The sequence below is a fragment of the Phalacrocorax aristotelis genome, unplaced genomic scaffold (assembly GCF_949628215.1).
Source record: "Phalacrocorax aristotelis unplaced genomic scaffold, bGulAri2.1 scaffold_34, whole genome shotgun sequence".
NCBI lineage: Eukaryota > Metazoa > Chordata > Aves > Suliformes > Phalacrocoracidae > Phalacrocorax > Phalacrocorax aristotelis.
The window spans coordinates 1321390-1391526 of record NW_027441361.1 but is presented as its reverse complement, the minus strand read 5'-3'; positions in this window follow the sequence as shown (position 1 = coordinate 1391526).

Genomic DNA, 70137 nt, shown 5'->3' with positions numbered 1-70137 from the left:
TCCGGCCTCCGAAACGGCGTGCGGCGGAAAAACCGGGCCGGATCTGGCCTCCGAAATGGCGTGCCGCGGAAAAACCGGGCCGGATCCGGCCTCCGAAACGGCGTGCTGCGGAAAAACCGGACCCGGTCTGGCCTCCGAAACGGCGTGCCGCGCAAAAACCGGACCCGATCCGCCCTCCGAAACGGCGTGCGGCGGAAAAACCGGACCGGATCCGGCCTCCGAAACGGCGTGCCGCCCAAAAACCGGACCGGATCAGGCGTCCGAAACGGCGTGCGGCGGAAAAACCGGGCCGGATCCGGCCTCCGAAACGGCGTGCGGCGGAAAAACCGGGCCCGATCCGGCCTCCGGAACGGCGTGCCGCGCAAAAACCGGGCCGGATCCAGCCTCCGAAACGGCGTGCCGCGGAAAAAACCGGGCCGGAAACGGCGTGCCGCGGAAAATCCGGGCCGGATCCGGCCTCCGAAACGGCCTGCCGCGGAAAAACCGGGCCGGATCCGGCCTCCGAAACGGCGTGCCGCGGAAAAAACCGGGCTGGAAACGGCGTGCCGCGGAAAAACCGGTCCGGATCCGGCCTCCGAAACGGCGTGCCGCGGAAAACCCGGGCCGGAAACGGCGTGCCGCGGAAAAACCGGGCAGGATCCGGCCTCCGAAACGGCGTGCCGCGGAAAAACCGGGCCGGATCCGGCCTCCGAAACGGCGTGCCGCGGAAAAAACCGGGCCGGAAACGGCGTGCCGCGGAAAAACCGGGCCGGATCCGGCCTCCGAAACGGCGTGCGGCGGAAAAACCGGGCCGGAAACGGCGTGCGGCGGAAAAACCGGGCCGGATCCGGCCTCCGAAACGGCGTGCCGCGGAAAAACCGGGCCGGATCCGGCCTCCGAAACGGCGTGCCGCGGAAAAACCGGGCCGGAAACGGCGTGCCGCGGAAAAACCGGGCCGGATCCGGCCTCCGAAACGGCGTGCCGCGGAAAAACCGGGCCGGATCCGGCCTCCGAAACGGCGTGCCGCGGAAAAAACCGGGCCGGAAACGGCGTGCCGCGGAAAAACCGGGCCGGATCCGGCCTCCGAAACGGCGTGCCGCGGAAAAAACCGGGCTGGAAACGGCGTGCCGCGGAAAAAACCGGTCCGGATCCGGCCTCCGAAACGGCGTGCCGCGGAAAACCCGGGCCGGAAACGGCGTGCCGCGGAAAAACCGGGCCGGATCCGGCCTCCGAAACGGCGTGCCGCGGAAAAACCGGGCCGGATCCGGCCTCCGAAACGGCGTGCCGCGGAAAAACCGGGCCGGATCCGGCCTCCGAAACGGCGTGCCGCGGAAAAAACGGGCCGGATCCGGCCTCCGAAACGGCGTGCGGCAGAAAAACCGGGCCGGATCCGGCCTCCGAAACGGCGTGCGGCGGAAAAACCGGGCCGGATCCGGCCTCCGAAACGGCGTGCGGCGGAAAAAACGGGCCGGATCCGGCCTCCGAAACGGCGTGCGGCGGAAAAACCGGGCCGGATCTGGCCTCCGAAATGGCGTGCCGCGGAAAAACCGGGCCGGATCCGGCCTCCGAAACGGCGTGCTGCGGAAAAACCGGACCCGGTCCGGCCTCCGAAACGGCGTGCCGCGCAAAAACCGGACCCGATCCGCCCTCCGAAACGGCGTGCGGCGGAAAAACCGGACCGGATCCGGCCTCCGAAACGGCGTGCCGCCCAAAAACCGGACCGGATCAGGCGTCCGAAACGGCGTGCGGCGGAAAAACCGGGCCGGATCCGGCCTCCGAAACGGCGTGCGGCGGAAAAACCGGGCCCGATCCGGCCTCCGGAACGGCGTGCCGCGCAAAAACCGGGCCGGATCCAGCCTCCGAAACGGCGTGCCGCGGAAAAACCGGGCCGGAAACGGCGTGCCGCGGAAAATCCGGGCCGGATCCGGCCTCCGAAACGGCCTGCCGCGGAAAAACCGGGCCGGATCCGGCCTCCGAAAAGGCGTGCCACGCAAAAACCGGACCGGATCCGGCCCCCGAAACGGCGGTGCGGCGGAAAAAAACGGGCCGGATCCGGCCTCCGAAACGGCCTGCCGCGGAAAAACCGGGCCGGATCTGGCCTCCAAAACGGCGTGCCGCGGAAAAAACCGGGCCGGATCCAGCCTCCGAAACGGCGTGCCGCGGAAAAACCGGGCCGGAAACGGCGTGCCGCGGAAAATCCGGGCCGGATCCGGCCTCCGAAACGGCGTGCGGCGGAAAAACCGGACCGGATCCGGCCTCCGAAACGGCGTGCGGCGGAAAAACCGGGCCGGATCCGGCCTCCGAAACGGCGTGCGGTGGAAAAACCGGGCCGGATCCGGCCTCCGAAACGGCGTGCGGCGGAAAGACCGGGCCGGATCCGGCCTCCGAAATGGCGTGCGGCGGAAAAACCGGGCCGGATCCGGCCTCCGAAACGGCGTGCGGCGGAAAAACCGGGCCGGATCCGGCCTCCGAAACGGCGTGCGGCGGGAAAAACCGGGCCGGATCCAGCCTCCGAAAAGGCGTGCCGCGGAAAAACCGGGCCGGATCCAGCCTCCGAAACGGCGTGCGGCGGAAAAACCGGGCCGGATCCGGCCTCCGAAACGGCGTGCGGCGGAAAAACCGGGCCGGATCCGGCCCCCGAAACGGCGTGCGGCGGAAAAACCAGGGCCGGATCCGGCCTCCGAAACGGCGTGCGGCGGAAAAACCGGGCCGGATCCGGCCTCCGAAACGGCGTGCCGCAGAAAAACCGGGCCGGATCCGGCCTCCGAAACGGCCTGCCGCGGAAAAACCGGGCCGGATCCGGCCTCCGAAACGGCGTGCCGCGGAAAAACCGGGCCGGATCCGGCCTCCGAAACGGCCTGCCGCGGAAAAACCGGGCCGGATCCGGCCTCCGAAACGGCGTGCCGCGGAAAGACTGGGCCGGATCCGGCCTCCGAAACGGCGTGCGGCGGAAAAAACCGGGCCGGATCCGGCCTCCGAAACGGCGTGCGGCGGAAAAACCGGGCCGGATCCGGCCTCCGAAACGGCGTGCCGCGGAAAAACCGGGCCGGATCCGGCCTCCGAAACGGCGTGCCGCGGAAAAAAACCGGGCCGGAAACGGCGTGCCGCGGAAAAACCGGGGCGGATCCTGCCTCCGAAACGGCGTCCGCGGAAAAACCGGGCCAGATCCGGCCTCCGAAACGGCGTGCCGCGGAAAAACCGGGCCGGAAACGGCGTGCCGCGGAAAAACCGGGCCGGATCCGGCCTCCGAAACGGCGTGCCGCGGAAAAACCGGGCCGGAAACGGCGTGCCGCGGAAAAACCGGGCCGGATCCGGCCTCCGAAACGGCGTGCCGCGGAAAAACCGGACCGGATCCGGCCTCCGAAAACGGGCGTGCCGCGGAAAAAACCGGGCGGGAAACGGCGTGCCGCGGAAAAACCGGGCCGGATCCGGCCTCCGAAACGGCGTGCGGCGGAAAAAACCGGGCAGGATCCGGCCTCCGAAACGGCATGCGGCGGAAAAAACCGGGCTGGAAACGGCGTGCCGCGGAAAAAACCGGGCCGGATCCGGCCTCCGAAACGGCGTGCCGCGGAAAAAACCGGGCCGGAAACGGCGTGCCGCGGAAAAACCGGGCCGGATCCGGCCTCCGAAACGGCGTGCGGCGGAAAAACCGGGCCGGAAACGGCGTGCGGCGGAAAAACCGGGCCGGATCCGGCCTCCGAAACGGCGTGCCGCGGAAAAAAACCGGGCCGGAAACGGCGTGCCGCGGAAAAACCGGGCCGGATCCGGCCTCCGAAACGGCGTGCCGCGGAAAAACCGGCCGGATCCGGCCTCCGAAACGGCGTGCCGCGGAAAAACCGGGCCGGAAACGGCGTGCCGCGGAAAAAACCGGGCCGGATCCGGCCTCCGAAACGGCGTGCCGCGGAAAAACCGGGCTGGAAACGGCGTGCCGCGGAAAAACCGGTCCGGATCCGGCCTCCGAAACGGCGTGCCGCGGAAAACCCGGGCCGGAAACGGGCGTGCCGCGGAAAAAACCGGGCAGGATCCGGCCTCCGAAACGGCATGCGGCGGAAAAACCGGGCCGGAAACGGCGTGCCGCGGAAAAACCGGGCCGGATCCGGCCTCCGAAACGGCGTGCCGCGGAAAACCGGGCCCGGGAAACGGCGTGCCGCGGAAAAACCGGGCCGGATCCGGCCTCCGAAACGGCGTGCGGCGGAAAAACCGGGCCGGAAACGGCGTGCGGCGGAAAAACCGGGCCGGATCCGGCCTCCGAAACGGCGTGCCGCGGAAAAACCGGGCCGGAAACGGCGTGCCGCGGAAAAACCGGGCCGGATCCGGCCTCCGAAACGGCGTGCCGCGGAAAAACCGGGCCGGATCCGGCCTCCGAAACGGCGTGCCGCGGAAAAACCGGGCCGGAAACGGCGTGCCGCGGGAAAAACCGGGCCGGATCCGGCCTCCGAAACGGCGTGCCGCGGAAAAAACCGGGCTGGAAACGGCGTGCCGCGGAAAAAACCGGTCCGGATCCGGCCTCCGAAACGGCGTGCCGCGGAAAACCCGGGCCGGAAACGGCGTGCCGCGGAAAAACCGGGCCGGATCCGGCCCTCCGAAACGGCGTGCCGCGGAAAAACCGGGCCGGATCCGGCCTCCGAAACGGCGTGCCGCGGAAAAAACCGGGCCGGAAACGGCGTGCCGCGGAAAAACCGGGCCGGATCCGGCCTCCGAAACGGCGTGCCGCGGAAAAACCGGGCCGGAAGGGCCGGAAACGGCGTGCGGCGGAAAAAACTGGGCCGGATCCGGCCTCCGAAACGGCGTGCCGCGGAAAAACCGGGCCGGAAACGGCGTGCCGCGGAAAAACCGGGCCGGATCCAGCCTCCGAAACGGCGTGCCGCGGAAAAACCGGGCCGGAAACGGCGTGCCGCGGAAAATCCGGGCCGGATCCGGCCTCCGAAACGGCCTGCCGCGGAAAAACCGGGCCGGATCCGGCCTCCGAAAAGGCGTGCCACGCAAAAACCGGACCGGATCCGGCCCCCGAAACGGCGTGCGGCGGAAAAAACGGGCCGGATCCGGCCTCCGAAACGGCCTGCCGCGGAAAAACCGGGCCGGATCTGGCCTCCGAAACGGCGTGCCGCGGAAAAACCGGGCCGGATCCGGCCCCCGAAACGGCGTGCGGCGGAAAAACCGGGCCGGATCCGGCCTCCGAAACGGCGTGCGGCGGAAAAACCGGGCCGGATCCGGCCTCCGAAACGGCGTGCCGCAGAAAAACCGGGCCGGATCCGGCCTCCGAAACGGCGTGCGGCGGAAAAACCGGACCGGATCCGGCCTCCGAAACGGCGTGCGGCGGAAAAACCGGGACGGATCCGGCCTCCGAAACGGCGTGCGGCGGAAAAACCGGGCCGGATCCGGCCTCCGAAACGGCGTGCGGCGGAAAAACCGGGCCGGATCCGGCCTCCGAAACGGCGTGCGGCGGAAAATCCGGGCCGGATCCGGCCTCCGAAACGGCGTGCGGCGGAAAAACCGGGCCGGATCCGGCCTCCGAAACGGCGTGCCGCGGAAAAACCGGGCCGGATCCGGCCTCCGAAACGGCGTGCCGCGGAAAAACCGGGCCGGAAACGGCGTGCCGCGGAAAAACCGGGCCGGATCCTGCCTCCGAAACGGCGTCCGCGGAAAAACCGGGCCAGATCCGGCCTCCGAAACGGCGTGCCGCGGAAAAACCGGGCCGGAAACGGCGTGCCGCGGAAAAACCGGGCCGGATCCGGCCTCCGAAACGGCGTGCCGCGGAAAAACCGGGCCGGATCCGGCCTCCGAAACGGCGTGCCGCGGAAAAACCGGGCGGGAAACGGCGTGCCGCGGAAAAACCGGGCCGGATCCGGCCTCCGAAACGGCGTGCCGCGGAAAAACCGGGCGGGAAACGGCGTGCCGCGGAAAAACCGGGCCGGATCCGGCCTCCGAAACGGCGTGCCGCGGAAAAACCGGGCAGGATCCGGCCTCCGAAACGGGTCGTGCCGCGGAAAAACCGGGCGGGAAACGGCGTGCCGCGGAAAAAACCGGGCCGGATCCGGCCTCCGAAACGGCGTGCGGCGGAAAAACCGGGCCGGATCCGGCCTCCGAAACGGCGTGCGGCGGAAAAAACCAGGCCGGAAACGGCGTGCCGCGGAAAAACCGGGCCGGATCCGGCCTCCGAAACGGTCGTGCCGCGGAAAAACCGGGCCGGAAACGGCGTGCGGCGGAAAAACCGGGCCGGAAACGGCGTGCGGCGGAAAAACCGGGCCGGATCCGGCCTCCGAAACGGCGTGCCGCGGAAAAACCGGGCCGGAAACGGCGTGCCGCGGAAAAACCGGGCCGGATCCGGCCTCCGAAACGGCGTGCCGCGGAAAAACCGGGCCGGATCCGGCCTCCGAAATGGCGTGCCGCGGAAAAACCGGGCCGGAAACGGCGTGCCGCGGAAAAACCGGGCCGGATCCGGCCTCCGAAACGGCGTGCCGCGGAAAAACCGGGCTGGAAACGGCGTGCCGCGGAAAAACCGGTCCGGATCCGGCCTCCGAAACGGCGTGCCGCGGAAAACCCGAGCCGGAAACGGCGTGCCGCGGAAAAACCGGGCCGGATCCGGCCTCCGAAACGGCGTGCCGCGGAAAAACCGGGCCGGATCCGGCCTCCGAAACGGCGTGCCGCGGAAAAACCGGGCCGGAAACGGCGTGCCGCGGAAAAACCGGGCCGGATCCGGCCTCCGAAACGGCGTGCCGCGGAAAAACCGGGCCGGATCCGGCCTCCGAAACGGCGTGCCGCGGAAAAACCGGGCCGGAAACGGCGTGCCGCGGAAAACCGGGCCGGATCCGGCCTCCGAAACGGCGTGCCGCGGAAAAACCGGGCCAGAAACGGCGTGCCGCGGAAAAACCGGGCTGGATCCAGCCTCCGAAACGGCGTGCCGCGGAAAAACCGGGCCGGAAACGGCGTGCCGCGGAAAATCCGGGCCGGATCCGGCCTCCGAAACGGCCTGCCGCGGAAAAACCGGGCCGGATCCGGCCTCCGAAAAGGCGTGCCACGCAAAAACCGGACCGGATCCGGCCTCCGAAACGGCGTGAGGCGGAAAAACCGGGCCGGATCCGGCCTCCGAAACGGCGTGCCGCGGAAAAACCGGACCGGATCCGGCCTCCGAAACGGCGTGCGGCGGAAAAACCGGGCCGGATCCGGCCTCCGAAACGGCCTGCCGCGGAAAAACCGGGCCGGATCCGGCCTCCGAAACGGCGTGCCGCGGAAAGACCGGGCCGGATCCAGCCTCCGAAACGGCGTGCGGCGGAAAAACCGGGCCGTATCCGGCCTCCGAAACGGCGTGCGGCGGAAAAACCGGGCCGGATCCGGCCTCCGAAACGGCGTGCGGCGGAAAAACCGGGCCGGATCCGGCCTCCGAAACGGCCTGCCGCGGAAAAACCGGGCCGGATCCGGCCTCCGAAACGGCGTGCGGCGGAAAAACCGGGCCGGATCCGGCCTCCGAAACGGCGTGCGGCGGAAAAACCGGGCCGGATCCGGCCCCCGAAACGGCGTGCGGCGGAAAAAACGGGCCGGATCCGGCCTCCGAAACGGCGTGCGGCGGAAAAACCGGGCCGGATCCGGCCTCCGAAACGGCGTGCCGCGGAAAAACCGGGCCGGATCCGGCCTCCGAAACGGCGTGCGGCGGAAAAACCGGGCCGGATCCGGCCTCCGAAACGGCCTGCCGCGGAAAAACCGGGCCGGATCCGGCCTCCGAAACGGCGTGCCGCGGAAAAACCGGGCCGGATCCAGCCTCCGAATCGGCGTGCGGCGGAAAAACCGGGCCGGATCCGGCCTCCAAAACGGCCTGCCGCGGAAAAACCGGGCCGGATCCGGCCTCCGAAACGGCGTGCCGCGGAAAAACCGGGCCGGATCCGGCCTCTGAAATGGCGTGCGGCGGAAAAACCGGGCCGGATCCGGCCTCCAAAACGGCGTGCGGAGGAAAAACCGGGCCGGATCCGGCCTCCGAAACGGCGTGCCGCGGAAAAACCGGGACGGATCCGGCCTCCGAAATGGCGTGCGGCGGAAAAACCGGGCCGGATCCGGCCTCCGAAACGGCGTGCGGCGGAAAAACCGGGCCGGATCCGGCCTCCGAAACGGCCTGCCGCAGAAAAACCGGGCCGGATCCGGCCTCCGAAACGGCGTGCGGCGGAAAAACCGGGCCAGATCCGGCCTCCGAAACGGCGTGCGGCGGAAAAACCGGGCCGGATCCGGCCCCCGAAACGGCGTGCCGCGGAAAGACCGGACCGGATCCGGCCTCCGAAACGGCGTGCGGCGGAAAAACCGGGCCGGATCCGGCCTCCGAAACGGCGTGCCGCGGAAATACCGGACCGGATCAGGCCTCTGAAATGGCGTGCCGCGCAAAAACCGGACCGGATCCGGCCTACGGAATGGCGTGCCACGCAAAAACCGGACCCGGTCCGGCCTCCGAAACGGCGTGCGGCGGAAAAACCGGGCCGGATCCGGCCTCCGAAACGGCGTGCCGCGGAAATACCAGACCGGATAAGGCCTCTGAAATGGCGTGCCGCGCAAAAACCGGACCGGATCCGGCCTACGGAATGGCGTGCCACGCAAAAACCGGACCGGATCCGGCCTCCGAAACGGCGTGCGGCGGAAAAACCGGGCCGGATCCGGCCTCCGAAACGGCGTGCGGCGGAAAAACCGGGCCGGATCCGGCCTCCGAAACGGCGTGCGGCGGAAAAACCGGGCCGGATCCGGCCTCCGAAACGGCGTGCGGCGGAAAAACCGGGCCGGATCCGGCCTCCGAAACGGCGTGCTGCGGAAAAACCGGGCCGGATCCGGCCTCCGAAACGGCGTGCGGCGGAAAAACCGGGCCGGATCCGGCCTCCGAAACGGCGTGCGGCGGAAAAACCGGGCCGGATCCGGCCTCCGAAACGGCCTGCCGCGGAAAAACCGGGCCGGATCCGGCCTCCGAAACGGCGTGCGACGGAAAAACCGGGCCGGAAACGGCCTCCGAAACGGCGTGCGGCGGAAAAACCGGGCCGGATCCGGCCTCCGAAACGGCGTGCCGCGGAAATACCGGACCGGATCAGGCCTCTGAAATGGCGTGCCGCGCAAAAACCGGACCGGATCCGGCCTACGGAATGGCGTGCCACGCAAAAACCGGACCCGGTCCGGCCTCGAAACGGCGTGCGGCGGAAAAACCGGGCTGGATCCGGCCTCCGAAACGGCGTGCAGCGGAAAAACCGGGCCGGATCCGGCCTCCGAAACGGCGTGCGGTGGAAAAACCGGGCCGGATCCGGCCTCCGAAACGGCGTGCGGCGGAAAAACCGGACCGGATCCGGCCTCCGAAACGGCGTGCGGCGGAAAAACCGGGCCGGATCCGGCCTCCGAAACGGCCTGCCGCGGAAAAACCGGGCCGGATCCGGCCTCCGAAACGGCGTGCCGCGGAAAGACCGGGCCGGATCCGGCCTCCGAAACGGCGTGCGGCGGAAAAACCGGGCCGGATCCGGCCTCCGAAACGGCGTGCGGCGGAAAAACCGGGCCGGATCCGGCCTCCGAAACGGCGTGCCGCGGAAAGACCGGACCGGATCCGGCCTCCGAAACGGCGTGCCGCACAAAAACCGGACCGGATCCGGCCTCCGAAACGGCGTGCCGCGGAAAGACCGGGCCGGATCCGGCCTCCGAAACGCCCTGCCGCGGAAAAACCGGGCCGGATCCGGCCTCCGAAACGGCGTGCAGCGGAAAAACCGGGCCGGATCCGGCCTCCAAAACGGTGCGCCGCGGAAAGACCGGGCCGGATCCGGCCTCCGAAACGGCGTGCGGCGGAAAAACCGGACCGGATCCGGCCTCCGAAACGGCGTGCGGCGGAAAAACCGGGCCGGATCCGGCCTCCGAAACGGCGTGCCGCGGAAAAACCGGACCGGATCCGGCCTCCGAAACGGCGTGCGGCGGAAAAACCGGGCCGGATCCGGCCTCCGAAACGGCGTGCGGCGGAAAAACCGGGCCGTATCCGGCCTCCGAAACGGCGTGCGGCGGAAAAACCGGGCCGGATCCGGCCTCCGAAACGGCCTGCCGCGGAAAAACCGGGCCGGATCCGGCCTCCGAAACGGCGTGCCGCGGAAAAACCGGGCCGGATCCGGCCTCCGAAACGGCGTGCGGCGGAAAAACCGGGCCGGATCCGGCCTCCGAAACGGCGTGCCGCGGAAAAACCGGGCCGGATCCGGCCTCCGAAACGGCCTGCCGCGGAAAAACCGGGCCGGATCCGGCCTCCGAAATGGCGTGCGGCGGAAAAACCGGGCCGGATTCGGCCTCCGAAACGGCGTGCCGCACAAAAACCGGACCGGATCAGGCCTCTGAAATGGCGTGCCGCGCAAAAACCGGACCGGATCCGGCCTACAGAATGGCGTGCCACGCAAAAACCGGACCCGGTCCGGCCTCCGAAACGGCGTGCGGCGGAAAAACCGGGCCGGATCCGGCCTCCGAAACGGCGTGCCGCGGAAAAACCGGGCCGGATCCGGCCTCCAAAACGGCGCGCCGCGCAAAAACCGGACCGGATCCGGCCTCCGAAACGGCGTGCGGCGGAAAAACCGGGCCGGATCCGGCCTCCGAAACGGCATGCTGCGGAAAAACCGGGCCGGATCCGGCCTCCGAAACGGCGTGCGGCGGAAAAAACGGGCCGGATCCGGCCTCCGAAACGGCGTGCGGCGGAAAAAACGGGCCGGATCCGGCCTCCGAAACGGCCTGCCGCGGAAAAACCGGGCCGGATCCGGCCTCCGAAACGGCGTGCGACGGAAAAACCGGGCCGGATCCGGCCTCCGAAACGGCGTGCGGCGGAAAAACCGGGCCGGATCCGGCCTCCGAAACGGCGTGCCGCGGAAATACCGGACCGGATCAGGCCTCTGAAATGGCGTGCCGCGCAAAAACCGGACCGGATCCGGCCTACGGAATGGCGTGCCACGCAAAAACCGGACCCGGTCCGGCCTCCGAAACGGCGTGCGGCGGAAAAACCGGGCCGGATCCGGCCTCCGAAACGGCGTGCGGCGGAAAAACCGGGCCGGATCCGGCCTCCGAAACGGCGTGCGGCGGAAAAACCGGGCCGGATCCGGCCTCCGAAACGGCGTGCGGCGGAAAAACCGGACCGGATCCGGCCTCCGAAACGGCGTGCGGCGGAAAAACCGGGCCGGATCCGGCCTCCGAAACGGCGTGCGGCGGAAAGACCGGGCCGGATCCGGCCTCCGAAACGGCGTGCGGCGGAAAAACCGGGCCGGATCCGGCCTCCGAAACGGCGTGCCGCGGAAAAACCGGGCCGGATCCGGCCTCCGAAACGGCGTGCGGCGGAAAAACCGGGCCGGATCCGGCCTCCGAAACGGCGTGCGGCAGAAAAACCGGGCCGGATCCGGCCTCCGAAACGGCGTGCGGCAGAAAAACCGGGCCGGATCCGGCCTCCGAAACGGCGTGCGGCGGAAAAACCGGGCCAGATCCGGCCTCCGAAACGGCATGCGGCGGAAAAACCGGACCGGATCCGGCCTCCGAAATGGCGTGCGGCGGAAAAACCGGGCCGGATCCGGCCTCCGAAACGGCGTGCGGCGGAAAAACCGGGCCGGATCCGGCCTCCGAAACGGCGTGCCGCGGAAAAACGGGGCCGGATCCGGCCTCCGAAACGGCGTGCCGCGGAAAAACCGGGCCGGATCCGGCCTCCGAAACGGCGTGCCGCGCAAAAACCGGGCCGGATCCGGCCTCCGAAACGGCGTGCCGCGCAAAAACCGGGCCGGATCCGGCCTCCGAAACGCCCTGCCGCGGAAAAACCGGGCCGGATCCGGCCTCCGAAACGGCGTGCAGCGGAAAAACCGGGCCGGATCCGGCCTCCAAAACGGTGCGCCGCGGGAAGACTGGACCGGATCCGGCCTCCGAAACGGCGTGCCGCACAAAAACCGGACCGGATCAGGCCTCCGAAACGGCGTGCCGCGGAAAGACCGGACCGGATCCGGCCTCCGAAACGGCGTGCCGCACAAAAACCGGACCGGATCCGGCCTCCGAAACGGCGTGCCGCGGAAAAACCGGGCCGGATCCGGCCTCCGAAACGGCGTGCCGCGGAAAAACCGGGCCGGATCCGGCCTCCGAAACGGCGTGCGGCGGAACGACCGGGCCGGATCCGGCCTCCGAAACGGCGTGCGGTGGAAAAACCGGGCCGGATCCGGCCTCCGAAATGGCCTGCCGCGGAAAAACCGGGCCGGATCCGGCCTCCGAAACGGCGTGCCGCGGAAAAACCGGGCCGGATCCGGCCTCCGAAACGGCCTGCCGCGGAAAAACCGGGCCGGATCCGGCCTCCGAAATGGCGTGCCGCGGAAAAACCGGGCCGGATCCGGCCTCCGAAACGGCGTGCCGCGGAAAAACCGGACCCGGTCCGGCCTCCGAAACGGCGTGCCGCGCAAAAACCGGACCCGATCCGGCCTCCGAAACGGCGTGCGGCGGAAAAACCGGACCGGATCCGGCCTCCGAAATGGCGTGCGGCGGAAAAACCGGGCCGGATCAGGCGTCCGAAACGGCGTGCGGCGGAAAAACCGGACGGAATCCGGCCTCCGAAACGGCGTGCGGCGGAAAAACCGGGCCGGATCCGGCCTCCGGAACGGCGTGCCACGCAAAAACCGGACCGGATCCGGCCTCCGAAACGGCGTGTCTCGGAAAAACCGGGCCGGATCCGGCCTCCGAAACGGCGTGCGGCGGAAAAACCGGGCCGGATCCGGCCTCCGAAACGGCGTGCGGCGGAAAAACCGGGCCGGATCCGGCCTCCGAAACGGCGTGCCGCGGAAAAACGGGGCCGGATCCGGCCTCCGAAACGGCGTGCCGCGGAAAAACCGGGCCGGATCCGGCCTCCGAAACGGCGTGCCGCGCAAAAACCGGGCCGGATCCGGCCTCCGAAACGGCGTGCCGCGCAAAAACCGGGCCGGATCCGGCCTCCGAAACGCCCTGCCGCGGAAAAATCGGGCCGGATCCGGCCTCCGAAACGGCGTGCAGCGGAAAAACCGGGCCGGATCCGGCCTCCAAAACGGTGCGCCGCGGGAAGACTGGACCGGATCCGGCCTCCGAAACGGCGTGCCGCACAAAAACCGGACCGGATCAGGCCTCCGAAACGGCCTGCCGCGGAAAGACCGGACCGGATCCAGCCTCCGAAACGGCGTGCCGCACAAAAACCGGACCGGATCCGGCCTCCGAAACGGCGTGCCGCGGAAAAACCGGGCCGGATCCGGCCTCCGAAACGGCGTGCCGCGGAAAAACCGGGCCGGATCCGGCCTCCGAAACGGCGTGCGGCGGAACGACCGGGCCGGATCCGGCCTCCGAAACGGCGTGCGGCGGAAAAACCGGGCCGGATCCGGCCTCCGAAATGGCCTGCCGCGGAAAAACCGGGCCGGATCCGGCCTCCGAAACGGCGTGCCGCGGAAAAACCGGGCCGGATCCGGCCTCCGAAACGGCCTGCCGCGGAAAAACCGGGCCGGATCCGGCCTCCGAAATGGCGTGCCGCGGAAAAACCGGGCCGGATCCGGCCTCCGAAACGGCGTGCCGCGGAAAAACCGGACCCGGTCCGGCCTCCGAAACGGCGTGCCGCGCAAAAACCGGACCCGATCCGGCCTCCGAAACGGCGTGCGGCGGAAAAACCGGACCGGATCCGGCCTCCGAAATGGCGTGCGGCGGAAAAACCGGGCCGGATCAGGCGTCCGAAACGGCGTGCGGCGGAAAAACCGGACGGAATCCGGCCTCCGAAACGGCGTGCGGCGGAAAAACCGGGCCGGATCCGGCCTCCGGAACGGCGTGCCACGCAAAAACCGGACCGGATCCGGCCTCCGAAACGGCGCTCCGCGGAACGACCGGACCGGATCCGGCCTCCGAAACGGCGTGCGGCGGAAAAACCGGGCCGGATCCGGCCTCCGAAACGGCGTGCGGCGGAAAAACCGGGCCGGATCCGGCCCCCGAAACGGCGTGCGGCGGAAAAACCGGGCCGGATCCGGCCTCCGAAATGGCGTGCGGCGGAAAAACCGGGCTGGATCCGGCATTCGAAACGGCGTGCGGCGGAAAAAACGGGCCGGATCCGGCCTCCGAAACGGCGTGCCGCGGAAAAACCGGGACGGATCCGGCCTCAGAAACGGCGTGCCGCGGAAAAACCGGGCCGGATCCGGCCTCCGAAACGGCGTGCCGCGGAAAAACCGGGCCGGATCCGGCCTCCGAAACGGCGTGCCGCGGAAAAACCGGGCCGGATCCGGCCTCCGAAACGGCGTGCCGCGGAAAAAACGGGCCGGATCCGGCCTCCGAAACGGCGTGCGGCAGAAAAACCGGGCCGGATCCGGCCTCCGAAACGGCGTGCGGCGGAAAAACCGGGCCGGATCCGGCCTCCGAAACGGCGTGCGGCGGAAAAAACGGGCCGGATCCGGCCTCCGAAACGGCGTGCGGCGGAAAAACCGGGCCGGATCTGGCCTCCGAAATGGCGTGCCGCGGAAAAACCGGGCCGGATCCGGCCTCCGAAACGGCGTGCTGCGGAAAAACCGGACCCGGTCCGGCCTCCGAAACGGCGTGCCGCGCAAAAACCGGACCCGATCCGCCCTCCGAAACGGCGTGCGGCGGAAAAACCGGACCGGATCCGGCCTCCGAAACGGCGTGCCGCGCAAAAACCGGACCGGATCAGGCGTCCGAAACGGCGTGCGGCGGAAAAACCGGGCCGGATCCGGCCTCCGAAACGGCGTGCGGCGGAAAAACCGGGCCCGATCCGGCCTCCGGAACGGCGTGCCGCGCAAAAACCGGACCGGATCCGGCCTCCGAAACGGCGCTCCGCGGAACGACCGGGCCGGATCCGGCCTCCGAAACGGCGTGCCGCCGTAAAACCGGACCGGATCCGGCCTCCGAAACGGCGTGCCGCGCAAAAACCGGGCCGGATCAGGCGTCCGAAACGGCGTGCCGTAGATATACCGGACCGGATCCGGCCTCCGAAACGGCGTGCGGCAGAAAAACCGGGCCGGATCCGGCCTCCGAAACGGCGTGCCGCGCAAAAACCGGACCGGATCCGGCCTCCGGAATGGCGTGCCGCAGATAAACCGGACCGGATCCGACCTCCGAAACGGCGTGCCGCGGAAAAACCGGGCCGGATCCGGCCTCCGAAACGGCGTGCCGCCGTAAAACCGGGCAGGATCCGGCCTCCGAAACGGCGTGCGGCGGAAAAACCGGGCCGCATCCGGCCTCCGAAACGGCGTGCGGCGGAAAAACCGGGCCAGATCCGGCCTCCGAAACGGCCTGCCGCAGAAAAAACGGGCCGGATCCGGCCTCCGAAACGGCGTGCGGCGGAAAAACCGGGCCGGATCCGGCCTCCGAAACGGCGTGCGGCGGAAAAACCGGGCCGGATCCGGCCTCCGAAACGGCGTGCGGCGGAAAAACCGGGCCGGATCCGGCCTCCAAAACGGCGTGCGGCGGAAAAACCGGGCCGGATCCGGCCTCCGAAACGGCGTGCCGCCGTAAAACCGGACCGGATCCGGCCTCCGAAACGGCGTGCCGCGGAAAAACCGGGCCGGATCCGGCCTCCGAATCGGCCTGCCGCAGAAAAACCGGGCCGGATCCGGCCTCCGAAACGGCCTGCCGCGGAAAAACCGGGCCGGATCCGGCCTCCGAAACGGCATGCGGCGGAAAAACCGGGCCGGATCCGGCCTCCGAAACGGCGTGCGGCGGAAAAACCGGGCCGGATCCGGCCTCCGAAACAGCGTGCGGCGGAAAAACCGGGCCGGATCCGGCCCCCGAAACGGCGTGCGGCGGAAAAAACCGGGCCGGATCCGGCCTCCGAAATGGCGTGCGGCGGAAAAACCGGGCTGGATCCGGCCTCCGAAACGGCGTGCGGCGGAAAAAACGGGCCGGATCCGGCCTCCGAAACGGCGTGCGGCAGAAAAACCGGGCCGGATCCGGCCTCCGAAACGGCGTGCCGCGGAAAAACCGGGCCGGATCCGGCCTCCGAAACGGCGTGCCGCGGAAAAACCGGGCCGGATCCGGCCTCCGAAACGGCGTGCGGCGGAAAAACCGGGCCGGATCCGGCCTCCGAAACGGCGTTCGGCGGAAAAACCGGGCCGGATCCGGCCTCCGAAACGGCCTGCCGCAGAAAAACCGGACCGGATCCGGCCTCCGAAACGGCGCTCCGCGGAACGACCGGACCGGATCCGGCCTCCGAAACGGCGTGCGGCGGAAAAACCGGGCCGGATCCGGCCTCCGAAACGGCGTGCCGCGGAAAAACCGGGCCGGATCCGGCCTCCGAAACGGCGTGCGGCGGAAAAACCGGTCCGGATCCGGCCTCCGAAACGGCGTGCGGCGGAAAAACCGGGCCGGATCCGGCCTCCGAAACGGCGTGCCGCGGAAAAACCGGGACGGATCCGGCCTCAGAAACGGCGTGCCGCGGAAAAACCGGGCCGGATCCGGCCTCCGAAACGGCGTGCGGCGGAAAAACCGGGCCGGATCCGGCCTCCGAAACGGCCTGCCGCGGAAAAACCGGGCCGGATCCGGCCTCCGAAACGGCGTGCCGCGGAAAAACCGGGCCGGATCCAGCCTCCGAATCGGCGTGCGGCGGAAAAACCGGGCCGGATCCGGCCTCCGAAACGGCGTGTCGCGGAAAAACCGGGACGGATCCGGCCTCCGAAATGGCGTGTGGCGGAAAAACCGGGCCGGATCCGGCCTCCGAAACGGCGTGCCGCGGAAAAACCGGGCCGGATCCGGCCTCCGAAACGGCGTGCAGGGAAAAACCGGGCCGGATCCGGCCTCCGAAACGGCGTGCAGGGAAAAACCGGGCCAGATCCGGCCTCCGAAACGGCGTGCGGCGGAAAAACCGGGCCGGATCCGGCCCCCGAAACGGCGTGCCGCGGAAAGACCGGACCGGATCCGGCCTCCGAAACGGCGTGCCGCACAAAAACCGGACCGGATCCGGCCTCCGAAACGGCGTGCCGCGGAAATACCGGACCGGATCAGGCCTCTGAAATGGCGTGCCGCGCAAAAACCGGACCGGATCCGGCCTACGGAATGGCGTGCCACGCAAAAACCGAACCCGGTCCGGCCCCCGAAACGGCGTGCCGCGGAAAAACCGGGCCGGATCCGGCCTCCGAAAAGGCGTGCCACGCAAAAACCAGACCGTATCCGGCCCCCGAAACGGCGTGCGGCGGAAAAACGGGCCGGATCCGGCCTCCGAAACGGCGTGCGGCGGAAAAACCGGGCCGGATCCGGCCTCCGAAACGGCGTGCCGCGGAAATACCGGACCGGTTCAGGCCTCTGAAATGGCGTGCCGCGCAAAAACCGGACCGGATCCGGCCTACGGAATGGCGTGCGGCGGAAAAACCGGACCGGATCCGGCCTCCGAAACGGCGTGCGGCGGAAAAACCGGGCCGGATCCGGCCTCCGAAACGGCGTGCGGCGGAAAAACCGGGCCGGATCCGGCCTCCGAAACGGCGTGCGGCGGAAAAACCGGGCCGGATCCGGCCTCCGAAACGGCGTGCCGCGGAAAAACCGGACCGGATCCGGCCTCCGAAACGGCGTGCCGCACAAAAACCGGACCGGATCAGGCCTACGAAACGGCGTGCCACCGAAAGACCGGGCCGGATCCGGCCTCCGAAACGGCGTGCCGCGGAAAAACCGGGCCGGATCCGGCCTCCGAAACGGCGTGCCGCGGAAAAACCGGGCCGGATCCGGCCTCCGAAACGGCGTGCGGCGGAAAAACCGGGCCGGATCCGGCCTCCGAAACGGCGTGCGGCGGAAAAACCGGGCCGGATCCGGCCTCCGAAACGGCGTGCGGCGGAAAAAACGGGCCGGATCCGGCCTCCGAAATGGCGTGCGGCGGAAAAACCGGGCCGGATCTGGCCTCCGAAATGGCGTGCCGCGGAAAAACCGGGCCGGATCCGGCCTCCGAAACGGCGTGCTGCGGAAAAACCGGACCCGGTCCGGCCTCCGAAACGGCGTGCCGCGCAAAAACCGGACCCGATCCGGCCTCCGAAACGGCGTGCGGCGGAAAAACCGGACCGGATCCGGCCTCCGAAACGGCGTGCCGCGCAAAAACCGGACCGGATCAGGCGTCCGAAACGGCGTGCGGCGGAAAAACCGGACCGGATCCGGCCTCCGAAACGGCGTGCGGCGGAAAAACCGGGCCGGATCCGGCCTCCGGAACGGCGTGCCGCGCAAAAACCGGACCGGATCCGGCCTCCGAAACGGCGCTCCGCGGAACGACCGGGCTGGATCCGGCCTCCGAAACGGCGTGCCGCCGTAAAACCGGACCGGATCCGGCCTCCGAAACGGCGTGCCGCGCAAAAACCGGGCCGGATCAGGCGTCCGAAACGGCGTGCCGTAGATATACCGGACCGGATCCGGCCTCCGAAACGGCGTGCCGCGCAAAAACCGGGCCGGATCCGGCCTCCGAAACGGCGTGCCGCGCAAAAACCGGACCGGATCCGGCCTCCGGAATGGCGTGCCGCAGATAAACCGGACCGGATCCGACCTCCGAAACGGCGTGCCGCGGAAAAACCGGGCCGGATCCGGCCTCCGAAAAGGCGTGCCGCCGTAAAACCGGGCCGGATCCGGCCTCCGAAACGGCGTGCGGCGGAAAAACCGGGCCGGATCCGGCCTCCGAAACGGCGTGCCGCGGAAAGAATGGGTCGGATCCGGCCTCCGAAACGGCGTGCGGCGGAAAAACCGGGCCGGATCCGGCCTCCGAAACGGCGTGCGGCGGAAAAACCGGGCCGGATCCGGCCTCCGAAACGGCGTGCGGCGGAAAAACCGGGCCGTATCCAGCCTCCGAAACGGCGTGCGGCGGAAAAACCGGGCCGGATCCGGCCTCCGAAACGGCGTGCCGCGGAAAAACCGGGCCGGATCCGGCCTCCGAATCGGCCTGCCGCAGAAAAACCGGGCCGGATCCGGCCTCCGAAACGGCCTGCCGCGGAAAAACCGGGCCGGATCCGGCCTCCGAAACGGCGTGCCGCGGAAAAAACGGGCCGGATCCGGCCTCCGAAACGGCGTGCGGCAGAAAAACCGGGCCGGATCCGGCCTCCGGAATGGCGTGCCGCAGATAAACCGGACCGGATCCGACCTCCGAAACGGCGTGCCGCGGAAAAACCGGGCCGGATCCGGCCTCCGAAACGGCGTGCCGCCGTAAAACCGGGCAGGATCCGGCCTCCGAAACGGCGTGCGGCGGAAAAACCGGGCCGCATCCGGCCTCCGAAACGGCGTGCGGCGGAAAAACCGGGCCAGATCCGGCCTCCGAAACGGCCTGCCGCAGAAAAAACGGGCCGGATCCGGCCTCCGAAACGGCGTGCGGCGGAAAAACCGGGCCGGATCCGGCCTCCGAAACGGCGTGCGGCGGAAAAACCGGGCCGGATCCGGCCTCCGAAACGGCGTGCGGCGGAAAAACCGGGCCGGATCCGGCCTCCAAAACGGCGTGCGGCGGAAAAACCGGGACGGATCCGGCCTCCGAAACGGCGTGCCGCCGTAAAACCGGACCGGATCCGGCCTCCGAAACGGCGTGCCGCGGAAAAACCGGGCCGGATCCGGCCTCCGAATCGGCCTGCCGCAGAAAAACCGGGCCGCATCCGGCCTCCGAAACGGCCTGCCGCGGAAAAACCGGGCCGGATCCGGCCTCCGAAACGGCATGCGGCGGAAAAACCGGGCCGGATCCGGCCTCCAAAACGGCGTGCGGCGGAAAAACCGGGCCGGATCCGGCCTCCGAAACAGCGTGCGGCGGAAAAACCGGACCGGATCCGGCCCCCGAAACGGCGTGCGGCGGAAAAACCGGGCCGGATCCGGCCTCCGAAATGGCGTGCGGCGGAAAAACCGGGCCGGATCCGGCCTCCGAAACGGCGTGCGGCGGAAAAAACGGGCCGGATCCGGCCTCCGAAACGGCGTGCGGCAGAAAAACCGGGCCGGATCCGGCCTCCGAAACGGCGTGCCGCGGAAAAACCGGGCCGGATCCGGCCTCCGAAACGGCGTGCCGCGGAAAAACCGGGCCGGATCCGGCCTCCGAAACGGCGTGCGGCGGAAAAACCGGGCCGGATCCGGCCTCCGAAACGGCGTTCGGCGGAAAAACCGGGCCGGATCCGGCCTCCGAAACGGCCTGCCGCAGAAAAACCGGACCGGATCCGGCCTCCGAAACGGCGCTCCGCGGAACGACCGGACCGGATCCGGCCTCCGAAACGGCGTGCGGCGGAAAAACCGGGCCAGATCCGGCCTCCGAAACGGCGTGCGGCGGAAAAAACCGGGCCGGATCCGGCCTCCGAAACGGCGTGCGGCGGAAAAACCGGTCCGGATCCGGCCTCCGAAACGGCGTGCGGCGGAAAAACCGGGCCGGATCCGGCCTCCGAAACGGCGTGCCGCGGAAAAACCGGGACGGATCCGGCCTCAGAAACGGCGTGCCGCGGAAAAACCGGGCCGGATCCGGCCTCCGAAACGGCGTGCGGCGGAAAAACCGGGCCGGATCCGGCCTCCGAAACGGCCTGCCGCGGAAAAACCGGGCCGGATCCGGCCTCCGAAACGGCGTGCCGCGGAAAAACCGGGCCGGATCCAGCCTCCGAATCGGCGTGCGGCGGAAAAACCGGGCCGGATCCGGCCTCCGAAACGGCGTGTCGCGGAAAAACCGGGACGGATCCGGCCTCCGAAATGGCGTGTGGCGGAAAAACCGGGCCGGATCCGGCCTCCGAAACGGCGTGCCGCGGAAAAACCGGGCCGGATCCGGCCTCCGAAACGGCGTGCAGGGAAAAACCGGGCCGGATCCGGCCTCCGAAACGGCGTGCAGGGAAAAACCGGGCCAGATCCGGCCTCCGAAACGGCGTGCGGCGGAAAAACCGGGCCGGATCCGGCCTCCGAAACGGCGTGCCGCGGAAAGACCGGACCGGATCCGGCCTCCGAAACGGCGTGCCGCACAAAAACCGGACCGGATCCGGCCTCCGAAACGGCGTGCCGCGGAAATACCGGACCGGATCAGGCCTCTGAAATGGCGTGCCGCGCAAAAACCGGACCGGATCCGGCCTACGGAATGGCGTGCCACGCAAAAACCGAACCCGGTCCGGCCCCCGAAACGGCGTGCCGCGGAAAAACCGGGCCGGATCCGGCCTCCGAAAAGGCGTGCCACGCAAAAACCAGACCGTATCCGGCCCCCGAAACGGCGTGCGGCGGAAAAACGGGCCGGATCCGGCCTCCGAAACGGCGTGCGGCGGAAAAAACGGGCCGGATCCGGCCTCCGAAACGGCGTGCCGCGGAAATACCGGACCGGTTCAGGCCTCTGAAATGGCGTGCCGCGCAAAAACCGGACCGGATCCGGCCTACGGAATGGCGTGCGGCGGAAAAACCGGACCGGATCCGGCCTCCGAAACGGCGTGCGGCGGAAAAACCGGGCCGGATCCGGCCTCCGAAACGGCGTGCGGCGGAAAAACCGGGCCGGATCCGGCCTCCGAAACGGCGTGCGGCGGAAAAACCGGGCCGGATCCGGCCTCCGAAACGGCGTGCCGCGGAAAAACCGGACCGGATCCGGCCTCCGAAACGGCGTGCCGCACAAAAACCGGACCGGATCAGGCCTACGAAACGGCGTGCCACCGAAAGACCGGGCCGGATCCGGCCTCCGAAACGGCGTGCCGCGGAAAAACCGGGCCGGATCCGGCCTCCGAAACGGCGTGCCGCGGAAAAACCGGGCCGGATCCGGCCTCCGAAACGGCGTGCGGCGGAAAAAACGGGCCGGATCCGGCCTCCGAAACGGCGTGCGGCGGAAAAACCGGGCCGGATCCGGCCTCCGAAACGGCGTGCGGCGGAAAAACCGGGCCGGATCCGGCCTCCGAAACGGCGTGCGGCGGAAAAAACGGGCCGGATCCGGCCTCCGAAACGGCGTGCGGCGGAAAAACCGGGCCGGATCTGGCCTCCGAAATGGCGTGCCGCGGAAAAACCGGGCCGGATCCGGCCTCCGAAACGGCGTGCTGCGGAAAAACCGGACCCGGTCCGGCCTCCGAAACGGCGTGCCGCGCAAAAACCGGACCCGATCCGGCCTCCGAAACGGCGTGCGGCGGAAAAACCGGACCGGATCCGGCCTCCGAAACGGCGTGCCGCGCAAAAACCGGACCGGATCAGGCGTCCGAAACGGCGTGCGGCGGAAAAACCGGACCGGATCCGGCCTCCGAAACGGCGTGCGGCGGAAAAACCGGGCCGGATCCGGCCTCCGGAACGGCGTGCCGCGCAAAAACCGGACCGGATCCGGCCTCCGAAACGGCGCTCCGCGGAACGACCGGGCTGGATCCGGCCTCCGAAACGGCGTGCCGCCGTAAAACCGGGCCGGATCCGGCCTCCGAAACGGCGTGCCGCGCAAAAACCGGGCCGGATCAGGCGTCCGAAACGGCGTGCCGTAGATATACCGGACCGGATCCGGCCTCCGAAACGGCGTGCCGCGCAAAAACCGGGCCGGATCCGGCCTCCGAAACGGCGTGCCGCGCAAAAACCGGACCGGATCCGGCCTCCGGAATGGCGTGCCGCAGATAAACCGGACCGGATCCGACCTCCGAAACGGCGTGCCGCGGAAAAACCGGGCCGGATCCGGCCTCCGAAAAGGCGTGCCGCCGTAAAACCGGGCCGGATCCGGCCTCCGAAACGGCGTGCGGCGGAAAAACCGGGCCGGATCCGGCCTCCGAAACGGCGTGCCGCGGAAAGAATGGGTCGGATCCGGCCTCCGAAACGGCGTGCGGCGGAAAAACCGGGCCGGATCCGGCCTCCGAAACGGCGTGCGGCGGAAAAACCGGGCCGGATCCGGCCTCCGAAACGGCGTGCGGCGGAAAAACCGGGCCGTATCCAGCCTCCGAAACGGCGTGCGGCGGAAAAACCGGGCCGGATCCGGCCTCCGAAACGGCGTGCCGCGGAAAAACCGGGCCGGATCCGGCCTCCGAATCGGCCTGCCGCAGAAAAACCGGGCCGGATCCGGCCTCCGAAACGGCGTGCGGCGGAAAAACCGGGCCGGATCCGGCCTCCGAAACGGCGTGCGGCGGAAAAACCGGGCCGGATCCGGCCTCCAAAACGGCGTGCGGCGGAAAAACCGGGCCGGATCTGGCCTCCGAAATGGCGTGCCGCGGAAAAACCGGGCCGGATCCGGCCTCCGAAACGGCGTGCTGCGGAAAAACCGGACCCGGTCCGGCCTCCGAAACGGCGTGCCGCGCAAAAACCGGACCCGATCCGGCCTCCGAAACGGCGTGCGGCGGAAAAACCGGACCGGATCCGGCCTCCGAAACGGCGTGCCGCGCAAAAACCGGACCGGATCAGGCGTCCGAAACGGCGTGCGGCGGAAAAACCGGACCGGATCCGGCCTCCGAAACGGCGTGCGGCGGAAAAACCGGGCCGGATCCGGCCTCCGGAACGGCGTGCCGCGCAAAAACCGGACCGGATCCGGCCTCCGAAACGGCGCTCCGCGGAACGACCGGGCTGGATCCGGCCTCCGAAACGGCGTGCCGCCGTAAAACCGGACCGGATCCGGCCTCCGAAACGGCGTGCCGCGCAAAAACCGGGCCGGATCAGGCGTCCGAAACGGCGTGCCGTAGATATACCGGACCGGATCCGGCCTCCGAAACGGCGTGCCGCGCAAAAACCGGGCCGGATCCGGCCTCCGAAACGGCGTGCCGCGCAAAAACCGGACCGGATCCGGCCTCCGGAATGGCGTGCCTCAGATAAACCGGACCGGATCCGACCTCCGAAACGGCGTGCCGCGGAAAAACCGGGCCGGATCCGGCCTCCGAAAAGGCGTGCCGCCGTAAAACCGGGCCGGATCCGGCCTCCGAAACGGCGTGCGGCGGAAAAACCGGGCCGGATCCGGCCTCCGAAACGGCGTGCCGCGGAAAGAATGGGTCGGATCCGGCCTCCGAAACGGCGTGCGGCGGAAAAACCGGGCCGGATCCGGCCTCCGAAACGGCGTGCGGCGGAAAAACCGGGCCGTATCCAGCCTCCGAAACGGCGTGCGGCGGAAAAACCGGGCCGGATCCGGCCTCCGAAACGGCGTGCCGCGGAAAAACCGGGCCGGATCCGGCCTCCGAATCGGCCTGCCGCAGAAAAACCGGGCCGGATCCGGCCTCCGAAACGGCCTGCCGCGGAAAAACCGGGCCGGATCCGGCCTCCGAAACGGCATGCGGCGGAAAAACCGGGCCGGATCCGGCCTCCGAAACGGCGTGCGGCGGAAAAACCGGGCCGGATCCGGCCTCCGAAACAGCGTGCGGCGGAAAAACCGGGCCGGATCCGGCCCCCGAAACGGCGTGCCGCGGAAAAACCGGGCCGGATCCGGCCTCCGAAATGGCGTGCGGCGGAAAAACCGGGCTGGATCCGGCCTCCGAAACGGCGTGCGGCGGAAAAAACGGGCCGGATCCGGCCTCCGAAACGGCGTGCGGCGGAAAAACCGGGCCGGATACGGCCTCCGAAACGGCGTGCGGCGGAAAAAACGGGCCGGATCCGGCCTCCGAAATGGCGTGCGGTGGAAAAACCGGGCCGGATCCGGCCTCCGAAACGGCGTGCGGCGGAAAAACCGGGCCGGATCTGGCCTCCGAAATGGCGTGCCGCGGAAAAACCGGGCCGGATCCGGCCTCCGAAACGGCGTGCCGCGGAAAAACCGGACCCGGTCCGGCCTCCGAAACGGCGTGCCGCGCAAAAACCGGACCCGATCCGGCCTCCGAAACGGCGTGCGGCGGAAAAACCGGACCGGATCCGGCCTCCGAAACGGCGTGCCGCGCAAAAACCGGACCGGATCAGGCGTCCGAAACGGCGTGCCGCGGAAAAACCGGGCCGGATCCGGCCTCCGAAACGGCGTGCGGCGGAAAAACCGGGCCGGATCCGGCCTCCGGAACGGCGTGCCGCGCAAAAACCGGACCGGATCCGGCCTCCGAAACGGCGCTCCGCGGAACGACCGGACCGGATCCGGCCTCCGAAACGGCGTGCCGCCGTAAAACCGGACCGGATCCGGCCTCCGAAACGGCGTGCCGCGCAAAAACCGGACCGGATCAGGCGTCCGAAACGGCGTGCCGTAGATATACCGGACCGGATCCGGCCTCCGAAACGGCGTGCCGCGCAAAAACCGGGCCGGATCCGGCCTCCGAAACGGCGTGCTGCGCAAAAACCGGACCGGATCCGGCCTCCGGAATGGCGTGCCGCAGATAAACCGGACCGGATCCGGCCTCCGAAACGGCGTGCCGCGGAAAAACCGGGCCGGATCCGGCCTCCGAAACGGCGTGCGGCGGAAAAACCGGGCCGGATCCGGCCTCCGAAACGGCGTGCGGCGGAAAAACCGGGCCGGATCCGGCCTCCAAAACGGCGCGCCGCGCAAAAACCGGACCGGATCAGGCGTCCGAAACGGCGTGCGGCGGAAAAAACCGGGCCGGATCCGGCCTCCGAAACGGCGTGCCGCGGAAAAACCGGGCCGGATCCGGCCTCCGAAACGGCGTGCCGCGCAAAAACCGGGCCGGATCCGGCCTCCGAAACGGCGTGCCGCCGTAAAACCGGGCAGGATCCGGCCTCCGAAACGGCGTGCGGCGGAAAAACCGGGCCGCATCCGGCCTCCGAAACGGCGTGCCGCGGAAAAACCGGGCCGGATCCGGCCTCCGAAACGGCGTGCCGCCGTAAAACCGGGCAGGATCCGGCCTCCGAAACGGCGTGCGGCGGAAAAACCGGGCCGCATCCGGCCTCCGAAACGGCGTGCGGCGGAAAAACCGGGCCAGATCCGGCCTCCGAAACGGCCTGCCGCAGAAAAAACGGGCCGGATCCGGCCTCCGAAACGGCGTGCGGCGGAAAAACCGGGCCGGATCCGGCCTCCGAAACGGCGTGCGGCGGAAAAACCGGGCCGGATCCGGCCTCCGAAACGGCGTGCGGCGGAAAAACCGGGCCGGATCCGGCCTCCGAAACGGCGTGCCGCCGTAAAACCGGACCGGATCCGGCCTCCGAAACGGCGTGCCGCGGAAAAACCGGGCCGGATCCGGCCTCCGAATCGGCATGCCGCAGAAAAACCGGGCCGGATCCGGCCTCCGAAACGGCCTGCCGCGGAAAAACCGGGCCGGATCCGGCCTCCGAAACGGCATGCGGCGGAAAAACCGGGCCGGATCCGGCCTCCGAAACGGCGTGCGGCGGAAAAACCGGGCCGGATCCGGCCTCCGAAACAGCGTGCGGCGGAAAAACCGGGCCGGATCCGGCCTCCGAAACGGCGTGCGGCGGAAAAACCGGGCCGGATCCGGCCTCCGAAATGGCGTGCGGCGGAAAAACCGGGCTGGATCCGGCCTCCGAAACGGCGTGCGGCGGAAAAAACGGGCCGGATCCGGCCTCCGAAACGGCGTGCGGCGGAAAAACCGGGCCGGATCCGGCCTCCGAAACGGCGTGCCGCGGAAAAACCGGGCCGGATCCGGCCTCCGAAACGGCGTGCCGCGGAAAAACCGGGCCGGAGCCGGCCTCCGAAACGGCGTGCGGCGGAAAAACCGGGTCGGATCCGGCCTCCGAAACGGCGTTCGGCGGAAAAACCGGGCCGGATCCGGCCTCCGAAACGGCCTGCCGCAGAAAAACCGGGCCGGATCCAGCCTCCGAATCGGCGTGCGGCGGAAAAACCGGGCCGGATCCGGCCTCCGAAACGGCGTGTCGCGGAAAAACCGGGACGGATCCGGCCTCCGAAATGGCGTGTGGCGGAAAAACCGGGCCGGATCCGGCCTCCGAAACGGCGTGCCGCGGAAAAACCGGGCCGGATCCGGCCTCCGAAACGGCCAGCCGCAGAAAAACCGGGCCGGATCCGGCCTCCGAAACGGCGTGCAGGGAAAAACCGGGCCAGATCCGGCCTCCGAAACGGCGTGCGGCGGAAAAACCGGGCCGGATCCGGCCCCCGAAACGGCGTGCCGCGGAAAGACCGGACCGGATCCGGCCTCCGAAACGGCGTGCCGCACAAAAACCGGACCGGATCCGGCCTCCGAAACGGCGTGCCGCGGAAATACCGGACCGGATCAGGCCTCTGAAATGGCGTGCCGCGCAAAAACCGGACCGGATCCGGCCTACGGAATGGCGTGCCACGCAAAAACCGAACCCGGTCCGGCCCCCGAAACGGCGTGCCGCGGAAAAACCGGTCCGGATCCGGCCTCCGAAAAGGCGTGCCACGCAAAAACCGGACCGTATCCGGCCCCCGAAACGGCGTGCGGCGGAAAAACGGGCCGGATCCGGCCTCCGAAACGGCGTGCGGCGGAAAAACCGGGCCGGATCCGGCCTCCGAAACGGCGTGCCGCGGAAATACCGGACCGGATCAGGCCTCTGAAATGGCGTGCCGCGCAAAAACCGGACCGGATCCGGCCTACGGAATGGCGTGCCACGCAAAAACCGGACCCGGTCCGGCCTCCGAAACGGCGTGCGGCGGAAAAACCGGGCCGGATCCGGCCTCCGAAACGGCGTGCGGCGGAAAAACCGGGCCGGATCCGGCCTCCGAAACGGCGTGCGGCGGAAAAACCGGGCCGGATCCGGCCTCCGAAACGGCGTGCCGCGGAAAAACCGGACCGGATCCGGCCTCCGAAACGGCGTGCCGCACAAAAACCGGACCGGATCAGGCCTCCGAAACGGCGTGCCACCGAAAGACCGGGCCGGATCCGGCCTCCGAAACGGCGTGCCGCGGAAAAACCGGGCCGGATCCGGCCTCCGAAACGGCGTGCCGCGGAAAAACCGGGCCGGATCCGGCCTCCGAAACGGCGTGCGGCGGAAAAAACGGGCCGGATCCGGCCTCCGAAACGGCGTGCGGCGGAAAAACCGGGCCGGATCCGGCCTCCGAAACGGCGTGCGGCGGAAAAACCGGGCCGGATCCGGCCTCCGAAACGGCGTGCGGCGGAAAAAACGGGCCGGATCCGGCCTCCGAAACGGCGTGCGGCGGAAAAACCGGGCCGGATCTGGCCTCCGAAATGGCGTGCCGCGGAAAAACCGGGCCGGATCCGGCCTCCGAAACGGCGTGCTGCGGAAAAACCGGACCCGGTCCGGCCTCCGAAACGGCGTGCCGCGCAAAAACCGGACCCGATCCGGCCTCCGAAACGGCGTGCGGCGGAAAAACCGGACCGGATCCGGCCTCCGAAACGGCGTGCCGCGCAAAAACCGGACCGGATCAGGCGTCCGAAACGGCGTGCGGCGGAAAAACCGGACCGGATCCGGCCTCCGAAACGGCGTGCGGCGGAAAAACCGGGCCGGATCCGGCCTCCGGAACGGCGTGCCGCGCAAAAACCGGACCGGATCCGGCCTCCGAAACGGCGCTCCGCGGAACGACCGGGCTGGATCCGGCCTCCGAAACGGCGTGCCGCCGTAAAACCGGACCGGATCCGGCCTCCGAAACGGCGTGCCGCGCAAAAACCGGGCCGGATCAGGCGTCCGAAACGGCGTGCCGTAGATATACCGGACCGGATCCGGCCTCCGAAACGGCGTGCCGCGCAAAAACCGGGCCGGATCCGGCCTCCGAAACGGCGTGCCGCGCAAAAACCGGACCGGATCCGGCCTCCGGAATGGCGTGCCGCAGATAAACCGGACCGGATCCGACCTCCGAAACGGCGTGCCGCGGAAAAACCGGGCCGGATCCGGCCTCCGAAACGGCGTGCCGCCGTAAAACCGGGCCGGATCCGGCCTCCGAAACGGCGTGCGGCGGAAAAACCGGGCCGGATCCGGCCTCCGAAACGGCGTGCCGCGGAAAAACCGGGCCGGATCCGGCCTCCGAATCGGCATGCCGCAGAAAAACCGGGCCGGATCCGGCCTCCGAAACGGCCTGCCGCGGAAAAACCGGGCCGGATCCGGCCTCCGAAACGGCATGCGGCGGAAAAACCGGGCCGGATCCGGCCTCCGAAACGGCGTGCGGCGGAAAAACCGGGCCGGATCCGGCCTCCGAAACAGCGTGCGGCGGAAAAACCGGGCCGGATCCGGCCTCCGAAACGGCGTGCGGCGGAAAAACCGGGCCGGATCCGGCCTCCGAAATGGCGTGCGGCGGAAAAACCGGGCTGGATCCGGCCTCCGAAACGGCGTGCGGCGGAAAAAACGGGCCGGATCCGGCCTCCGAAACGGCGTGCGGCGGAAAAACCGGGCCGGATCCGGCCTCCGAAACGGCGTGCCGCGGAAAAACCGGGCCGGATCCGGCCTCCGAAACGGCGTGCCGCGGAAAAACCGGGCCGGAGCCGGCCTCCGAAACGGCGTGCGGCGGAAAAACCGGGTCGGATCCGGCCTCCGAAACGGCGTTCGGCGGAAAAACCGGGCCGGATCCGGCCTCCGAAACGGCCTGCCGCAGAAAAACCGGGCCGGATCCAGCCTCCGAATCGGCGTGCGGCGGAAAAACCGGGCCGGATCCGGCCTCCGAAACGGCGTGTCGCGGAAAAACCGGGACGGATCCGGCCTCCGAAATGGCGTGTGGCGGAAAAACCGGGCCGGATCCGGCCTCCGAAACGGCGTGCCGCGGAAAAACCGGGCCGGATCCGGCCTCCGAAACGGCCAGCCGCAGAAAAACCGGGCCGGATCCGGCCTCCGAAACGGCGTGCAGGGAAAAACCGGGCCAGATCCGGCCTCCGAAACGGCGTGCGGCGGAAAAACCGGGCCGGATCCGGCCCCCGAAACGGCGTGCCGCGGAAAGACCGGACCGGATCCGGCCTCCGAAACGGCGTGCCGCACAAAAACCGGACCGGATCCGGCCTCCGAAACGGCGTGCCGCGGAAATACCGGACCGGATCAGGCCTCTGAAATGGCGTGCCGCGCAAAAACCGGACCGGATCCGGCCTACGGAATGGCGTGCCACGCAAAAACCGAACCCGGTCCGGCCCCCGAAACGGCGTGCCGCGGAAAAACCGGTCCGGATCCGGCCTCCGAAAAGGCGTGCCACGCAAAAACCGGACCGTATCCGGCCCCCGAAACGGCGTGCGGCGGAAAAACGGGCCGGATCCGGCCTCCGAAACGGCGTGCGGCGGAAAAACCGGGCCGGATCCGGCCTCCGAAACGGCGTGCCGCGGAAATACCGGACCGGATCAGGCCTCTGAAATGGCGTGCCGCGCAAAAACCGGACCGGATCCGGCCTACGGAATGGCGTGCCACGCAAAAACCGGACCCGGTCCGGCCTCCGAAACGGCGTGCGGCGGAAAAACCGGGCCGGATCCGGCCTCCGAAACGGCGTGCGGCGGAAAAACCGGGCCGGATCCGGCCTCCGAAACGGCGTGCCGCGGAAAAACCGGGCCGGATCCGGCCTCCGAAACGGCGTGCCGCGGAAAAACCGGACCGGATCCGGCCTCCGAAACGGCGTGCCGCACAAAAACCGGACCGGATCAGGCCTCCGAAACGGCGTGCCACCGAAAGACCGGGCCGGATCCGGCCTCCGAAACGGCGTGCCGCGGAAAAACCGGGCCGGATCCGGCCTCCGAAACGGCGTGCCGCGGAAAAACCGGGCCGGATCCGGCCTCCGAAACGGCGTGCGGCGGAAAAAACGGGCCGGATCCGGCCTCCGAAACGGCGTGCGGCGGAAAAACCGGGCCGGATCCGGCCTCCGAAACGGCGTGCGGCGGAAAAAACCGGGCCGGATCCGGCCTCCGAAACGGCGTGCGGCGGAAAAAACGGGCCGGATCCGGCCTCCGAAACGGCGTGCGGCGGAAAAAACCGGGCCGGATCTGGCCTCCGAAATGGCGTGCCGCGGAAAAACCGGGCCGGATCCGGCCTCCGAAACGGCGTGCTGCGGAAAAACCGGACCCGGTCCGGCCTCCGAAACGGCGTGCCGCGCAAAAACCGGACCCGATCCGGCCTCCGAAACGGCGTGCGGCGGAAAAACCGGACCGGATCCGGCCTCCGAAACGGCGTGCCGCGCAAAAACCGGACCGGATCAGGCGTCCGAAACGGCGTGCGGCGGAAAAACCGGACCGGATCCGGCCTCCGAAACGGCGTGCGGCGGAAAAACCGGGCCGGATCCGGCCTCCGGAACGGCGTGCCGCGCAAAAACCGGACCGGATCCGGCCTCCGAAACGGCGCTCCGCGGAACGACCGGGCTGGATCCGGCCTCCGAAACGGCGTGCCGCCGTAAAACCGGACCGGATCCGGCCTCCGAAACGGCGTGCCGCGCAAAAACCGGGCCGGATCAGGCGTCCGAAACGGCGTGCCGTAGATATACCGGACCGGATCCGGCCTCCGAAACGGCGTGCCGCGCAAAAACCGGGCCGGATCCGGCCTCCGAAACGGCGTGCCGCGCAAAAACCGGACCGGATCCGGCCTCCGGAATGGCGTGCCGCAGATAAACCGGACCGGATCCGACCTCCGAAACGGCGTGCCGCGGAAAAACCGGGCCGGATCCGGCCTCCGAAACGGCGTGCCGCCGTAAAACCGGGCCGGATCCGGCCTCCGAAACGGCGTGCGGCGGAAAAACCGGGCCGGATCCGGCCTCCGAAACGGCGTGCCGCGGAAAGAACGGGTCGGATCCGGCCTCCGAAACGGCGTGCGGCGGAAAAACCGGGCCGGATCCGGCCTCCGAAACGGCGTGCGGCGGAAAAACCGGGCCGGATCCGGCCTCCGAAACGGCGTGCGGCGGAAAAACCGGGCCGTATCCAGCCTCCGAAACGGCGTGCGGCGGAAAAACCGGGCCGGATCCGGCCTCCGAAACGGCGTGCCGCGGAAAAACCGGGCCGGATCCGGCCTCCGAATCGGCCTGCCGCAGAAAAACCGGGCCGGATCCGGCCTCCGAAACGGCCTGCCGCGGAAAAACCGGGCCGGATCCGGCCTCCGAAACGGCATGCGGCGGAAAAACCGGGCCGGATCCGGCCTCCGAAACGGCGTGCGGCGGAAAAACCGGGCCGGATCCGGCCCCCGAAACGGCGTGCCGCGGAAAAACCGGGCCGGATCCGGCCTCCGAAACGGCGTGCGGCGGAAAAACCGGGCCGGATCCGGCCTCCGAAACAGCGTGCGGCGGAAAAACCGGGCCGGATCCGGCCCCCGAAACGGCGTGCCGCGGAAAAACCGGGCCGGATCCGGCCTCCGAAATGGCGTGCGGCGGAAAAACCGGGCTGGATCCGGCCTCCGAAACGGCGTGCGGCGGAAAAAACGGGCCGGATCCGGCCTCCGAAACGGCGTGCGGCGGAAAAACCGGGCCGGATACGGCCTCCGAAACGGCGTGCGGCGGAAAAAACGGGCCGGATCCGGCCTCCGAAATGGCGTGCGGTGGAAAAACCGGGCCGGATCCGGCCTCCGAAACGGCGTGCGGCGGAAAAACCGGGCCGGATCTGGCCTCCGAAATGGCGTGCCGCGGAAAAACCGGGCCGGATCCGGCCTCCGAAACGGCGTGCCGCGGAAAAACCGGACCCGGTCCGGCCTCCGAAACGGCGTGCCGCGCAAAAACCGGACCCGATCCGGCCTCCGAAACGGCGTGCGGCGGAAAAACCGGACCGGATCCGGCCTCCGAAACGGCGTGCCGCGCAAAAACCGGACCGGATCAGGCGTCCGAAACGGCGTGCCGCGGAAAAACCGGGCCGGATCCGGCCTCCGAAACGGCGTGCGGCGGAAAAACCGGGCCGGATCCGGCCTCCGGAACGGCGTGCCGCGCAAAAACCGGACCGGATCCGGCCTCCGAAACGGCGCTCCGCGGAACGACCGGACCGGATCCGGCCTCCGAAACGGCGTGCCGCCGTAAAACCGGACCGGATCCGGCCTCCGAAACGGCGTGCCGCGCAAAAACCGGACCGGATCAGGCGTCCGAAACGGCGTGCCGTAGATATACCGGACCGGATCCGGCCTCCGAAACGGCGTGCCGCGCAAAAACCGGGCCGGATCCGGCCTCCGAAACGGCGTGCTGCGCAAAAACCGGACCGGATCCGGCCTCCGGAATGGCGTGCCGCAGATAAACCGGACCGGATCCGGCCTCCGAAACGGCGTGCCGCGGAAAAACCGGGCCGGATCCGGCCTCCGAAACGGCGTGCGGCGGAAAAAACCGGGCCGGATCCGGCCTCCGAAACGGCGTGCGGCGGAAAAACCGGGCCGGATCCGGCCTCCAAAACGGCGCGCCGCGCAAAAACCGGACCGGATCAGGCGTCCGAAACGGCGTGCGGCGGAAAAACCGGGCCGGATCCGGCCTCCGAAACGGCGTGCCGCGGAAAAACCGGGCCGGATCCGGCCTCCGAAACGGCGTGCCGCGCAAAAACCGGACCGGATCAGGCGTCCGAAACGGCGTGCGGCGGAAAAACCGGACCGGATCCGGCCTCCGAAACGGCGTGCGGCGGAAAAACCGGGCCGGATCCGGCCTCCGAAACGGCGTGCCGCGCAAAAACCGGACCGGATCCGGCCTCCGAAACGGCGCTCCGCGGAACGACCGGACCGGATCCGGCCTCCGAAACGGCGTGCCGCCGTAAAACCGGACAGGATCCGGCCTCCGAAACGGCGTGCCGCGGAAAGACCGGACCGGATCCGGCCTCCGAAACGGCGTGCCGCCGTAAAACCGGGCCGGATCCGGCCTCCGAAACGGCGTGCCGCGGAAAGACCGGACCGGATCCGGCCTCCGAAACGGCGTGCCGCGCAAAAACCGGACCGGATCAGGCGTCCGAAACGGCGTGCGGCGGAAAAACCGGGCCGGATCCGGCCTCCGAAACGGCGTGCGGCGGAAAAACCAGGCGGGATCCGGCCTCCGAAACGGTGTGCCGCGCAAAAACCGGACCGGATCCGGCCTCCGAAACGGCGCTCCGCGGAACGACCAGACCGGATCCGGCCTCCGAAACGGCGTGCCGCCGTAAAACCGGACCGGATCCGGCCTCCGAAACGGCGTGCCGCGCAAAAACCGGACCGGATCAGGCGTCCGAAACGGCGTGCCGTAGATATACCGGACCGGGTCCGGCCCCCGAAACGGCGTGCCGTGCAAAAACCGGACCGGATCCGGCTTCCGCAATGGCGTGCCGCAGATAAACCGGACCGGATCCGGCCTCCGAAACGGCGTGCCGCGGAAAAAACGGGCCGGATCCGGCCTCCGAAACGGCCTGCCGCGGAAAGACCGGGTCGGATCCGGCCTCCGAAACGGCGTGCGGCGGAAAAACCGGGCCGGATCCGGCCTCCGAAACGGCCTGCCGCGGAAAAACCGGGCCGGATCCGGCCTCCGAAACGGCGTGCGGCGGAAAAACCGGGCCGGATCCGGCCTCCGAAACGGCGTGCGGCGGAAAAACCGGGCCGGATCTGGCCTCCGAAACGGCGTGCGGCGGAAAAACCGGGCCGGATCCGGCCTCCGAAACGGCGTGCGGCGGAAAAACCGGTCCGGATCCGGCCTCCGAAACGGCGTGCGGCGGAAAAACCGGGCCGGATCCGGCCTCCGAAACGGCGTGCCGCGGAAAAACCGGGACGGATCCGGCCTCAGAAACGGCGTGCCGCGGAAAAACCGGGCCGGATCCGGCCTCCGAAACGGCGTGCGGCGGAAAAACCGGGCCGGATCCGGCCTCCGAAACGGCCTGCCGCGGAAAAACCGGGCCGGATCCGGCCTCCGAAACGGCGTGCCGCGGAAAAACCGGGCCGGATCCGGCCTCCGAAACGGCGTGCCGCGGAAAAACCGGGCCGGATCCAGCCTCCGAATCGGCGTGCGGCGGAAAAACCGGGCCGGATCCGGCCTCCGAAACGGCGTGTCGCGGAAAAACCGGGACGGATCCGGCCTCCGAAATGGCGTGTGGCGGAAAAACCGGGCCGGATCCGGCCTCCGAAACGGCGTGCCGCGGAAAAACCGGGCCGGATCCGGCCTCCGAAACGGCCAGCCGCAGAAAAACCGGGCCGGATCCGGCCTCCGAAACGGCGTGCAGGGAAAAACCGGGCCAGATCCGGCCTCCGAAACGGCGTGCGGCGGAAAAACCGGGCCGGATCCGGCCCCCGAAACGGCGTGCCGCGGAAAGACCGGACCGGATCCGGCCTCCGAAACGGCGTGCCGCACAAAAACCGGACCGGATCCGGCCTCCGAAACGGCGTGCCGCGGAAATACCGGACCGGATCAGGCCTCTGAAATGGCGTGCCGCGCAAAAACCGGACCGGATCCGGCCTACGGAATGGCGTGCCACGCAAAAACCGAACCCGGTCCGGCCCCCGAAACGGCGTGCCGCGGAAAAACCGGGCCGGATCCGGCCTCCGAAAAGGCGTGCCACGCAAAAACCGGACCGTATCCGGCCCCCGAAACGGCGTGCGGCGGAAAAACGGGCCGGATCCGGCCTCCGAAACGGCGTGCGGCGGAAAAACCGGGCCGGATCCGGCCTCCGAAACGGCGTGCCGCGGAAATACCGGACCGGATCAGGCCTCTGAAATGGCGTGCCGCGCAAAAACCGGACCCGATCCGGCCTCCGAAACGGCGTGCGGCGGAAAAACCGGACCGGATCCGGCCTCCGAAACGGCGTGCCGCGCAAAAACCGGACCGGATCAGGCGTCCGAAACGGCGTGCCGCGCAAAAACCGGACCGGATCCGGCCTCCGAAACGGCGCTCCGCGGAACGACCAGACCGGATCCGGCCTCCGAAACGGCGTGCCGCCGTAAAACCGGACCGGATCCGGCCTCCGAAACGGCGTGCCGCGCAAAAACCGGACCGGATCAGGCGTCCGAAACGGCGTGCCGTAGATATACCGGACCGGGTCCGGCCTCCGAAACGGCGTGCCGCGCAAAAACCGGGCCGGATCAGGCGTCCGAAACGGCGTGCCGTAGATATACCGGACCGGATCCGGCCTCCGAAACGGCGTGCCGCGCAAAAACCGGGCCGGATCCGGCCTCCGAAACGGCGTGCCGCGCAAAAACCAGACCGGATCCGGCCTCCGGAATGGCGTGCCGCAGATAAACCGGACCGGATCCGACCTCCGAAACGGCGTGCCGCGGAAAAACCGGGCCGGATCCGGCCTCCGAAACGGCGTGCCGCCGTAAAACCGGGCCGGATCCGGCCTCCGAAACGGCGTGCGGCGGAAAAACCGGGCCGGATCCGGCCTCCGAAACGGCGTGCCGCGGAAAGAACGGGTCGGATCCGGCCTCCGAAACGGCGTGCGGCGGAAAAACCGGGCCGCATCCGGCCTCCGAAACGGCGTGCGGCGGAAAAACCGGGCCGGATCCGGCCTCCGAAACGGCGTGCGGCGGAAAAACCGGGCCGTATCCAGCCTCCGAAACGGCGTGCGGCGGAAAAACCGGGCCGGATCCGGCCTCCGAAACGGCGTGCCGCGGAAAAACCGGACCGGATCAGGCGTCCGAAACGGCGTGCCGTAGATATACCGGTCCGGATCCGGCCTCCGAAACGGCGTGCGGCGGAAAAACCGGGCCGGATCCGGCCTCCGAAACGGCGTGCCGCGGAAAAACCGGGCCGGATCCGGCCTCCGAAACGGCGTGCGGCGGAAAAACCGGGCCGGATCCGGCCCCCGAAACGGCGTGCCGCGGAAAAACCGGGCCGGATCCGGCCCCCGAAATGGCGTGCGGCGGAAAAACCGGGCTGGATCCGGCCTCCGAAACGGCGTGCGGCGGAAAAAACGGGCCGGATCCGGCCTCCGAAACGGCGTGCGGCGGAAAAACCGGGCCGGATACGGCCTCCGAAACGGCGTGCGGCGGAAAAAACGGGCCGGATCCGGCCTCCGAAATGGCGTGCGGTGGAAAAACCGGGCCGGATCCGGCCTCCGAAACGGCGTGCGGCGGAAAAACCGGGCCGGATCTGGCCTCCGAAATGGCGTGCCGCGGAAAAACCGGGCCGGATCCGGCCTCCGAAACGGCGTGCCGCGGAAAAACCGGACCCGGTCCGGCCTCCGAAACGGCGTGCCGCGCAAAAACCGGACCCGATCCGGCCTCCGAAACGGCGTGCGGCGGAAAAACCGGACCGGATCCGGCCTCCGAAACGGCGTGCCGCGCAAAAACCGGACCGGATCAGGCGTCCGAAACGGCGTGCCGCGGAAAAACCGGACTGGATCCGGCCTCCGAAACGGCGTGCGGCGGAAAAACCGGGCCGGATCCGGCCTCCGGAACGGCGTGCCGCGCAAAAACCGGACCGGATCCGGCCTCCGAAACGGCGCTCCGCGGAACGACCGGACCGGATCCGGCCTCCGAAACGGCGTGCCGCCGTAAAACCGGACCGGATCCGGCCTCCGAAACGGCGTGCCGCGCAAAAACCGGACCGGATCAGGCGTCCGAAACGGCGTGCCGTAGATATACCGGACCGGATCCGGCCTCCGAAACGGCGTGCCGCGCAAAAACCGGGCCGGATCCGGCCTCCGAAACGGCGTGCTGCGCAAAAACCGGACCGGATCCGGCCTCCGGAATGGCGTGCCGCAGATAAACCGGACCGGATCCGGCCTCCGAAACGGCGTGCCGCGGAAAAACCGGGCCGGATCCGGCCTCCGAAACGGCGTGCGGCGGAAAAACCGGGCCGGATCCGGCCTCCGAAACGGCGTGCGGCGGAAAAACCGGGCCGGATCCGGCCTCCAAAACGGCGCGCCGCGCAAAAACCGGACCGGATCAGGCGTCCGAAACGGCGTGCGGCGGAAAAACCGGGCCGGATCCGGCCTCCGAAACGGCGTGCCGCGGAAAAACCGGGCCGGATCCGGCCTCCGAAACGGCGTGCCGCGCAAAAACCGGACCGGATCAGGCGTCCGAAACGGCGTGCGGCGGAAAAACCGGACCGGATCCGGCCTCCGAAACGGCGTGCGGCGGAAAAACCGGGCCGGATCCGGCCTCCGAAACGGCGTGCCGCGCAAAAACCGGACCGGATCCGGCCTCCGAAACGGCGCTCCGCGGAACGACCGGACCGGATCCGGCCTCCGAAACGGCGTGCCGCCGTAAAACCGGACCGGATCCGGCCTCCGAAACGGCGTGCCGCGGAAAGACCGGACCGGATCCGGCCTCCGAAACGGCGTGCCGCCGTAAAACCGGGCCGGATCCGGCCTCCGAAACGGCGTGCCGCGGAAAGACCGGACCGGATCCGGCCTCCGAAACGGCGTGCCGCGCAAAAACCGGACCGGATCAGGCGTCCGAAACGGCGTGCGGCGGAAAAACCGGGCCGGATCCGGCCTCCGAAACGGCGTGCGGCGGAAAAACCAGGCGGGATCCGGCCTCCGAAACGGTGTGCCGCGCAAAAACCGGACCGGATCCAGCCTCCGAAACGGCGCTCCGCGGAACGACCAGACCGGATCCGGCCTCCGAAACGGCGTGCCGCCGTAAAACCGGACCGGATCCGGCCTCCGAAACGGCGTGCCGCGCAAAAACCGGACCGGATCAGGCGTCCGAAACGGCGTGCCGTAGATATACCGGACCGGGTCCGGCCCCCGAAACGGCGTGCCGTGCAAAAACCGGACCGGATCCGGCTTCCGCAATGGCGTGCCGCAGATAAACCGGACCGGATCCGGCCTCCGAAACGGCGTGCCGCGGAAAAAACGGGCCGGATCCGGCCTCCGAAACGGCCTGCCGCGGAAAGACCGGGTCGGATCCGGCCTCCGAAACGGCGTGCGGCGGAAAAACCGGGCCGGATCCGGCCTCCGAAACGGCCTGCCGCGGAAAAACCGGGCCGGATCCGGCCTCCGAAACGGCGTGCCGCGGAAAAACCGGGCCGGATCCGGCCTCCGAAACGGCGTGCGGCGGAAAAACCGGGCCGGATCCGGCCTCCGAAACGGCGTGCGGCGGAAAAACCGGGCCGGATCCGGCCTCCGAAACGGCGTGCGGCGGAAAAACCGGGCCGGATCCGGCCTCCGAAACGGCGTGCGGCGGAAAAACCGGGCCGGATCCGGCCTCCGAAACGGCGTGCCGCGGAAAAACCGGGCCGGATCCGGCCTCCGAAACGGCGTGCGGCGGAAAAACCGGGCCGGATCCAGCCTCCGAATCGGCGTGCGGCGGAAAAACCGGGCCGGATCCGGCCTCCGAAACGGCGTGTCGCGGAAAAACCGGGACGGATCCGGCCTCCGAAATGGCGTGTGGCGGAAAAACCGGGCCGGATCCGGCCTCCGAAACGGCGTGCCGCGGAAAAACCGGGCCGGATCCGGCCTCCGAAACGGCCAGCCGCAGAAAAACCGGGCCGGATCCGGCCTCCAAAACGGCGTGCAGGGAAAAACCGGGCCAGATCCGGCCTCCGAAACGGCGTGCGGCGGAAAAACCGGGCCGGATCCGGCCCCCGAAACGGCGTGCCGCGGAAAGACCGGACCGGATCCGGCCTCCGAAACGGCGTGCCGCACAAAAACCGGACCGGATCCGGCCTCCGAAACGGCGTGCCGCGGAAATACCGGACCGGATCAGGCCTCTGAAATGGCGTGCCGCGCAAAAACCGGACCGGATCCGGCCTACGGAATGGCGTGCCACGCAAAAACCGAACCCGGTCCGGCCCCCGAAACGGCGTGCCGCGGAAAAACCGGGCCGGATCCGGCCTCCGAAAAGGCGTGCCACGCAAAAACCGGACCGTATCCGGCCCCCGAAACGGCGTGCGGCGGAAAAACGGGCCGGATCCGGCCTCCGAAACGGCGTGCGGCGGAAAAACCGGGCCGGATCCGGCCTCCGAAACGGCGTGCCGCGGAAATACCGGACCGGATCAGGCCTCTGAAATGGCGTGCCGCGCAAAAACCGGACCCGATCCGGCCTCCGAAACGGCGTGCGGCGGAAAAACCGGACCGGATCCGGCCTCCGAAACGGCGTGCCGCGCAAAAACCGGACCGGATCAGGCGTACGAAACGGCGTGCGGCGGAAAAACCGGACCGGATCCGGCCTCCGAAACGGCGTGCGGCGGAAAAACCGGGCCGGATCCGGCCTCCGGAACGGCGTGCCGCGCAAAAACCGGACCGGATCCGGCCTCCGAAACGGCGCTCCGCGGAACGACCGGGCTGGATCCGGCCTCCGAAACGGCGTGCCGCCGTAAAACCGGACCGGATCCGGCCTCCGAAACGGCGTGCCGCGCAAAAACCGGGCCGGATCAGGCGTCCGAAACGGCGTGCCGTAGATATACCGGACCGGATCCGGCCTCCGAAACGGCGTGCCGCGCAAAAACCGGGCCGGATCCGGCCTCCGAAACGGCGTGCCGCGCAAAAACCGGACCGGATCCGGCCTCCGGAATGGCGTGCCGCAGATAAACCGGACCGGATCCGACCTCCGAAACGGCGTGCCGCGGAAAAACCGGGCCGGATCCGGCCTCCGAAACGGCGTGCCGCCGTAAAACCGGGCCGGATCCGGCCTCCGAAACGGCGTGCGGCGGAAAAACCGGGCCGGATCCGGCCTCCGAAACGGCGTGCCGCGGAAAGAACGGGTCGGATCCGGCCTCCGAAACGGCGTGCGGCGGAAAAACCGGGCCGGATCCGGCCTCCGAAACGGCGTGCGGCGGAAAAACCGGGCCGGATCCGGCCTCCGAAACGGCGTGCGGCGGAAAAACCGGGCCGTATCCAGCCTCCGAAACGGCGTGCGGCGGAAAAACCGGGCCGGATCCGGCCTCCGAAACGGCGTGCCGCGGAAAAACCGGGCCGGATCCGGCCTCCGAATCGGCCTGCCGCAGAAAAACCGGGCCGGATCCGGCCTCCGAAACGGCCTGCCGCGGAAAAACCGGGCCGGATCCGGCCTCCGAAACGGCATGCGGCGGAAAAACCGGGCCGGATCCGGCCTCCGAAACGGCGTGCGGCGGAAAAACCGGGCCGGATCCGGCCTCCGAAACAGCGTGCGGCGGAAAACCGGGCCGGATCCGGCCCCCGAAACGGCGTGCCGCGGAAAAACCGGGCCGGATCCGGCCTCCGAAATGGCGTGCGGCGGAAAAACCGGGCTGGATCCGGCCTCCGAAACGGCGTGCGGCGGAAAAAACGGGCCGGATCCGGCCTCCGAAACGGCGTGCGGCGGAAAAACCGGGCCGGATACGGCCTCCGAAACGGCGTGCGGCGGAAAAAACGGGCCGGATCCGGCCTCCGAAATGGCGTGCGGTGGAAAAACCGGGCCGGATCCGGCCTCCGAAACGGCGTGCGGCGGAAAAACCGGGCCGGATCTGGCCTCCGAAATGGCGTGCCGCGGAAAAACCGGGCCGGATCCGGCCTCCGAAACGGCGTGCCGCGGAAAAACCGGACCCGGTCCGGCCTCCGAAACGGCGTGCCGCGCAAAAACCGGACCCGATCCGGCCTCCGAAACGGCGTGCGGCGGAAAAACCGGACCGGATCCGGCCTCCGAAACGGCGTGCCGCGCAAAAACCGGACCGGATCAGGCGTCCGAAACGGCGTGCCGCGGAAAAACCGGGCCGGATCCGGCCTCCGAAACGGCGTGCGGCGGAAAAACCGGGCCGGATCCGGCCTCCGGAACGGCGTGCCGCGCAAAAACCGGACCGGATCCGGCCTCCGAAACGGCGCTCCGCGGAACGACCGGACCGGATCCGGCCTCCGAAACGGCGTGCCGCCGTAAAACCGGACCGGATCCGGCCTCCGAAACGGCGTGCCGCGCAAAAACCGGACCGGATCAGGCGTCCGAAACGGCGTGCCGTAGATATACCGGACCGGATCCGGCCTCCGAAACGGCGTGCCGCGCAAAAACCGGGCCGGATCCGGCCTCCGAAACGGCGTGCTGCGCAAAAACCGGACCGGATCCGGCCTCCGGAATGGCGTGCCGCAGATAAACCGGACCGGATCCGGCCTCCGAAACGGCGTGCCGCGGAAAAACCGGGCCGGATCCGGCCTCCGAAACGGCGTGCCGCGGAAAAACCGGGCCGGATCCGGCCTCCGAAACGGCGTGCGGCGGAAAAACCGGGCCGGATCCGGCCTCCAAAACGGCGCGCCGCGCAAAAACCGGACCGGATCAGGCGTCCGAAACGGCGTGCGGCGGAAAAACCGGGCCGGATCCGGCCTCCGAAACGGCGTGCCGCGGAAAAACCGGGCCGGATCCGGCCTCCGAAACGGCGTGCCGCGCAAAAACCGGACCGGATCAAGCGTCCGAAACGGCGTGCGGCGGAAAAACCGGACCGGATCCGGCCTCCGAAACGGCGTGCGGCGGAAAAACCGGGCCGGATCCGGCCTCCGAAACGGCGTGCCGCGCAAAAACCGGACCGGATCCGGCCTCCGAAACGGCGCTCCGCGGAACGACCGGACCGGATCCGGCCTCCGAAACGGCGTGCCGCCGTAAAACCGGACAGGATCCGGCCTCCGAAACGGCGTGCCGCGAAAAGACCGGACCGGATCCGGCCTCCGAAACGGCGTGCCGCCGTAAAACCGGGCCGGATCCGGCCTCCGAAACGGCGTGCCGCGGAAAGACCGGACCGGATCCGGCCTCCGAAACGGCGTGCCGCGCAAAAACCGGACCGGATCAGGCGTCCGAAACGGCGTGCGGCGGAAAAACCGGGCCGGATCCGGCCTCCGAAACGGCGTGCGGCGGAAAAACCAGGCGGGATCCGGCCTCCGAAACGGTGTGCCGCGCAAAAACCGGACCGGATCCGGCCTCCGAAACGGCGCTCCGCGGAACGACCAGACCGGATCCGGCCTCCGAAACGGCGTGCCGCCGTAAAACCGGACCGGATCCGGCCTCCGAAACGGCGTGCCGCGCAAAAACCGGACCGGATCAGGCGTCCGAAACGGCGTGCCGTAGATATACCGGACCGGGTCCGGCCCCCGAAACGGCGTGCCGTGCAAAAACCGGACCGGATCCGGCTTCCGCAATGGCGTGCCGCAGATAAACCGGACCGGATCCGGCCTCCGAAACGGCGTGCCGCGGAAAAAACGGGCCGGATCCGGCCTCCGAAACGGCCTGCCGCGGAAAGACCGGGTCGGATCCGGCCTCCGAAACGGCGTGCGGCGGAAAAACCGGGCCGGATCCGGCCTCCGAAACGGCCTGCCGCGGAAAAACCGGGCCGGATCCGGCCTCCGAAACGGCGTGCCGCGGAAAAACCGGGCCGGATCCGGCCTCCGAAACGGCGTGCGGCGGAAAAACCGGGCCGGATCCGGCCTCCGAAACGGCGTGCGGCGGAAAAACCGGGCCGGATCCGGCCTCCGAAACGGCGTGCGGCGGAAAAACCGGGCCGGATCCGGCCTCCGAAACGGCGTGCGGCGGAAAAACCGGTCCGGATCCGGCCTCCGAAACGGCGTGCGGCGGAAAAACCGGGCCGGATCCGGCCTCCGAAACGGCGTGCCGCGGAAAAACCGGGACGGATCCGGCCTCAGAAACGGCGTGCCGCGGAAAAACCGGGCCGGATCCGGCCTCCGAAACGGCGTGCGGCGGAAAAACCGGGCCGGATCCGGCCTCCGAAACGGCCTGCCGCGGAAAAACCGGGCCGGATCCGGCCTCCGAAACGGCGTGCCGCGGAAAAACCGGGCCGGATCCGGCCTCCGAAACGGCGTGCGGCGGAAAAACCGGGCCGGATCCAGCCTCCGAATCGGCGTGCGGCGGAAAAACCGGGCCGGATCCGGCCTCCGAAACGGCGTGTCGCGGAAAAACCGGGACGGATCCGGCCTCCGAAATGGCGTGTGGCGGAAAAACCGGGCCGGATCCGGCCTCCGAAACGGCGTGCCGCGGAAAAACCGGGCCGGATCCGGCCTCCGAAACGGCCAGCCGCAGAAAAACCGGGCCGGATCCGGCCTCCGAAACGGCGTGCAGGGAAAAACCGGGGCAGATCCGGCCTCCGAAACGGCGTGCGGCGGAAAAACCGGGCCGGATCCGGCCCCCGAAACGGCGTGCCGCGGAAAGACCGGACCGGATCCGGCCTCCGAAACGGCGTGCCGCACAAAAACCGGACCGGATCCGGCCTCCGAAACGGCGTGCCGCGGAAATACCGGACCGGATCAGGCCTCTGAAATGGCGTGCCGCGCAAAAACCGGACCGGATCCGGCCTACGGAATGGCGTGCCACGCAAAAACCGAACCCGGTCCGGCCCCCGAAACGGCGTGCCGCGGAAAAACCGGGCCGGATCCGGCCTCCGAAAAGGCGTGCCACGCAAAAACCGGACCGTATCCGGCCCCCGAAACGGCGTGCGGCGGAAAAACGGGCCGGATCCGGCCTCCGAAACGGCGTGCGGCGGAAAAACCGGGCCGGATCCGGCCTCCGAAACGGCGTGCCGCGGAAATACCGGACCGGATCAGGCCTCTGAAATGGCGTGCCGCGCAAAAACCGGACCGGATCCGGCCTACGGAATGGCGTGCCACGCAAAAACCGGACCCGGTCCGGCCTCCGAAACGGCGTGCGGCGGAAAAACCGGGCCGGATCCGGCCTCCGAAACGGCGTGCGGCGGAAAAACCGGGCCGGATCCGGCCTCCGAAACGGCGTGCCGCGGAAAAACCGGACCGGATCCGGCCTCCGAAACGGCGTGCCGCACAAAAACCGGACCGGATCCGGCCTCCGAAACGGCGTGCCGCGGAAAAACCGGGCCGGATCCGGCCTCCGAAACGGCGTGCCGCGGAAAAACCGGGCCGGATCCGGCCTCCGAAACGGCGTGCCGCGCAAAAACCGGACCGGATCCGGCCTCCGAAACGGCGTGCGGTGGAAAAACCGGGCCGGATCCGGCCTCCGAAATGGCCTGCCGCGGAAAAACCGGGCCGGATCCGGCCTCCGAAACGGCGTGCCGCGGAAAAACCGGGCCGGATCCGGCCTCCGAAACGGCCTGCCGCGGAAAAACCGGGCCGGATCCGGCCTCCGAAACGGCCTGCCGCGGAAAAACCGGGCCGGATCCGGCCTCCGAAACGGCGCTCCGCGGAACGACCGGACCGGATCCGGCCTCCGAAACGGCGTGCCGCGGAAAAACCGGGACGGATCCGGCCTCAGAAACGGCGTGCCGCGGAAAAACCGGGCCGGATCCGGCCTCCGAAACGGCGTGCCGCGGAAAAACCGGGCTGGATCCGGCCTCCGAAACGGCGTGCGGCGGAAAAAACGGGCCGGATCCGGCCTCCGAAACGGCGTGCCGCGGAAAAACCGGGCCGGATCCGGCCTCCGAAAAGGCGTGCCGCGGAAAAAACGGGCCGGATCCGGCCTCCGAAACGGCGTGCGGCGGAAAAACCGGGCCGGATCCGGCCTCCGAAACGGCGTGCCGCGCAAAAACCGGGCCGGATCCGGCCTCCGAAATGGCGTGCCGCGGAAAAACCGGGCCGGATCCGGCCTCCGAAACGGCGTGCCGCGGAAAAACCGGACCCGGTCCGGCCTCCGAAACGGCGTGCCGCGCAAAAACCGGACCCGATCCGGCCTCCGAAACGGCGTGCGGCGGAAAAACCGGACCGGATCCGGCCTCCGAAATGGCGTGCGGCGGAAAAACCGGGCCGGATCAGGCGTCCGAAACGGCGTGCGGCGGAAAAACCGGACGGGATCCGGCCTCCGAAACGGCGTGCGGCGGAAAAACCGGGCCGGATCCGGCCTCCGGAACGGCGTGCCACGCAAAAACCGGACCGGATCCGGCCTCCGAAACGGCGCTCCGCGGAACGACCGGACCGGATCCGGCCTCCGAAACGGCGTGCGGCGGAAAAACCGGGCCGGATCCGGCCTCCGAAACGGCGTGCGGCGGAAAAACCGGGCCGGATCCGGCCTCCGAAACGGCGTGCGGCGGAAAAACCGGGCCGGATCCGGCCTCCGAAACGGCGTGCCGCGCAAAAACCGGACCGGATCAGGCGTCCGAAACGGCGTGCGGCGGAAAAACCGGACCGGATCCGGCCTCCGGAACGGCGTGCCGCGCAAAAACCGGACCGGATCCGGCCTCCGAAACGGCGCTCCGCGGAACGACCGGGCTGGATCCGGCCTCCGAAACGGCGTGCCGCGCAAAAACCGGGCCGGATCCGGCCTCCGAAACGGCGTGCCGCGCAAAAACCGGACCGGATCCGGCCTCCGGAATGGCGTGCCGCAGATAAACCGGACCGGATCCGACCTCCGAAACGGCGTGCCGCAGAAAAACCGGGCCGGATCCGGCCTCCGAAACGGCGTGCCGCCGTAAAACCGGGCCGGATCCGGCCTCCGAAACGGCGTGCGGCGGAAAAACCGGGCCGGATCCGGCCTCCGAAACGGCGTGCCGCGGAAAGAACGGGTCGGATCCGGCCTCCGAAACGGCGTGCGGCGGAAAAACCGGGCCGGATCCGGCCTCCGAAACGGCGTGCGGCGGAAAAACCGGGCCGGATCCGGCCTCCGAAACGGCGTGCCGCGGAAAAACCGGGCCGTATCCGGCCTCCGAAACGGCGCTCCGCGGAACGACCGGACCGGATCCGGCCTCCGAAACGGCGTGCCGCGGAAAAACCGGGACGGATCCGGCCTCAGAAACGGCGTGCCGCGGAAAAACCGGGCCGGATCCGGCCTCCGAAACGGCGTGCCGCGGAAAAACCGGGCTGGATCCGGCCTCCGAAACGGCGTGCGGCGGAAAAAACGGGCCGGATCCGGCCTCCGAAACGGCGTGCCGCGGAAAAACCGGGCCGGATCCGGCCTCCGAAAAGGCGTGCCGCGGAAAAAACGGGCCGGATCCGGCCTCCGAAACGGCGTGCGGCGGAAAAACCGGGCCGGATCCGGCCTCCGAAACGGCGTGCCGCGGAAAAACCGGACCGGATCCGGCCTCCGGAACGGCGTGCCGCGCAAAAACCGGACCGGATCCGGCCTCCGAAACGGCGCTCCGCGGAACGACCGGGCTGGATCCGGCCTCCGAAACGGCGTGCCGCGCAAAAACCGGGCCGGATCCGGCCTCCGAAACGGCGTGCCGCGCAAAAACCGGACCGGATCCGGCCTCCGGAATGGCGTGCCGCAGATAAACCGGACCGGATCCGACCTCCGAAACGGCGTGCCGCAGAAAAACCGGGCCGGATCCGGCCTCCGAAACGGCGTGCCGCCGTAAAACCGGGCCGGATCCGGCCTCCGAAACGGCGTGCGGCGGAAAAACCGGGCCGGATCCGGCCTCCGAAACGGCGTGCCGCGGAAAGAACGGGTCGGATCCGGCCTCCGAAACGGCGTGCGGCGGAAAAACCGGGCCGGATCCGGCCTCCGAAACGGCGTGCGGCGGAAAAACCGGGCCGGATCCGGCCTCCGAAACGGCGTGCCGCGGAAAAACCGGGCCGTATCCGGCCTCCGAAACGGCGCTCCGCGGAACGACCGGACCGGATCCGGCCTCCGAAACGGCGTGCCGCGGAAAAACCGGGACGGATCCGGCCTCAGAAACGGCGTGCCGCGGAAAAACCGGGCCGGATCCGGCCTCCGAAACGGCGTGCCGCGGAAAAACCGGGCTGGATCCGGCCTCCGAAACGGCGTGCGGCGGAAAAAACGGGCCGGATCCGGCCTCCGAAACGGCGTGCCGCGGAAAAACCGGGCCGGATCCGGCCTCCGAAAAGGCGTGCCGCGGAAAAAACGGGCCGGATCCGGCCTCCGAAACGGCGTGCGGCGGAAAAACCGGGCCGGATCCGGCCTCCGAAACGGCGTGCCGCGCAAAAACCGGGCCGGATCCGGCCTCCGAAATGGCGTGCCGCACAAAAACCGGGCCGGATCCGGCCTCCGAAACGGCGTGCCGCGGAAAAACCGGACCCGGTCCGGCCTCCGAAACGGCGTGCCGCGCAAAAACCGGACCCGATCCGGCCTCCGAAACGGCGTGCGGCGGAAAAACCGGACCGGATCCGGCCTCCGAAATGGCGTGCGGCGGAAAAACCGGGCCGGATCAGGCGTCCGAAACGGCGTGCGGCGGAAAAAACCGGACGGGATCCGGCCTCCGAAACGGCGTGCGGCGGAAAAACCGGGCCGGATCCGGCCTCCGGAACGGCGTGCCACGCAAAAACCGGACCGGATCCGGCCTCCGAAACGGCGTGCCGCGCAAAAACCGGGCCGGATCCGGCCTCCGAAATGGCGTGCCGCGGAAAAACCGGGCCGGATCCGGCCTCCGAAACGGCGTGCCGCGGAAAAACCGGACCCGGTCCGGCCTCCGAAACGGCGTGCCGCGCAAAAACCGGACCCGATCCGGCCTCCGAAACGGCGTGCGGCGGAAAAACCGGACCGGATCCGGCCTCCGAAATGGCGTGCGGCGGAACGACCGGACCGGATCCGGCCTCCGAAACGGCGTGCGGCGGAAAAACCGGGCCGGATCCGGCCTCCGAAACGGCGTGCGGCGGAAAAACCGGGCCGGATCCGGCCTCCGAAACGGCGTGCGGCGGAAAAAACCGGGCCGGATCCGGCCTCCGAAACGGCGTGCCGCGCAAAAACCGGACCGGATCAGGCGTCCGAAACGGCGTGCGGCGGAAAAACCGGACCGGATCCGGCCTCCGGAACGGCGTGCCGCGCAAAAACCGGACCGGATCCGGCCTCCGAAACGGCGCTCCGCGGAACGACCGGGCTGGATCCGGCCTCCGAAACGGCGTGCCGCCGTAAAACCGGACCGGATCCGGCCTCCGAAACGGCGTGCCGCGCAAAAAGCGGGCCGGATCAGGCGTCCGAAACGGCGTGCCGTAGATATACCGGACCGGATCCGGCCTCCGAAACGGCGTGCCGCGCAAAAACCGGGCCGGATCCGGCCTCCGAAACGGCGTGCCGCGCAAAAACCGGACCGGATCCGGCCTCCGGAATGGCGTGCCGCAGATAAACCGGACCGGATCCGACCTCCGAAACGGCGTGCCGCGGAAAAACCGGGCCGGATCCGTCCTCCGAAACGGCGTGCCGCCGTAAAACCGGGCCGGATCCGGCCTCCGAAACGGCGTGCGGCGGAAAAACCGGGCCGGATCCGGCCTCCGAAACGGCGTGCCGCGGAAAGAACGGGTCGGATCCGGCCTCCGAAACGGCGTGCGGCGGAAAAACCGGGCCGGATCCGGCCTCCGAAACGGCGTGCGGCGGAAAAACCGGGCCGGATCCGGCCTCCGAAACGGCGTGCGGCGGAAAAACCGGGCCGTATCCAGCCTCCGAAACGGCGTGCGGCGGAAAAACCGGGCCGGATCCGGCCTCCGAAACGGCGTGCGGCGGAAAAACCGGGCCGGATCCGGCCTCCGAAACGGCGTGCCGCGGAAAAACCGGGCCGGATCCGGCCTCTGAAACGGCGTGCGGCGGAAAAAAACGGGCCGGATCCGGCCTCCGAAACGGCGTGCGGCGGAAAAACCGGGCCGGATCCGGCCTCCAAAACGGCGCGCCGCGCAAAAACCGGACCGGATCCGGCCTCCGAAACGGCGTGCGGCGGAAAAACCGGGCCGGATCCGGCCTCCGAAACGGCGTGCCGCGCAAAAACCGGGCCGGATCAGGCGTCCGAAACGGCGTGCGGCGGAAAAACCGGACCGGATCCGGCCTCCGAAACGGCGTGCGGCGGAAAAACCGGGCCGGATCCGGCCTCCGAAACGGCGTGCCGCGCAAAAACCGGACCGGATCCGGCCTCCGAAACTGCGCTCCGCGGAACGACCGGACCGGATCCGGCCTCCGAAACGGCGTGCCGCCGTAAAACCGGACAGGATCCGGCCTCCGAAACGGCGTGCCGCGGAAAGACCGGACCGGATCCGGCCTCCGAAACGGCGTGCCGCGCAAAAACCGGACCGGATCAGGCGTCCGAAACGGCGTGCGGCGGAAAAACCGGGCCGGATCCGGCCTCCGAAACGGCGTGCGGCGGAAAAACCAGGCCGGATCCGGCCTCCGAAACGGTGTGCCGCGCAAAAACCGGACCGGATCCGGCCTCCGAAACGGCGCTCCGCGGAACGACCAGACCGGATCCGGCCTCCGAAACGGCGTGCCGCCGTAAAACCGGACCGGATCCGGCCTCCGAAACGGCGTGCCGCGCAAAAACCGGACCGGATCAGGCGTCCGAAACGGCGTGCCGTAGATATACCGGACCGGGTCCGGCCCCCGAAACGGCGTGCCGCGCAAAAACCGGACCGGATCCGGCTTCCGCAATGGCGTGCCGCAGATAAACCGGACCGGATCCGGCCTCCGAAACGGCGTGCCGCGGAAAAAACGGGCCGGATCCGGCCTCCGAAACGGCCTGCCGCGGAAAGACCGGGTCGGATCCGGCCTCCGAAACGGCGTGCGGCGGAAAAACCGGGCCGGATCCGGCCTCCGAAACGGCGTGCCGCGCAAAAACCGGACCGGATCAGGCGTCCGAAACGGCGTGCCGCGGAAAAACCGGGCCGGATCCGGCCTCCGAAACGGCGTGCGGCGGAAAAACCGGGCCGGATCCGGCCTCCGAAACGGCGCTCCGCGGAACGACCGGACCGGATCCGGCCTCCGAAACGGCGTGCCGCCGTAAAACTGGACCGAATCCGGCCTCCGAAATGGCGCGCCGCGGAAAGACCGGACCGGATCCGGCCTCCGAAACGGCGTGCCGCGCAAAAACCGGACCGGATCAGGCGTCCGAAACGGCGTGCCGTAGATATACCGGACCGAGTCCGGCCCCCGAAACGGCGTGCCGAGGAAAAACCGGGCCGGATCCGGCCTCCGAAACGGCCTGCCGCGGAAAAACCGGGCCGGATCCGGCCTCCGAAACGGCCTGCCGCGGAAAAACCGGGCCGGATCCGGCCTCCGAAACGGCGTGCGGCGGAAAAAACGGGCCGGATCCGGCCTCCGAAACGGCGTGCCGCGCAAAAACCAGACCGGATCCGGCCTCCGAAACGGCGTGCGGCGGAAAAACCGGGACGGATCCGGCCTCCGAAACGGCGTGCGGCGGAAAAACCGGGCCAGATCCGGCCTCCGAAACGGCGTGCGGCGGAAAAACTGGGCCGGATCCGGCCTCCGAAACGGCGTGCGGTGGAAAAACCGGGCCGGATCCGGCCTCCGAAACGGCCTGCCGCGGAAAAACCGGGCCGGATCCGGCCTCCGAAACGGCGTGCCGCGGAAAAACCGGGCCGGATCCGGCCTCCGAAACGGCGTGCCACGCAAAAACCGGGCCGGATCCGGCCTCCGAAACCGCCTGCCGCGGAAAAACCGGGCCGGATCCGGCCTCCGAAACGGCGTGCGGCGGAAAAACCGGGCCGGATCCGGCCTCCGAAACGGCGTGCCGCGGAAAAACCGGGCCGGATCCGGCCTCCGAAACGGCGTGCGGCGGAAAAACCGGGCCGGATCCGGCCTCCGAAACGGCGTGCCGCGGAAAAACCGGGCCGGATCCGGCCCCCGAAAGGGCGTGCCGCGGAAAAACCGGACCCGGTCCGGCCTCCGAAACGGCGTGCCGCGCAAAAACCGGACCGGATCCGGCCTCTGAAACGGCGCTCCGCGGAACGACCGGACCGGATCCGGCCTCCGAAACGGCGCTCCGCGGAACGACCGGACCGGATCAGGCGTCCGAAACGGCGTGCCGTAGATATACCGGACCGGGTCCGGCCCCCGAAACGGCGTGCCGCGCAAAAACCGGGCCGGATCCGGCCTCCGAAACGGCGTGCCGCGGAAAAACCGGGCCGGATCCTGCCTCCGAAACGGCGTGCGGCGGAAAAACCGGGCCGGATCCGGCCTCCGAAACGGCCTGCCGCAGAAAAACCGGGCCGGATCCGGCCTCCGAAACGGCGTGCGGCGGAAAAACCGGGCCGCATCCGGCCTCCGAAACGGCGTGCGGCGGAAAAACCGGGCCGGATCCGGCCTCCGAAACGGCGTGCCGCGGAAAAACCGGGCCGGATCCGGCCTCCGAAACGGCGTGCGGCGGAAAAACCGGGCCGGATCCGGCCTCCGAAACGGCGTGCGGCGGAAAAACCGGACCGGATCCGGCCTCCGAAACGGCGTGCGGCGGAAAAACCGGGCCGGATCCGGCCTCCGAAACGGCCTGCCGCGGAAAAACCGGGCCGGATCCGGCCTCCGAAACGGCATGCGGCGGAAAAACCGGGCCGGATCCGGCCTCCGAAACGGCGTGCCGCGGAAAAACCGGGCCGGATCCGGCCTCCGAAACGGCATGCGGCGGAAAAACCGGGCCGGATCCGGCCTCCGAAACGGCGTGCTGCAGAAATACCGGGCCGGATCCGGCCTCCGAAACGGCGTGCGGCGGAAAAACCGGGCCGGATCCGGCCTCCGAAACGGCGTGCCGCGGAAAAACCGGGCCGGATCCGGCCTCCGAAACGGCGTGCGGCGGAAAAACCGGGCCGGATCCGGCCCCCGAAACGGCGTGCGGCGGAAAAACCGGGCCGGATCCGGCCTCCGAAATGCCGTGCGGCGGAAAAACCGGGCCGGATCCGGCCTCCGAAACGGCGTGCGGCGGAAAAAACGGGCCGGATCCGGCCTCCGAAACGCGTGCCGCGGAAAAACCGGGCCGGATCCGGCCTCCGAAACGGCGTGCCGCGGAAAAACCGGGCCGGATCCGGCCTCCGAAACGGCGTGCGGCGGAAAAAACGGGCCGGATCCGGCCTCCGAAACAGCGTGCCGCGGAAAAACCAGACCGGATCCGGCCTCCGAAACGGCGTGCGGCGGAAAAACCGGGCCGGATCCGGCCTCCGAAACGGCGTGCGGCGGAAAAACCGGGCCGGATCCGGCCTCCGAAACGACGTGCCGCGGAAAGACCGGACCGGATCCGGCCTCCGAAACGGCGTGCCGTGCAAAAACCGGACCGGATCAGGCGTCCGAAACGGCGTGCCGTAGATATACCGGACCGGATCCGGCCTCCGAAACGGCGTGCCGCGGAAAAACCGGGCCGGATCCGGCCTCCGAAACGGCGTGCCGCGCAAAAACCGGACCGGATCCGGCCTCCGGAATGGCGTGCCGCAGATAAACCGGGCCGGATCCGGCCTCCGAAACGGCGTGCCGCGGAAAAACCGGGCCGGATCCGGCCTCCGAAACGACGTGCCGCGGAAAGACCGGACCGGATCCGGCCTCCGAAACGGCGTGCCGTGCAAAAACCGGACCGGATCAGGCGTCCGAAACGGCGTGCCGTAGATATACCGGACCGGATCCGGCCTCCGAAACGGCGTGCCGCGGAAAAACCGGGCCGGATCCGGCCTCCGAAACGGCGTGCCGCGCAAAAACCGGACCGGATCCGGCCTCCGGAATGGCGTGCCGCAGATAAACCGGGCCGGATCCGGCCTCCGAAACGGCGTGCCGCGGAAAAACCGGGCCGGATCCGGCCTCCGAAACGGCGTGCCGCGGAAAGACCGGGCCGGATCCGGCCTCCGAAACGGCCTGCCGCGGAAAAACCGGGCTGGATCCGGCCTCCGAAACGGCGTGCAGCGGAAAAACCGGGCCCGATCCGGCCTCCGAAAAGGCGTGCCACGCAAAAACCGGACCGGATCCGGCCCCCGAAACGGCGTGCGGCGGAAAGAACGGGCCGGATCCGGCCTCCGAAACGGCGTGCCGCGCAAAAACCAGACCGGATCCGGCCTCCGAAACGGCGTGCGGCGGAAAAACCGGGACGGATCCGGCCTCCGAAACGGCATGCGGCGGAAAAACCGGGCCGGATCCGGCCTCCGAAACGGCGTGCGGCGGAAAAACCGGGCCGGATCCGGCCTCCGAAACGGCGTGCCGCGGAAAGACCGGACCGGATCCGGCCCCCGAAACGGCGTGCAGCGGAAAAACCGGGCCGGATCCGGCCTCCGAAACGGCGTGCCGCGGAAAAACCGGGCCGGATCCGGCCTCCGAAACGGCGTGCCGCGGAAAAACCGGGCCGGAAACGACGTGCCGCGGAAAAACCGGGCCGGATCCGGCCTCTGAAACCGCGTGCCGCGGAAAAACCGGGCCGGATCCGGCCTCCGAAACGGCCTGCCGCGGAAAAACCGGGCCGGATCCGGCCTCCGAAACGGCGTGCCGCGGAAAAAACGGACCGGATCCGGCCTCCGAAACGACGTGCCGTGCAAAAACCGGACCTGATCAGGCGTCCGAAACGGCGTGCCGTAGATATACCGGACCGGGTCCGGCCCCCGAAACGGCGTGCCGCGCAAAAACCGGACCGGGTCCGGCCCCCGAAACGGCGTGCCGCGGAAAAACCGGGCCGGATCCGGCCTCCGAAACGGCGTGCAGCGGAAAAACCTGGCCGGATCCGGCCTCCGAAACGGCGTGCCGCGCAAAAACCAGACCGGATCCGGCCTCCGAAACGGCGTGCGGCGGAAAAACCGGGACGGATCCGGCCTCCGAAACGGCGTGCGGCGGAAAAACCGGGCCGGATCCGGCCTCCGAAACGGCGTGCGGCGGAAAAACCGGGCCGGATCCGGCCTCCGAAACGGCGTGCGGTGGAAAAACCGGGCCGGATCCGGCCTCCGAAACGGCGTGCCGCGGAAAAACCGGGCCGGATCCGGCCTCCGAAACGGCGTGCGGCGGAAAAACCGGGCTGGATCCGGCCTCCGAAACGGCGTGCGGCGGAAAAAACGGGCCGGATCCGGCCTCCGAAACGGCGTGCCGCGGAAAAACCGGGCCGGATCCGGCCTCCGAAACGGCGTGCCGCGGAAAAACCGGGCCGGATCCGGCCTCCGAAACGGCGTGCGGCGGAAAAACCGGGCCGGATCCGGCCTCCGAAACGGCCTGCCGCGGAAAAACCGGGCCGGATCCGGCCTCCGAAACGGCGTGCGGCGGAAAAACCGGGCCGGATCCGGCCTCCGAAACGGCCTGCCGCGGAAAAACCGGGCCGGATCCGGCCTCCGAAACGGCGTTCGGCGGAAAAACCGGGCCGGATCCGGCCTCCGAAACGGCGTGCCGCGGAAAAACCGGGCCGGATCCGGCCTCCGAAACGGCGTGCGGCGGAAAAACCGGGCCGGATCCGGCCTCCGAAACGGCGTGCGGCGGAAAAACCGGGCCGGATCCGGCCTCCGAAACGGCGTGCCGCGGAAAAACCGGGCCGGATCCGGCCTCCGAAACGGCGTGCCGCGGAAAAACCGGACCCGGTCCGGCCTCCGAAACGGCGTGCCGCGCAAAAACCGGACCCGATCCGGCCTCCGAAACGGCGTGCGGCGGAAAAACCGGACCGGATCCGGCCTCCGAAAAGGCGTGCGGCGGAAAAACCGGGCCGGATCCGGCCTCCAAAACGGCGCGCCGCGCAAAAACCGGACCGGATCAGGCGTCCGAAACGGCGTGCGGCGGAAAAACCGGACCGGATCCGGCCTCCGAAACGGCGTGCGGTGGAAAAACCGGGCCGGATCCGGCCTCCGAAACAGCGTGCCGCGGAAAAACTGGGCCGGATCCGGCCTCCGAAACGGCCTGCGGCGGAAAAACCGGGCCGGATCCGGCCTCCGAAACGGCGTGCCGCGGAAAAACCGGGCCGGATCCGGCCTCCGAAACGGCGTGCGGCGGAAAAACCGGGCCGGATCCGGCCTCCGAAACGGCGTGCCGCGGAAAAACCGGGCCGGATCAGGCGTCCGAAACGGCGTGCGGCGGAAAAACCGGGCCGGATCCGGCCTCCGAAACGGCGTGCGGCGGAAAAAACGGGCCGGATCCGGCCTCCGAAACGGCGTGCCGCGGAAAAACCGGGCCGGATCCGGCCTCCGAAACGGCGTGCCGCGGAAAAACCGGGCCGGATCCGGCCTCCGAAACGGCGTGCGGCGGAAAAAACGGGCCGGATCCGGCCTCCGAAACAGCGTGCCGCGGAAAAACCAGACCGGATCCGGCCTCCGAAACGGCGTGCGGCGGAAAAACCGGGCCGGATCCGGCCTCCGAAACGGCGTGCGGCGGAAAAACCGGGCCGGATCCGGCCTCCGAAACGACGTGCCGCGGAAAGACCGGACCGGATCCGGCCTCCGAAACGGCGTGCCGCGCAAAAACCGGACCGGATCAGGCGTCCGAAACGGCGTGCCGTAGATATACCGGACCGGATCCGGCCTCCGAAACGGCGTGCCGCGGAAAAACCGGGCCGGATCCGGCCTCCGAAACGGCGTGCCGCGCAAAAACCGGACCGGATCCGGCCTCCGGAATGGCGTGCCGCAGATAAACCGGGCCGGATCCGGCCTCCGAAACGGCGTGCCGCGGAAAAACCGGGCCGGATCCGGCCTCCGAAACGGCGTGCCGCGGAAAGACCGGGCCGGATCCGGCCTCCGAAACGGCCTGCCGCGGAAAAACCGGGCTGGATCCGGCCTCCGAAACGGCGTGCAGCGGAAAAACCGGGCCGGATCCGGCCTCCGAAAAGGCGTGCCACGCAAAAACCGGACCGGATCCGGCCCCCGAAACGGCGTGCGGCGGAAAGAACGGGCCGGATCCGGCCTCCGAAACGGCGTGCCGCGCAAAAACCAGACCGGATCCGGCCCCCGAAACGGCGTGCAGCGGAAAAACCGGGCCGGATCCGGCCTCCGAAACGGCGTGCCGCGGAAAAACCGGGCCGGATCCGGCCTCCGAAACGGCGTGCCGCGGAAAAACCGGGCCGGAAACGACGTGCCGCGGAAAAACCGGGCCGGATCCGGCCTCTGAAACCGCGTGCCGCGGAAAAACCGGGCCGGATCCGGCCTCCGAAACGGCCTGCCGCGGAAAAACCGGGCCGGATCCGGCCTCCGAAACGGCGTGCCGCGGAAAAAACGGACCGGATCCGGCCTCCGAAACGACGTGCCGTGCAAAAACCGGACCTGATCAGGCGTCCGAAACGGCGTGCCGTAGATATACCGGACCGGGTCCGGCCCCCGAAACGGCGTGCCGCGCAAAAACCGGACCGGGTCCGGCCCCCGAAACGGCGTGCCGCGCAAAAACCGGGCCGGATCCGGCCTCCGAAACGGCGTGCAGCGGAAAAACCTGGCCGGATCCGGCCTCCGAAAAGGCGTGCCACGCAAAAACCGTACCGGATCCGGCCCCCGAAAAGGCGTGCGGCGGAAAGAACGGGCCGGATCCGGCCTCCGAAACGGCGTGCCGCGCAAAAACCAGACCGGATCCGGCCTCCGAAACGGCGTGCGGCGGAAAAACCGGGACGGATCCGGCCTCCGAAACGGCGTGCGGCGGAAAAACCGGGCCGGATCCGGCCTCCGAAACGGCGTGCGGCGGAAAAACCGGGCCGGATCCGGCCTCCGAAACGGCGTGCGGCGGAAAAACCGGGCCGGATCCGGCCTCCGAAACGGCGTGCCGCGGAAAAACCGGGCCGGATCCGGCCTCCGAAACGGCGTGCGGCGGAAAAACCGGGCTGGATCCGGCCTCCGAAACGGCGTGCGGCGGAAAAAACGGGCCGGATCCGGCCTCCGAAACGGCGTGCCGCGGAAAAACCGGGCCGGATCCGGCCTCCGAAACGGCGTGCCGCGGAAAAACCGGGCCGGATCCGGCCTCCGAAACGGCGTGCGGCGGAAAAACCAGACCGGATCCGGCCTCCGAAACGGCCTGCCGCGGAAAAACCGGGCCGGATCCGGCCTCCGAAACGGCGTGCGGCGGAAAAAACGGGCCGGATCCGGCCTCCGAAACAGCGTGCCGCGGAAAAACCAGACCGGATCCGGCCTCCGAAACGGCGTGCGGCGGAAAAACCGGGCCGGATCCGGCCTCCGAAACGGCGTGCGGCGGAAAAACCGGGCCGGATCCGGCCTCCGAAACGACGTGCCGCGGAAAGACCGGACCGGATCCGGCCTCCGAAACGGCGTGCCGTGCAAAAACCGGACCGGATCAGGCGTCCGAAACGGCGTGCCGTAGATATACCGGACCGGATCCGGCCTCCGAAACGGCGTGCCGCGGAAAAACCGGGCCGGATCCGGCCTCCGAAACGGCGTGCCGCGCAAAAACCGGACCGGATCCGGCCTCCGGAATGGCGTGCCGCAGATAAACCGGGCCGGATCCGGCCTCCGAAACGGCGTGCCGCGGAAAAACCGGGCCGGATCCGGCCTCCGAAACGGCGTGCCGCGGAAAGACCGGGCCGGATCCGGCCTCCGAAACGGCCTGCCGCGGAAAAACCGGGCTGGATCCGGCCTCCGAAACGGCGTGCAGCGGAAAAACCGGGCCGGATCCGGCCTCCGAAAAGGCGTGCCACGCAAAAACCGGACCGGATCCGGCCCCCGAAACGGCGTGCGGCGGAAAGAACGGGCCGGATCCGGCCTCCGAAACGGCGTGCCGCGCAAAAACCAGACCGGATCCGGCCTCCGAAACGGCGTGCGGCGGAAAAACCGGGACGGATCCGGCCTCCGAAACGGCGTGCGGCGGAAAAACCGGGCCGGATCCGGCCTCCGAAACGGCGTGCGGCGGAAAAACCGGGCCGGATCCGGCCTCCGAAACGGCGTGCCGCGGAAAGACCGGACCGGATCCGGCCCCCGAAACGGCGTGCAGCGGAAAAACCGGGCCGGATCCGGCCTCCGAAACGGCGTGCCGCGGAAAAACCGGGCCGGATCCGGCCTCCGAAACGGCCTGCCGCGGAAAAACCGGGCCGGATCCGGCCTCCGAAACGGCGTGCGGCGGAAAAACCGGGCCGGATCCGGCCTCCGAAACGGCCTGCCGCGGAAAAACCGGGCCGGATCCGGCCTCCGAAACGGCGTGCGGCGGAAAAAACGGGCCGGATCCGGCCTCCGAAACAGCGTGCGGCGGAAAAACCGGGCCGGATCCGGCCTCCGAAACGGCGTGCCGCGGAAAAACCGGGCCGGATCCGGCCTCCGAAACGGCGTGCGGCGGAAAAACCGGGCCGGATCCGGCCTCCGAAACGGCGTGCGGCGGAAAAACCGGGCTGGATCCGGCCTCCGAAACGGCGTGCCGCGGAAAAACCGGGCCGGATCCGGCCTCCGAAACGGCGTGCCGCGGAAAAACCGGACCCGGTCCGGCCTCCGAAACGGCGTGCCGCGCAAAAACCGGACCCGATCCGGCCTCCGAAACGGCGTGCGGCGGAAAAACCGGACCGGATCCGGCCTCCGAAAAGGCGTGCGGCGGAAAAACCGGGCCGGATCCGGCCTCCAAAACGGCGCGCCGCGGAAATACCGGACCGGATCAGGCCTCTGAAATGGCGTGCCGCGCAAAAACCGGACCGGATCCGGCCTACGGAATGGCGTGCCATGCAAAAACCGGACCCGGTCCAGCCCCCGAAACGGCGTGCGGCGGAAAAACCGGGCCGGATCCGGCCTCCGAAACGGCGTGCGGCGGAAAAACCGGGCCGGATCCGGCCTCCGAAACGGCGTGCGGCGGAAAAACCGGGCCGGATCCGGCCTCCGAAACGGCCTGCCGCGGAAAAACCGGGCCGGATCCGGCCTCCAAAACGGCGCGCCGCGCAAAAACCGGACCGGATCCGGCCTCCAAAACGGCGCTCCGCGGAACGACCGGACCGGATCCGGCCTCCGAAACGGCGTGCCGCGCAAAAACCGGACCGGATCCGGCCTCCGGAATGGCGTGCCGCGCAAAAACCGGACCGGATCCGGCCTCCGGAATGGCGTGCCGCAGATAAACCGGACCGGATCCGGCCTCCGAAACGGCGTGCCGCCGTAAAACCGGACCGGATCCGGCCTCCGAAACGACGTGCCGCGGAAAGACCGGACCGGATCCGGCCTCCGAAACGGCGTGCCGTGCAAAAACCGGACCGGATCAGGCGTCCGAAACGGCGTGCCGTAGATATACCGGACCGGGTCCGGCCTCCGAAACGGCGTGCCGCGGAAAAACCGGGCCGGATCCGGCCTCCGAAACGGCGTGCCGCGGAAAAACCGGGCCGGATCCGGCCTCCGAAACGGCGTGCAGCGGAAAAACCAGGCCGGATCCGGCCTCCGAAACGGCCTGCCGCGGAAAAACCGGGCCGGATCCGGCCTCCGAAACGGCGTGCGGCGGAAAAACCAGACCGGATCCGGCCTCCGAAACGGCGTGCGGCGGAAAGAACGGGCCGGATCCGGCCTCCGAAACGGCCTGCCGCGCAAAAACCAGACCGGATCCGGCCTCCGAAACGGCGTGCCGTAGATATACCGGACCGGGTCCGGCCTCCGAAACGGCGTGCCGCGGAAAAACCGGGCCGGATCCGGCCTCCGAAACGGCGTGCCGCGGAAAAACTGGGCCGGATCCGGCCTCCGAAACGGCGTGCAGCGGAAAAACCGGGCCGGATCCGGCCTCCGAAACGGCCTGCCGCGGAAAAACCGGGCCGGATCCGGCCTCCGAAACGGCGTGCGGCGGAAAAACCAGACCGGATCCGGCCTCCGAAACGGCGTGCGGCGGAAAGAACGGGCCGGATCCGGCCTCCGAAACGGCCTGCCGCGCAAAAACCAGACCGGATCCGGCCTCCGAAACGGCGTGCGGCGGAAAAACCGGTCCGGATCCGGCCTCCGAAACGGCGTGCGGCGGAAAAACCGGGCCGGATCCGGCCTCCGAAACGGCGTGCCGTGGAAAAACCGGGCCGGATCCGGCCTCCGAAACGGCCTGCCGCGGAAAAACCGGGCCGGATCCGGCCTCCGAAACGGCGTGCGGCGGAAAAACCGGGCCGGATCCGGCCCCCGAAACGGCGTGCGGCGGAAAAACCGGGCCGGATCCGGCCTCCGAAATGGCGTGCCGCGGAAAAACCGGGCCGGATCCGGCCTCCGAAACGGCGTGCGGCGGAAAAACCGGGCCGGATCCGGCCTCCGAAACGGCGTGCCGCGCAAAAACCGGACCCGATCCGGCCTCCGAAACGGCGTGCGGCGGAAAAACCGGGCCGGATCCGGCCTCCGAAAAGGCGTGCGGCGGAAAAAACGGGCCGGATCCGGCCTCCAAAACGGCGCGCCGCGCAAAAACCGGACCGGATCAGGCGTCCGAAACGGCGTGCGGCGGAAAAACCGGACCGGATCCGGCCTCCGAAACGGCGTGCGGCGGAAAAACCGGGCCGGATCCGGCCTCCGAAACGGCGTGCCGCGGAAAGACCGGACCGGATCCGGCCTCCGAAACGGCGTGCCGCGCAAAAACCGGACCGGATCAGGCGTCCGAAACGGCGTGCGGCGGAAAAACCGGGCCGGATCCGGCCTCCGAAACGGCGTGCGGCGGAAAAACCGGGCCGGATCCGGCCTCCGAAACGGCTTGCCGCGCAAAAACCGGACCGGATCCGGCCTCCGAAACGGCGCTCCGCGGAACGACCGGACCGGATCCGGCCTCCGAAACGGCGTGCCGTAGATATACCGGACCAGGTCCGGCCCCTGAAACGGCGTGCCGCGCAAAAACCGGACCGGATCCGGCCTCTGGAATGGCGTGCCGCAGATAAACCGGACCGGATCCGGCCTCCGAAACGGCGTGCGGCGGAAAAACCGGGCCGGATCCGGCCTCCGAAACGGCGTGCCGCCGTAAAACCGGACCGGATCCGGCCTCCGAAACGGCGTGCCGCGGAAAGACCGGACCGGATCCGGCCTCCGAAACGGCGTGCCGCGCAAAAACCGGACCGGATCAGGCGTCCGAAACGGCGTGCCGCGGAAAAACCGGACCGGATCCGGCCTCCGAAACGGCGTGCGGCGGAAAAACCGGGCCGGATCCGGCCTCCGAAACGGCATGCGGCGGAAAAACCGGGCCGGATCCGGCCTCCGAAACGGCGTGCTGCAGAAATACCGGGCCGGATCCGGCCTCCGAAACGGCGTGCGGCGGAAAAACCGGGCCGGATCCGGCCTCCGAAACGGCGTGCGGCGGAAAAACCGGGCCGGATCCGGCCTCCGAAACGGCGTGCGGCGGAAAAACCGGGCCGGATCCGGCCCCCGAAACGGCGTGCGGCGGAAAAACCGGGCCGGATCCAGCCTCCGAAATGCCGTGCGGCGGAAAAACCGGGCCGGATCCGGCCTCCGAAACGGCGTGCGGCGGAAAAAACGGGCCGGATCCGGCCTCCGAAACGGCGTGCCGCGGAAAAACCGGGCCGGATCCGGCCTCCGAAACGGCGTGCCGCGGAAAAACCGGGCCGGATCCGGCCTCCGAAACGGCGTGCGGCGGAAAAAACGGGCCGGATCCGGCCTCCGAAACAGCGTGCCGCGGAAAAACCAGACCGGATCCGGCCTCCGAAACGGCGTGCGGCGGAAAAACCGGGCCGGATCCGGCCTCCGAAACGGCGTGCGGCGGAAAAACCGGGCCGGATCCGGCCTCCGAAACGACGTACCGCGGAAAGACCGGACCGGATCCGGCCTCCGAAACGGCGTGCCGTGCAAAAACCGGACCGGATCAGGCGTCCGAAACGGCGTGCCGTAGATATACCGGACCGGATCCGGCCTCCGAAACGGCGTGCCGCGGAAAAACCGGGCCGGATCCGGCCTCCGAAACGGCGTGCCGCGCAAAAACCGGACCGGATCCGGCCTCCGGAATGGCGTGCCGCAGATAAACCGGGCCGGATCCGGCCTCCGAAACGGCGTGCCGCGGAAAAACCGGGCCGGATCCGGCCTCCGAAACGGCGTGCCGCGGAAAGACCGGGCCGGATCCGGCCTCCGAAACGGCCTGCCGCGGAAAAACCGGGCTGGATCCGGCCTCCGAAACGGCGTGCAGCGGAAAAACCGGGCCGGATCCGGCCTCCGAAAAGGCGTGCCACGCAAAAACCGGACCGGATCCGGCCCCCGAAACGGCGTGCGGCGGAAAAACCGGGACGGATCCGGCCTCCGAAACGGCGTGCCGCGCAAAAACCGGGCCGGATCCGGCCTCCGAAACGGCGTGCGGCGGAAAAACCGGGCCGGATCCGGCCTCCGAAACGGCGTGCCGCGGAAAGACCGGACCGGATCCGGCCACCGAAACGGCGTGCAGCGGAAAAACCGGGCCGGATCCGGCCTCCGAAACGGCGTGCCGCGGAAAAACCGGGCCGGATCCGGCCTCCGAAACGGCGTGCCGCGGAAAAACCGGGCCGGAAACGACGTGCCGCGGAAAAACCGGGCCGGATCCGGCCTCTGAAACCGCGTGCCGCGGAAAAACCGGGCCGGATCCGGCCTCCGAAACGGCCTGCCGCGGAAAAACCGGGCCGGATCCGGCCTCCGAAACGGCGTGCCGCGGAAAAAACGGACCGGATCCGGCCTCCGAAACGACGTGCCGTGCAAAAACCGGACCTGATCAGGCGTCCGAAACGGCGTGCCGTAGATATACCGGACCGGGTCCGGCCCCCGAAACGGCGTGCCGCGCAAAAACCGGACCGGGTCCGGCCCCCGAAACGGCGTGCCGCGGAAAAACCGGGCCGGATCCGGCCTCCGAAACGGCGTGCAGCGGAAAAACCTGGCCGGATCCGGCCTCCGAAACGGCGTGCGGCGGAAAAACCGGGCCGGATCCGGCCTCCGAAACGGCGTGCGGTGGAAAAACCGGGCCGGATCCGGCCTCCGAAACGGCGTGCCGCGGAAAAACCGGGCCGGATCCGGCCTCCGAAACGGCGTGCGGCGGAAAAACCAGGCCGGATCCGGCCTCCGAAACGGCGTGCGGCGGAAAAAACGGGCCGGATCCGGCCTCCGAAACGGCGTGCCGCGGAAAAACCGGGCCGGATCCGGCCTCCGAAACGGCGTGCCGCGGAAAAACCGGGCCGGATCCGGCCTCCGAAACGGCGTGCGGCGGAAAAACCGGGCCGGATCCGGCCTCCGAAACGGCGTGCGGCGGAAAAACCGGGCCGGATCCGGCCTCCGAAACGGCGTGCGGCGGAAAAACCGGGCCGGATCCGGCCTCCGAAACGGCGTGCCGCGGAAAAACCGGACCCGGTCCGGCCTCCGAAACGGCGTGCCGCGCAAAAACCGGACCCGATCCGGCCTCCGAAACGGCGTGCGGCGGAAAAACCGGACCGGATCCGGCCTCCGAAAAGGCGTGCGGCGGAAAAACCGGGCCGGATCCGGCCTCCAAAACGGCGCGCCGCGCAAAAACCGGACCGGATCAGGCGTCCGAAACGGCGTGCGGCGGAAAAACCGGACCGGATCCGGCCTCCGAAACGGCGTGCGGTGGAAAAACCGGGCCGGATCCGGCCTCCGAAACAGCGTGCCGCGGAAAAACTGGGCCGGATCGGGCCTCCGAAACGGCCTGCGGCGGAAAAACCGGACCGGATCCGGCCTCCGAAACGGCGTGCCGCGGAAAAACCGGGCCGGATCCGGCCTCCGAAACGGCGTGCGGCGGAAAAACCGGGCCGGATCCGGCCTCCGAAACGGCGCTCCGCGGAACGACCGGACCGGATCCGGCCTCCGAAACGGCGTGCCGTAGATATACCGGACCAGGTCCGGCCCCTGAAACGGCGTGCCGCGGAAAAACCGGGCCGGATCCGGCCTCCGAAACGGCGTGCCGCGGAAAAACCGGGCCGGATCCGGCCTCCGAAACGGCGTGCGGCGGAAAAAACGGGCCGGATCCGGCCTCCGAAACAGCGTGCCGCGGAAAAACCAGACCGGATCCGGCCTCCGAAACGGCGTGCGGCGGAAAAACCGGGCCGGATCCGGCCTCCGAAACGGCGTGCGGCGGAAAAACCGGGCCGGATCCGGCCTCCGAAACGACGTGCCGCGGAAAGACCGGACCGGATCCGGCCTCCGAAACGGCGTGCCGTGCAAAAACCGGACCGGATCAGGCGTCCGAAACGGCGTGCCGTAGATATACCGGACCGGATCCGGCCTCCGAAACGGCGTGCCGCGGAAAAACCGGGCCGGATCCGGCCTCCGAAACGGCGTGCCGCGCAAAAACCGGACCGGATCCGGCCTCCGGAATGGCGTGCCGCAGATAAACCGGGCCGGATCCGGCCCCCGAAACGGCGTGCCGCGCAAAAACCGGACCGGGTCCGGCCCCCGAAACGGCGTGCCGCGGAAAAACCGGGCCGGATCCGGCCTCCGAAACGGCGTGCAGCGGAAAAACCTGGCCGGATCCGGCCTCCGAAACGGCGTGCCGCGCAAAAACCAGACCGGATCCGGCCTCCGAAACGGCGTGCGGCGGAAAAACCGGGACGGATCCGGCCTCCGAAACGGCGTGCGGCGGAAAAACCGGGCCGGATCCGGCCTCCGAAACGGCGTGCGGCGGAAAAACCGGGCCGGATCCGGCCTCCGAAACGGCGTGCGGTGGAAAAACCGGGCCGGATCCGGCCTCCGAAACGGCGTGCCGCGGAAAAACCGGGCCGGATCCGGCCTCCGAAACGGCGTGCGGCGGAAAAACCAGGCTGGATCCGGCCTCCGAAACGGCGTGCGGCGGAAAAAACGGGCCGGATCCGGCCTCCGAAACGGCGTGCCGCGGAAAAACCGGGCCGGATCCGGCCTCCGAAACGGCGTGCCGCGGAAAAACCGGGCCGGATCCGGCCTCCGAAACGGCGTGCGGCGGAAAAACCGGGCCGGATCCGGCCTCCGAAACGGCCTGCCGCGGAAAAACCGGGCCGGATCCGGCCTCCGAAACGGCGTGCGGCGGAAAAACCGGGCCGGATCCGGCCTCCGAAACGGCCTGCCGCGGAAAAACCGGGCCGGATCCGGCCTCCGAAACGGCGTTCGGCGGAAAAACCGGGCCGGATCCGGCCTCCGAAACAGCGTGCGGCGGAAAAAACCGGGCCGGATCCGGCCTCCGAAACGGCGTGCCGCGGAAAAACCGGGCCGGATCCGGCCTCCGAAACGGCGTGCGGCGGAAAAACCGGGCCGGATCCGGCCTCCGAAACGGCGTGCGGCGGAAAAACCGGGCCGGATCCGGCCTCCGAAACGGCGTGCGGCGGAAAAACCGGGCCGGATCCGGCCTCCGAAACGGCGTGCCGCGGAAAAACCGGACCCGGTCCGGCCTCCGAAACGGCGTGCCGCGCAAAAACCGGACCCGATCCGGCCTCCGAAACGGCGTGCGGCGGAAAAACCGGACCGGATCCGGCCTCCGAAAAGGCGTGCGGCGGAAAAACCGGGCCGGATCCGGCCTCCAAAACGGCGCGCCGCGCAAAAACCGGACCGGATCAGGCGTCCGAAACGGCGTGCGGCGGAAAAACCGGACCGGATCCGGCCTCCGAAACGGCGTGCGGCGGAAAAACCGGGCCGGATCCGGCCTCCGAAACAGCGTGCCGCGGAAAAACTGGGCCGGATCGGGCCTCCGAAACGGCCTGCGGCGGAAAAACCGGGCCGGATCCGGCCTCCGAAACGGCGTGCCGCGGAAAAACCGGGCCGGATCCGGCCTCCGAAACGGCGTGCGGCGGAAAAACCGGGCCGGATCCGGCCTCCGAAACGGCGTGCCGCGGAAAAACCGGGCCGGATCAGGCGTCCGAAACGGCGTGCGGCGGAAAAACCGGGCCGGATCCGGCCTCCGAAACGGCGTGCGGCGGAAAAAACGGGCCGGATCCGGCCTCCGAAACGGCGTGCCGCGGAAAAACCGGGCCGGATCCGGCCTCCGAAACAGCGTGCCGCGGAAAAACCGGGCCGGATCCGGCCTCCGAAACGGCGTGCGGCGGAAAAAACGGGCCGGATCCGGCCTCCGAAACAGCGTGCCGCGGAAAAACCAGACCGGATCCGGCCTCCGAAACGGCGTGCGGCGGAAAAACCGGGCCGGATCCGGCCTCCGAAACGGCGTGCGGCGGAAAAACCGGGCCGGATCCGGCCTCCGAAACGACGTGCCGCGGAAAGACCGGACCGGATCCGGCCTCCGAAACGGCGTGCCGTGCAAAAACCGGACCGGATCAGGCGTCCGAAACGGCGTGCCGTAGATATACCGGACCGGATCCGGCCTCCGAAACGGCGTGCCGCGGAAAAACCGGGCCGGATCCGGCCTCCGAAAAGGCGTGCCACGCAAAAACCGGACCGGATCCGGCCCCCGAAACGGCGTGCGGCGGAAAGAACGGGCCGGATCCGGCCTCCGAAACGGCGTGCCGCGCAAAAACCAGACCGGATCCGGCCTCCGAAACGGCGTGCGGCGGAAAAACCGGGACGGATCCGGCCTCCGAAACGGCGTGCGGCGGAAAAACCGGGACGGATCCGGCCTCCGAAACGGCGTGCGGCGGAAAAACCGGGCCGGATCCGGCCTCCGAAACGGCGTGCCGCGGAAAGACCGGACCGGATCCGGCCCCCGAAACGGCGTGCAGCGGAAAAACCGGGCCGGATCCGGCCTCCGAAACGGCGTGCCGCGGAAAAACCGGGCCGGATCCGGCCTCCGAAACGGCGTGCCGCGGAAAAACCGGGCCGGAAACGACGTGCCGCGGAAAAACCGGGCCGGATCCGGCCTCTGAAACCGCGTGCCGCGGAAAAACCGGGCCGGATCCGGCCTCCGAAACGGCCTGCCGCGGAAAAACCGGGCCGGATCCGGCCTCCGAAACGGCGTGCCGCGGAAAAAACGGACCGGATCCGGCCTCCGAAACGACGTGCCGTGCAAAAACCGGACCTGATCAGGCGTCCGAAACGGCGTGCCGTAGATATACCGGACCGGGTCCGGCCCCCGAAACGGCGTGCCGCGCAAAAACCGGACCGGGTCCGGCCCCCGAAACGGCGTGCCGAGCAAAAACCGGGCCGGATCCGGCCTCCGAAACGGCGTGCAGCGGAAAAACCTGGCCGGATCCGGCCTCCGAAAAGGCGTGCCACGCAAAAACCGTACCGGATCCGGCCCCCGAAAAGGCGTGCGGCGGAAAGAACGGGCCGGATCCGGCCTCCGAAACGGCGTGCCGCGCAAAAACCAGACCGGATCCGGCCTCCGAAACGGCGTGCGGCGGAAAAACCGGGCCGGATCCGGCCTCCGAAACGGCGTGCGGCGGAAAAACCGGGCCGGATCCGGCCTCCGAAACGGCGTGCGGCGGAAAAACCGGGCCGGATCCGGCCTCCGAAACGGCGTGCCGCGGAAAAACCGGGCCGGATCCGGCCTCCGAAACGGCGTGCGGCGGAAAAACCGGGCTGGATCCGGCCTCCGAAACGGCGTGCGGCGGAAAAAACGGGCCGGATCCGGCCTCCGAAACGGCGTGCCGCGGAAAAACCGGGCCGGATCCGGCCTCCGAAACGGCGTGCCGCGGAAAAACCGGGCCGGATCCGGCCTCCGAAACGGCGTGCGGCGGAAAAACCGGGCCGGATCCGGCCTCCGAAACGGCCTGCCGCGGAAAAACCGGGCCGGATCCGGCCTCCGAAACGGCGTGCGGCGGAAAAAACGGGCCGGATCCGGCCTCCGAAACAGCGTGCCGCGGAAAAACCAGACCGGATCCGGCCTCCGAAACGGCGTGCGGCGGAAAAACCGGGCCGGATCCGGCCTCCGAAACGGCGTGCGGCGGAAAAACCGGGCCGGATCCGGCCTCCGAAACGACGTGCCGCGGAAAGACCGGACCGGATCCGGCCTCCGAAACGGCGTGCCGTGCAAAAACCGGACCGGATCAGGCGTCCGAAACGGCGTGCCGTAGATATACCGGACCGGATCCGGCCTCCGAAACGGCGTGCCGCGGAAAAACCGGGCCGGATCCGGCCTCCGAAACGGCGTGCCGCGCAAAAACCGGACCGGATCCGGCCTCCGGAATGGCGTGCCGCAGATAAACCGGGCCGGATCCGGCCTCCGAAACGGCGTGCCGCGGAAAAACCGGGCCGGATCCGGCCTCCGAAACGGCGTGCGGCGGAAAAACCGGGCCGGATCCGGCCTCCGAAACGGCGTGCCGCCGTAAAACCGGACCGGATCCGGCCTCCGAAACGGCGTGCCGCGGAAAGACCGGACCGGATCCGGCCTCCGAAACGGCGTGCCGCGCAAAAACCGGACCGGATCAGGCGTCCGAAACGGCGTGCCGCGGAAAAACCGGACCGGATCCGGCCTCCGAAACGGCGTGCGGCGGAAAAACCGGGCCGGATCCGGCCTCCGAAACGGCATGCGGCGGAAAAACCGGGCCGGATCCGGCCTCCGAAACGGCGTGCTGCAGAAATACCGGGCCGGATCCGGCCTCCGAAACGGCGTGCGGCGGAAAAACCGGGCCGGATCCGGCCTCCGAAACGGCGTGCGGCGGAAAAACCGGGCCGGATCCGGCCTCCGAAACGGCGTGCGGCGGAAAAACCGGGCCGGATCCGGCCCCCGAAACGGCGTGCGGCGGAAAAACCGGGCCGGATCCAGCCTCCGAAATGCCGTGCGGCGGAAAAACCGGGCCGGATCCGGCCTCCGAAACGGCGTGCGGCGGAAAAAACGGGCCGGATCCGGCCTCCGAAACGGCGTGCCGCGGAAAAACCGGGCCGGATCCGGCCTCCGAAACGGCGTGCCGCGGAAAAACCGGGCCGGATCCGGCCTCCGAAACGGCGTGCGGCGGAAAAAAACGGGCCGGATCCGGCCTCCGAAACAGCGTGCCGCGGAAAAACCAGACCGGATCCGGCCTCCGAAACGGCGTGCGGCGGAAAAACCGGGCCGGATCCGGCCTCCGAAACGGCGTGCGGCGGAAAAACCGGGCCGGATCCGGCCTCCGAAACGACGTACCGCGGAAAGACCGGACCGGATCCGGCCTCCGAAACGGCGTGCCGTGCAAAAACCGGACCGGATCAGGCGTCCGAAACGGCGTGCCGTAGATATACCGGACCGGATCCGGCCTCCGAAACGGCGTGCCGCGGAAAAACCGGGCCGGATCCGGCCTCCGAAACGGCGTGCCGCGCAAAAACCGGACCGGATCCGGCCTCCGGAATGGCGTGCCGCAGATAAACCGGGCCGGATCCGGCCTCCGAAACGGCGTGCCGCGGAAAAACCGGGCCGGATCCGGCCTCCGAAACGGCGTGCCGCGGAAAGACCGGGCCGGATCCGGCCTCCGAAACGGCCTGCCGCGGAAAAACCGGGCTGGATCCGGCCTCCGAAACGGCGTGCAGCGGAAAAACCGGGCCGGATCCGGCCTCCGAAAAGGCGTGCCACGCAAAAACCGGACCGGATCCGGCCCCCGAAACGGCGTGCGGCGGAAAAACCGGGACGGATCCGGCCTCCGAAACGGCGTGCCGCGCAAAAACCGGGCCGGATCCGGCCTCCGAAACGGCGTGCGGCGGAAAAACCGGGCCGGATCCGGCCTCCGAAACGGCGTGCCGCGGAAAGACCGGACCGGATCCGGCCACCGAAACGGCGTGCAGCGGAAAAACCGGGCCGGATCCGGCCTCCGAAACGGCGTGCCGCGGAAAAACCGGGCCGGATCCGGCCTCCGAAACGGCGTGCCGCGGAAAAACCGGGCCGGAAACGACGTGCCGCGGAAAAACCGGGCCGGATCCGGCCTCTGAAACCGCGTGCCGCGGAAAAACCGGGCCGGATCCGGCCTCCGAAACGGCCTGCCGCGGAAAAACCGGGCCGGATCCGGCCTCCGAAACGGCGTGCCGCGGAAAAAACGGACCGGATCCGGCCTCCGAAACGACGTGCCGTGCAAAAACCGGACCTGATCAGGCGTCCGAAACGGCGTGCCGTAGATATACCGGACCGGGTCCGGCCCCCGAAACGGCGTGCCGCGCAAAAACCGGACCGGGTCCGGCCCCCGAAACGGCGTGCCGCGGAAAAACCGGGCCGGATCCGGCCTCCGAAACGGCGTGCAGCGGAAAAACCTGGCCGGATCCGGCCTCCGAAACGGCGTGCGGCGGAAAAACCGGGCCGGATCCGGCCTCCGAAACGGCGTGCGGTGGAAAAACCGGGCCGGATCCGGCCTCCGAAACGGCGTGCCGCGGAAAAACCGGGCCGGATCCGGCCTCCGAAACGGCGTGCGGCGGAAAAACCAGGCCGGATCCGGCCTCCGAAACGGCGTGCGGCGGAAAAAAACGGGCCGGATCCGGCCTCCGAAACGGCGTG